General features: G+C 30.0%; 1 protein-coding gene across 1 annotated transcript; it reads right to left on the bottom strand.

Annotated features, from left to right (window-relative positions):
- Positions 1-6,629: 6,629 nt before the first annotated feature.
- On the bottom strand, positions 6,630-52,493 carry LOC142320372 (serine protease 27). The gene is made up of 7 exons (XM_075358079.1): positions 52,417-52,493; positions 18,807-18,984; positions 17,319-17,453; positions 14,182-14,342; positions 12,147-12,298; positions 10,088-10,262; positions 6,630-6,769 (listed from the first exon to the last, which is right to left on the bottom strand). Exons 1-6 carry the CDS (start codon positions 52,487-52,489, stop codon positions 10,098-10,100), a joined length of 864 nt encoding a protein of 287 aa, XP_075214194.1. The 5' UTR covers positions 52,490-52,493; the 3' UTR covers positions 6,630-6,769; positions 10,088-10,097.
- Positions 52,494-66,569: the final 14,076 nt, after the last annotated feature.

Raw genomic sequence — 66,569 nt, 5'->3', positions numbered from 1 at the left:
TAAACGTTTTAGGTAATTTTTTGAGGACTAACGACCAATTTAAACCGATTCGATACTGTATCTGTTTTTTATCCAAATTTTTTGGATTTGGGCTTTTTTGTTTTCAGTTCAGTCGATTGCAATCAAAAGGGGACGTGCAGAACTAGATGTTATAACAGTTATAAATCCAAAATTTCAACATTCTAAGTCTAATCATTTTTGAGTTTTGCAAGGTACATACGTACATACAGACATCACGCCGAAACTAGTCAAAATGGATTCATAGTTGATCAAAATAGATATTTCCGTTGATATCTGAAGACTGAAATTTTTCGCGATCACAGTACTTCCTTTACTTCGTACAAGGAAATAAAAACAGCAATAATTTTTTTTAAAATTCTAATTTAGAAATACAAAATAACATCAATGACTATGTAAACTGAAAATGGTTCCGCTGTCAGCACACGATGATAGTGGATTATGATTAAAATTAAACATTTTGTTTATAATTAACAGTTTTTCTACATATTTTGTAAATTTATTTCTTTTTTAAATATTTGAAAAAGGAAGATAAGATAAATGAAATTACACTAAAATAATAGATTGTTAGATCCTTTGTAGGTACTGAATCTAAAATCAGCTGATTTAGAAGCCAGCTGGCTAACCAATATACCAACTGGCAGGCCAGTTGTATGTAAAAGAATAGATATGTTAAAAAGAGGTTTTGATTGAAATGTGTACACAACTAAAAGTGAAATACTGTAGTCTAATTTGTAACTAAATTAAAATCTCATTCCTCTGTAGTGTTCATTTATTTAATGAATAACAACTTTATTTTTTTCGCTTAATGATATCGCCAAATAAGCTTAAAGCTTGTGTGTGGGATATGGAAATGGAATTTTGTAGCGTATGAAAAATGCTATGCTTGAATGGGATTTGAACTCGGACCGCCAGATGAAAGGCTGAGATGCTACCACTCTGCCTTGGAGATCAGCATAATGCACATTTGAACTAAATAACTGTTTTCAAGAAACCTGAGCCAAACTTTAAAAATAGTAATTTAAAGTTGTTAATGAGTTTTTTAAATTATATTGTTTGAACCTCTCTTTTTCCTGTTTGGCCTCTGGAATCACCGTAAGGTATTTTTTGAACCTAATTATAAACTAACTACTTCAATATTATTTGTGACACCACTATTGTATTATCAGTTTTCATATGGTGATGAATGAAATGGACCAACTTTATTTTAAAGATTTGAACATATTTGAAGCTATACATGATTTGTTTTAGTTTTACCATTTAGATATTTTATTTTTTATTATTTGTTTTTAATTTTCATCACCAACTGACATTGTAGCAAAATTAAAAAAAAAAAGTGATTTCTTTTTATAAACTTGAACTATTTTAGTTTACAGGAGTACTAACTCTACATGTCATTTTACTCTACATGTTCACTCTACATGTACATCTACATGTCATTCTAATTTTTTTTGTGGTAGGAGTATTATTTTGTTTTATATGCTCTTATTTTAATTGAATAAAAAAATATTCTTTATTGGGTAGCATAGAAACACTTTCTAATAGAAGGTATAATGTACCTACATTGTACACAAGTGTATGTTAGTAATGAGATGAATTTGGGACTGATGAAAAAATTGCAAGCCCAAACTGAGAAATTTACTTAGTGTTGGTACTTCAGTATAGTCAGTAGCTCTACCAACTAATCTCTTGTGACATTTGGGTCATATAAGTTAAATTCTGTTATGTATACATATATCAATGAATGTACTGTATACAATCAAATAAATAAGCACACTAAATATAAAACAATAATAGGTAATGGTTGACCACCTACAATAATAATCAGTTGTTTTACTCTTTTTTCCCTCACTTATCAATATGACGTTTGTTATTGGATTAATCTAATGTATTTATCTCTTTTCAGAGTTGCCTGCTCATTTGTCCTTTTACCTATCTCCATAATATGGGCGTTATAAAAATATCTTGTTCTGTCCCCTTCTTGTTCCATTACCAAGTTTATTTTTACTTCCACTGAGCTTTTGTTACTTTTTTCTTTGCAGATACATCAATATCTATACTGTTTTATTTCCAGTTAACTACAGTTTTTGTCTTTTTCTAGTTTTAAACATTATTCAATTTCCTGTTATAATCTTAATATAATACTTAGACATTTCAAGCCAGCTTTCCCTTCTATACAAATACAGTGTTAAAAACAAAATATTGAGGTTTTAATATGTTATAATATCTCTTGGATGAGTTGTTCAGTGTTGATTTAAGGCTAGAATCAAAATGCATAAAGAACAATTTTAATTGTACGCAAGGCCATTGATTATTGATTCCCTATCTTTCCACATGATAATGTCATTAGCAAGCTGGTGACTCATGAACAGAAAGCCCTCTGTATTCTACAGTTCGCTAAAAAAACATTTGTAGATACAGTTCAATGTGCATTATGTAGAATGTTTAATTGTGATCCTACAAGTGTCAATGACACTATGATGGCAGTAAGGAATGTTTTAAGTTTTTAAGGAAACACTTACATGTGGTCAATACCATTTACAACTTTTATAGGCTTTGAAGCCTGCTGACTTTGTTGTGTGTGCTGATTTCACAATTGAAATGTTGCAGTATGAAGTGACTACTTTCTTGATTGCTTATGTTTAGTGATGAGTCAACATTTCATCTTAATGGAAAAGTTAACACATATAATGTTCATATCTGGGAGTCGAAAATCTCCATGAACTCTACAATATAAAAGGGATTCCCCAAAATTAAATTTTTTTATGGAATATTCTGAAGGGAAGTTTTTGGCCATTCTTTTTCACTGAAACAAGCATAACTTGAGTTGCTTATTTGGATGTGTTCGGTGCATGGCTCTTACCTCAACTTCAAGATGGACCAGAGAATTTTATTTGCCAACAAGATGGTGCACCTTCTCATTCGAATAACTCTGTATGGGACTGGTTGAATGACATTTTCCCCAACTATCGGGTCAGTCGGTGCACACCAATGACAGAGCTTGTTTATAGTGTCCAAGGTTATCAAATCCAACTGCATATAATTCTTTTTTTGAGATTTTATAAAGGATCTTGAGTATGTTGGATGTGTGCCACATAATGACATGTGCCAACATTGAACTTTTGTAAAAGAGTTACTCTTTCATTTTATTTGTAATTCATTACTACGTCAAAGTTAAGAGATATTAAATAGCTTTAAAACTGTTTTACACTTGTATTATGTCTAATAGTCCTAATCCTTTTTTCACAAAGGAATTTTCTTTTCATTATTATAATAATATCATAGTGTGATTTTTTGGACTTCCATGACACCATGACACTTGCACGGGTGAATACTACCTACATTTTGGTGGGGTTTGCACACTAATATGCAACAGTATAGGTATTACCAACAGTCAATTTTTATAACTGAATAAAAACAAGTTGAATGATTTTCTTCTCTTTTTTTGTGTTTGTGTATATGTTTATATAATTTAAAATGTTTGCAAAATAATTTCATGTTTATTTTTAACATAAAAATTAATAATATAATAAACTGAATTAATGTTATGTAATCTATGTAATTGATGTTTGAGAAGACAGGAGTATGAAATTACCATTTCACTATTTATAGTACAGTGCTCTAGTACAGAGAGAATTAAAATGAGAGGGCTGAATCAGTGAACTGATAGGGTGTGTCTTACTTTATAATACTTAGGTTTTAATAATAATACATGATGAGGTTTCAATAGGGAAGGAGGTTTCACTGGGTCTATACATAAATAATGACAGCATAATTTGCAATGCTGTCATGTTAGTTGTTGAATTTGTAGACTACAATACTCAATTCAATTTTATCAGTTTTAACAGTTTTAGAATATGAAACACGTTTTCAGAATCGCAGGAATCCAGATCTCAAAACATTAGCAAGACTTTTCAAAATCTTTGGGAAAGGGGTTCGCTACCTGGTATTCATACCAGCTACGAATGATCTGTCCAACACGACACTATTATTGATGCAATTTATTGTAATCCAGGGGTCAGTACACAGTGTCTTTCTAAGCTGATTGGAGTTTCACATTTGATGGTTTGGAAGACACTTAAATGAAATAAGTTTTATCTTATCATAAAAACCAGTTCAACTTCTACAATCAGGAGATGATCTATTTCGCTTGGAGTTTTGCAACTAGTGGAATACAAATCAACAACTCTACAAGTATGTTTTTTTATCAACAAGGTAAATTTCATTTTAGATGGTGTCAAAGACTTAAGCAATAAGCATATATGTGTAGAAGTAAATCCTCATAAAATGGTAGAAGGCAATTTTCAACACTGACTTAGTGTCAATGTATGGCGTGGACTTCTTCACAATCAGCTGCTTGGACTGTTGATATTACCTGGTTGCTTAAATACTGAGGTCTACTTGCACATTTTTCAAGAAGAATTGCCACAGCTGCTTGAAGGTGTTCCTCTAGCGCTGAGACGCAAAGTATGTTCCAGGATGATGGTGCACTTCCCCACTACTCTTGTGCTGTATGATTCACTTAAATCATCATTTCCCTGAGAAATGGATCAGTTGTAGTGGTCTACATTCCTGGCCACCACGATCACATGATCTAACACCTTTAGATTTTTGTGTCTGGTGATGGATGAAAAATATTGTATACAAAACAAAAATACATTCTTGTGAGGAATTAATTATCTGCATTATGGATGTGGTTGAGCAACTTAAGAACAGCCCTGAAGAACTAAAAAGAGCAACAAAAACAGTACAGAAGCCAAATGTGTTGAAAATGGCAGGCCCATTTTTCAATATTTATCTGGGACATTTATTATAAACTGGGTAATGCACTTGGGTCTAGCATGCTTTTTCTAAATAAAATTCAATTTTTTTTTTATTCAACTCATCTTACACCATTTTGTTCAAAATGAAATTTTCTAAAGTTTTATTTAAAATTTTTATGTGTTTATTGCTCATTTAATTAAGTTATTGCTTGTCAAACATTAAAAAAAACAGGGATTTTTACCACAATTTATTGGTTTTCACTCTATACTTCTAAAAAAACCACTGCAGATATGGTTCTGGGACTTATTTTATTGATTGATAAAAATTCACTCATTCTGTCTCTTAGTTAACATCCTAAAAATTTCAGTACAACCTCATTTCACCGGGGTAACAGAAATCTGATTGAAATTTTTCACTAACTACTCACTTTTTAGAGAAAAAGTGAGTAGTTTTGTTCCCAAACAAAGCATTTTAGGACTTACGTACATATGAACGTTTTCCATTATTTTCACAAGTAGAATAGCTTATGAAAGTACTGGGAGAACTTTGTGATACTCTTTGAATGTATAGTTATATAAAATATTAGTCATATAGTATATAAAATAATATATTAATATATATAACTATATATATATAAGTGCTGCAGAAATATTGCAGCACATGAAGTGCTCTGAAAAATTCAAGTGTCTGATTGGCATAAGAGATTCAATGAATACATGAATGATGACTCCAGAAGCAGACAGTGAAAAACAAAAGTGGACGATACTTATGTGAACAGAATGCAAAGTTTGATACATTCTGATAGATGATGAAGTATGCAAATAATGGAAGATGAAAAGATTACAAGATTCTATTCATAGGAAAAGAATTGAATTGTGGCCTGATTAGTAGATCATAAGAGTATGTCACATTAATGTACACCACCATGGTATACTCATTGTGGGAGAGTTTTTGTTTAAACAGAGAAATTGATTACTACATTAGGTCATCCTGATTATTCACTTAACTGTAATTGTACAAAATTAAATTACTAAAAGGATGAAGATTTTTTGGCATTGCTTGTATTCAACATTCAAGAGTTTTCCAAGTTCAAGAGTTTTCAAGAGTTTTCAAGAGTTCAAGAGTTTTCCAACAAAAGAGTTGTAAGTCAGTGTCCTGAATTGGGGAAAACATATAAGCCAACATATGGTTGTACAAGGAGCTATGTTTAAAGGCAATAATACCCATATATGTAAGGTTCCAATCATATTTTTGTTGTTGGATTCTAGGAATTAAATTCTCAGACCTCATAGTGTGTAATAAAAACACATGGTAAGATAATGAGTAGTGAAAGGGATTTCATAATTAAAAACATAGAATTTTTATTATAGTATATTTATTTATAAATTAAAATACATTAAATTAAAAATAAACAAGTACTTTTAAATTTTTTATATTTTATACATTCTTATCACTTAATGACTAGAAAAATGATTTATAATTAATTTACAATTACTTTATAATACGTAAATCATTAAAAAAAAAAAACATGACTCGTAGATACTTGTAACAAATGTACATTGGCAGACATAAATACATATACACACACACATATAAGTATATTTTATATACAAATGTATATATAAAATACATTCAATCACTCATACTCATCCACTTGACTATTCTGCATGAATGTATGATAAATAAAAATTATTTACATAAAAAAAGGTATATATATGTATATATATATATATATATATATATATGTAGACACCTTTATATATATATATATATATATATATTTGTTAAAATATTTTATATGAAATCTATGTACATTACTGTCATAATGCACTGGAAAGTAATTTTTTGATTTTTGTAAGTAAAACTAATTTTTTTTATTTTTATAACAAATAAAAATATTGCTATAACTTATTATTTATAAAAAAATAAAAATCTAATAAAAACATCTTTGGATGAATGGTATACTTCAATTCTCTTAAATAAAAATCTGAAAACAAAAAAATTCATTAAGTATGCATATGTAACACAGTTATTGATTAAATTAACAATTTTATATTTAATACGAGAACAGTTCATCAGAGTGATTAAAAAAAAAAAAAATAATAAATAAAAAAATAAAAAAAATAAAATAGAAGAGATCAGTACTTTTATTCTAGAATCATTTATTAAATTAAAAAGGGAATTAATTTTCAGCCTTGGTCATTTGCACATGCTTTTACATGTATTTTAATGAGGAAGATGGGATAGATAAAATGATAAGTGAAAAAAAGCTGGACGTTTGCCAGGATTGTAAGCTGATCTAGAAGCTAGAATACCAACTTCTGCACTGACTAGGGCTGCTAATACATTATTTATTACACTCAGTTTATAAAGAAGAAAAAAAACAAGTATAATGAAAGATTCATTTAAGAAATGGTGAAATATTTAATTAATTTTAAGATGAGAACATTTTTGTTCTTGAGAACAGTTATGACATTTAAGAGCGAATGAGATAATAAGACAAATTTCATATCAGGTCACCCACAATGAGTTATAGTATACATTTTATGACAACTATAGTTATGGCAGCAACCAAACTTGTAGGAAAAAATTTCATATTCAAATTTTGAGTTTGTTGGAAATATCTTTTAAAATATTGTTGATTTTCAGTATGAAAGTTTCCTGAAAAACCTTAGGAATTTCATTCACTCTAGTATCAGGAAAAATATACTAATAATGTTGGAAACGTGTGTGAATGCAGTTACATCACCTATTATAGATGCTTTATTTAAAAATTTATCTGAAATTTACCAATGTTCAGACATGAGTGTTGAATAATATTGCTAATTGATGTGTAATTTGATTGAGCTGTGTCTGGCAATATAATGTATATGTAAGAAAAGCTTACTCTGGCTCTAGTAAGCTGCTTCTAGGAACAGTCTGTGTTATTTAAATAAACAGTAGTTAAATTAAAGTTTAATACAGGTAAGCTGAATTTTATCTGACTTTGAAACTAAGAAAATGTATTTGACAATCTTTGTTTGTATGTATGTATGTATGTATGTATATATGTGTATGTGTATGTGTGTGTGCTTGTGGCACCACAGGGTTAAATGGTTACACCAATTTTCCTGAATAAACTAAGCAAACAAGCCAGTAATTTAATCTTGCAATAAGCTTGTGTTGTAATGAATAAGAATCCAATTTGTGTAAAATAAAAGTTAAAAAATAAATTTTAATTATTTTTAAATAACAAAATTAATTTGAACAAAATTATTATACATACTGGAATCATTTTCATATGATAGGCAATTGTGGTGTGTATTCTTAAAATGTTTATAAATCACTGTCATCTTTCATTTGAAATCTTGCTTTCTCAATGCAACAAATGCTTGATAGGCATGTGGCACTTATAAAGTTTCAAGAACTAGTTGTTTTAATTGGATTTTTAGCTTAGCAAGCTAAGTGAGCTAGTGTGAATCTCGTCCACAGTTAGATAAAAAATTTGGTGATAAAAATGATTAACTAACAGTTGTTTTAAAACACAAGTAATTCTTCCAGTTTTCAAACAACAAACAAATCAAAACAACAAACAAATCACTGTTGAACAGGACTATTAAATGAAAACAGAAACAGATGGATAAAAAGCATAGACATGCTTTGTAAAATAAATGTGTAGTTAGTTTATCATGACCAAATATAAGTAAATGTTTGAATGAAGAAGTAAATTCTATGAATAAAAAAAAAAGAAGAAACTGGTTGTCTTCATTATCAGAAAAAATTCATTGAGAGAATTAAATTAATTCTCCCAAAAATAAAGAGAAAATACTTAATCTTAAACTTTTATGATATGGTTGGAAAGAAAGAAGAAAATTAATTTACCAGCATTCTTTGACATAGTTCATCCTCAGTCAGTTCTCTTATCATTGGTTAAGGTTTTTTTATACATGTAATGTTTTATATTTTCAAGTTAGTCTTGATCTTAGCCTATTTTAGATGAGTCAATGGTTTGATTTCATTTGCAGTCAGTTTACACCTTTTCTGCAAATATCTGTTCTTTATTTATTTAATTTTTTGCTTAATGATGTCGCCATGTGAGCTTGATGCATGTGTGTGGGATATAGAAATGGAATTTTTGTAGCATATGAAAAGTACCATACCTGACCGGGATTTGAACCTGGGACCTCTTGATGAAAGGCGGAGACGCTATCACTTAATTAAAAATTAAAAATTAATTTTAATATGTAACTTAATAACAGGTTAAAATTAGATAAAAAACATAAAATGATAAACATTTTTTTAACTTTAATTTTTAATTATTTTGTTTTGTTTAGTTTGTTAAAACTAACAGCAATAATGAAATTTTTTTTATCTGGTTCTTCCAATTTACAGACAATGCCATTGAGATAATACTAAATTTTTATTTTTTGTAGTTCTGAAAGCAGCACTTATTAACATTCCAGTCTATACTACATTGTGAATACCGGTGTTCTTTGGTGGTTGGGTTTCAATTAACCACACATCTCAGGAATGGTTGAACTGAGAATGTACAAGACTACACACTTCATTTACACTCATACATGTCATTCTCATTCATCCTCTGAAGTATTATCTAAATGGTAGTTATCAGAGGCTAAACAGGAAACAGAAAAGTCTATGAGGACAACATTTTTTTAATGATTTTTTTTGTACAGAGTTAAACGCTCCTTAATATCCTCAAGAATTTCTGCAGTTAATCATGATGATCAGGCTTTTATTATGTACTCCCAGCCCCCATGAAATTTATATAATAAAAAAGTGATATAATTGATTTACTGGGAACCGCAAGCTGGGGAAATTTGATCTTTGAACATGTCTTTTACATATTTAAAAGATTAATAAGTGAAATAAATATTTGCAATACTTAAATACGTATCCTTTAAAAATGACATAACACAAAAGGAATTGATATTGTCATGTTATGATTTTTCAACTGCTAGTTCAGTAACCTTCAGCACAGTGTTGCCATTTATCAAATAAAATGTATCCTTTTTCAAATATTGTTGCCAATTATCAAATAAAATGTTTTATTCTTTTTCAAATATCTAAACGTATATGATTTCATTTTAGTTAGCTTATGTGAAACATTAGTGGTTTAAATCTTTGCATTTTTAAATGGCCCCCCTCCCGTTAAGTATTTGACTTGAATACAGTAGACTCATCAGTTTTATGATCTAACATAATTTTCAAAATTATTACTAAGTATATTTATGTACCATTTTTTTTATAAATAGTAGTATAAATAAATTAAAAAGGAATAATATAAATTTATATAAAGTTAACTGACTTCTAGTGGACTATATTGTTTGAGATATTGATTCTCTTATCCATGGTATGTATTCAGATACTCGGGTGTATAACCCTGGAAGTCTTGGGCGTGCACAGCCTATTCCTGTTGATACCACACCAATTACCATTAAATCTCTATCTTGTTGCACCATCAGTGGACCACCACTATCAGCCTAGAAAGAAACATTAGTTCATAAATATAAAAGTTTTGTAAAAAAAAAATAAGTTATTGGTTTAATTATTTAGTAATTAATTAATAACATTTCATTTTTACACTTATGTATAAAAAAATCAAGTTACTTGAGGATAAATCATAATATAATGTTTCTATTTTGCCACATTTAACAATTTTGTTTATCAACACTTTAAGATTTTTTAAACACGTCTTTTAGCACATTCATTGTACATTATGTTGTAATAGAGTAAATGCTGTGTAGCAAGTCGGTCTAGTGTAATGCAAGAGTGTTTAAATAGTAAATTTATTTCAATTTGTTTTACAATGTTATAGGCTGGCAATAAACCATTAAAAACACAATTCTCATGCTAAATGAAAACTTATTTAAATCACCAAATTCTGTGATAGAGCGGTAGCATCTCCTTTTGCTTGGAATGTTCTCAGTTTGAATCTGGTCAGGCTTGTAATTTTTCAAGTGTAACAAAATTAATTTCTTATCATCCAAAAAAAGAGGTAAGAATGACAGTAATTGAATACAGGCCACAATTGGGTATATTATCAAAGAGGGAATAAATAAATTGAAATTGAGTTATATGAGAATTATAGTTTGATATACAAGAGATAGTATGTTTGAAACATATATTTTATTAAATTGCATCCAAGCAGTAGCATATTAAATATTTAAACAATAGCATAGTAAGTCATTTTTTATTACAATTGTTTTATTCTTATTTTTAGTGTTAGCATTTTATAATGAATACATCCAGTACTATCAATTGTCTTTTACTTACTTGATTTTTAAAAATGTATACTATACATTTTAAAAATATGTATATATAATACACTTTAAAAAGATTAAAAGGTAAAATTTAACAGTCTGAGGGATTACATGTAGTTAAGTTTTCTAAATAATGTGATTAAAAACTAACAATTTGTTTTTAAAAAGTTGGGAAGGTGTTACGTACCTTTCCCAGTTTTGCCCTTGACAGATTTTGTTTCAAATATGTTGTAAGATTTTTAAATATTAATAAAAAAGTACAAAATTTTCAGGAAAAAATTGGGGTTTGATTTGACTTCCTTGATCAAATGATGTTTTTATCATCAAAATTTTACTGCATTTAGAGTCTAACTGCTCAAAAATAAAATTTTTAGTAAAAAATTTTGGATGTCATTTGATTTCCTTGTTCGACAGCTACACTAACCCCTGGTTTTTCAATTAATGCTACAATTTAAGAAAAAACATAAAATTTAAAAAAAATTCTTAATTTAGATCCCATGGAATTTCCTCATTTAAAAGTTTCCCTTTGTCTAAATTAATGTTAGATAAGTTAGATTTTCAATTTTGAAATTAAAATAAAAAAAAAAATAGATATTTTAAGTATGGGTCCCATTCAGCCTCTTGTTTTCTTTGCGCCTAACATTTTATTTATTGGTGTAACTATTTGCTTCAATAAGTTGGCCCAATTTGGTGTGATATTATTAAGGCTAAAAATAATTATAATTTACTAAAAAAAAAAGAAAAAAAGGGGGTCCCATGAAGCCCCCTTGTTTGATGGGGTTGAAAATCAGGCCAAGCTGGTAAATATACAATCAAATTTCAACTGGTTTGGTTATAAGGTTTTTGAAGTTTGAGGCAAAAATTGTTTAAAAATAATGTTGAATCCCCCTCCCATACATAAATCTCAATTCAGAACAAAACTTAACAGAAAAACTTTATGATTTGTAAAAATTAAAAAAACTCTTTTTAGTACAATAAATTTAGACCTTTGAAAAGTTAGGTAAATTATGCATTTATTAGTCATTTAACTGAGTTGTTGTACTTCAAACCTAAAAAACATGTTTTTCGTTAGTTCTTATATAAATTATTTATTTACAAACTTACCCAACAAGCATCCTTCCCACCTTCTTCAAGTCCTGCACAAATATGTGTATTTTGAATTTTGATTTTTTTGCCTTGAGAATGATACCAGCTTCTACATTTTTCAATACCAATTACTTCTAATTTCACTTTTTGTAAAATTTCAGATTTCTTTCCTAAAACAGTCAAATTTTGTTTAACAAATTAAATGACTAAAAGGTTATTATAAAAACTTAACTTTCTATTAGTTTCATACAGACTCTCAGTTTGGAAAGTAAGCAATGGTGTGATTACAAGTTTGTCCTATGTATTCGGTGTTGAAGTATTGAGTAGCTGTTGGTAATGGAAAGTTTTACATCACAGCATGAGCATATACCTGTAAAGAGAGCTGTTTCACTGCATGGACTTGTAGTCTAGTACGACCACAATTGTTAAAAAGAAAAAAACAATTTTATTGCCATATAACAGTTTATAATATTTTTATCTAAATAGTTTTTTAATACTTTTATTTATAGTTGCATCAACAATTAAAGTCACCAGCAAGTTATAAGTATAGTGTAACTGTACCGGTAAATTTGTAGTATTGAACAAACTCACGTCGACTACTCCTGAGACGTGTGGTTAATTGAAACCAAACAATGAAAGAACACCGCTATCTATGATCTAGTATTCAAAAATGAATAAAAGTTATATAACTACCTTTATTAGGATTTGAACCTGAGAATGTTGACTTTGAAATCAGCTGATTTACAATGATGAGTTTGCTACTAAACCATCCCGGTGGGTTAATAATATGAAGTCAAACAGACTAAAGAATATAAAAAATCATGTTTATTTTAATGTGACAATTTTTTATTTTAATTTATAATTTTTTTTACATTTTATAACTGTTTTTGAATGGAGAGTATATAATTTAGTTTATTTTTACATTACTTACAATTTTTTTTTTGTTGAAAATGTCATATATATATCAAATATATGTTATATGTTTAATAAAATTATTTAATTAAAATAACTGTTTTTTTAAATTTATATCTCGGTTTTAAAATTTTTATTTTTAATGTTTTTAATAAATAAAAAGTATAATTTTTTAAGCCTGTTTTTTAAATATAGAGCAGATATTAAAAAATAATTATATTAAGCATAAAAATTATACAAAAAATGCTATCAATGTAAGCAGAAAACAGTGCATCCTCCAAACACTAGGGTCCCTGAAAGGTGCATTCCTGCTAGGTTAGAAGAATCTAGGACTGAAAGGACTTCAGGGGATGGTCTGAATGGGAATCATATCAGGAGAATGAAGCTTATATGTGGCTAGTCTCCCAATGTCAGGCCTGGTCAAATAATTCTTTCAGATCTAAAGGATTGGAATGCAGCAAATAATTTTGTGCATAAATAAAACAAAATAAACATAACCGCCACTAAATAAATAATTACCCGCATACTAAAGAAATACACAGCAACAAGGGACTTTTGTCCAGGTTCTGCAATTTCTTTTTTTTCTTTATTTTTTAACCTCTGGGTCCACCATTAGATATTGCTTCAGAGGATGAGATTAGTGATTTGTAGCATGTGTGAAAATGCCATGCCTGACTGGGAGTCAAACCCAGGACCTCCGGATGAAAGACTGAGACTGAGAGAAAGAGAGCGAGAGAGAGAGAGAGAGAGAGAGAGAGAGAGAGAGAGAGAGAGACCCGGCAGTAACTGGAAAACTAATTGGTGAAAACAACTTTAGATAAAGTAGGAAAACCTACACTGGTGATTGTGTTTGTGAAATTATATATTAATTGATAGTTCTTGTATATCAACTAAGTAGAGTTTGCAGGATTATATTCACCCTACTTTAAGACAACCCTACTTTAAATGCTATGGAGATAAGGAAAATTACTGAAGTGTGATAAATTCTTGTAAAGGTAAAGAGAATGTAAATGAAAAAGGAAACCTTAGGAAAAATATGAGGTATCATGCTTAAAGTGAAAGAACAAAAACTTATATTAACCTACCTTTATGAAAAAAATCAAAAAATTATTGTAATTAAATTTTATTCATTTGTAGTTACCTTCAGATGCACTCTCTTTAGTCCATCCCCAACCAGCAACGACAGCCTCTTGGTCTGAGAATGAAGATAAACTAGGATATGCAGGTAAGCATGCAGGTAGAATCTGCTTTGTCCAGAGCATAGTTTGGGATAAGAAGAGTAGAGCTATGTCATGAAGAGGTCTGTGAACAAAATAAATTATCTTAAGTAATGACTGACAACTGTATACAATATATTAAGTACCATAACAAAATAGTTACAGGTGGTCTGATGTGAAAATCAGTCATTCCAAAAATGCACAGCCATCTCCAAGATTAAGAAAATCACTCAACTAGGAAAATGAGAAGTTAAATGGTTTTACATTGCTTTCATCAGTCAGTTGAACTGCTACATATCAATATGCCAAACCTTCAAAAATGTTGGAGACATTCAGACTGCATGTAGCACAAAGATTGGTTATATTTTGAATGAACATCATTATGCTCAGAGAAAAGAACAATGATTTGTGCTGCTTGATTGCTTTAAATGCATCACAGCAACAAGATAGATTTTAGAAATTTACTAGACCCCTTTCTGTGTGAAAAATAGGAAACAATGCATTATATATTTTACATATATCAATTACCAAATCAGTGAATCCATCTAAGCAGTAAAGTACAAGGAAGATATACTTTTACCTTCTGTTTATTTGCTAGTGAAATATATGGTGTAAAGATACTTCAGTCATCAGTTCTTTTAATAAATAATACTGAATATTGTTAAAAATACCGAGTGTACAAAAAAGAATATTGGGATTTTTGAAGCTACTTAATATCTCTTACCTCTGACTTATAGTAATGAATCACAAATAAAATGAAGAGTAACTCTTGCAGTTTTTCCTACAAGTGTATAATGTGAGCACGTTTCATCATGCAACACATCCAACCGATAGGAGAATTTGCCCATATATTAACCAGCATGTCTGGAGTAACAAAATCGACAATTGCTTCGATCCTGTGTTTCAAATTGGGTAGATCACAATGGTGGTAGACCACCGAAAACAAGCTCTGTCATCAGGACTGTGCCGGCCAGTCCAGGGTTGAGGAATACGTCATCCAACTGATTCAGTACAGAGCTGTGACAATGAGGAGGTGCACCATCTTGTTGCCAAATAAAATTCTCTTGTACATCTTGCAGTTGAGGAAAGAGCCATGTATCTTACTTCTTTCAACGAAAAGAATGGCTGCTAAACTTGCTGTCAGGATACTGCACAGAAACCATTTAGTTTTGGAGAGTCCCTTTCGCGTTGTATGAATTCATGGCGATTTTCTGACTTCCAGATAAGGACATTTTGTGTCATAACATTTTCAAGATGAAATGCTGACTTATTACTAAACACAATCTGATCAAGAAATTTGTTATCTTAGAACATTATGATTTCGAAGTCTGCATGCACTGCTTAGCTGGTAGGCTTCAAAGCCTACAACAGCTTTAATAGGTATAGATGCAAATGTTATCGTTTCCTTAAATCATTCCAGACTGTTATCACCGGCATTGCTACTTCGTGGTGGTCTTCCTAACAGATTTTTATAGAACTATGCAGGAAAGACTCCCTGAAACTAATAAATTGAACTAATAACTATTATAATTAATACAAAATGAATTATTGACTACTGGATTCAAAAGTATGGATTCACTTCCATTCTTCATAGGAGAGTCTGTTAATAATACTATTTTGAAGAAAAATCACTTAATTAAACATGAAAAAATATTGGATAAATATGGAGAATATGATGGGTACATAGACCCAATAATCAGTTCATTAGCCTTAAGAAATTTGTAACAATTTGTCTTATATTAATAATAATAATAAGTTAAAATTTATATACATGGTTTGCATTATATAGTAATGCATTTTTTATATTGTACTATAATTTTTATGTATACTTAGTTATACATAAGTTTTTTTATATATATATATAAAAAAACTTATACAATAGTATACAATACAATAATATACAATAGTATATATATATACTATTTTTTACATAACAATTATGTATATATATATATTTAATTATGTATATATATTTCTTTAACTCCTTCTTTATATATATATATATATATATATATATATAAAGAAGGTGTTGATTTCTTTGAAATGCAAGATTTAGGACCCCATAGGTAAACAAAAAAATCTAATTCAGTAATTCTGGTTATTCAATCATTCTCTTATTCCAAAATAAAGTTATATCTACAAATCTATGAGACGTATGACCAATTTTAAAAATTCAAACAGTTTATTTTTTACCATGTTGAGTGCTAACGTTTGCATAAAAAAGATGTATGCTGGATCATTCGGTTATCTGTTATTTTTCCAAAATTTATTTATATCTCCAGAATGGTATGACCAATTTTAAAAATTCAGACAGCATATTTGCTAGCAGTACAAGGACTAACGTTAAAATTATGAAATATAATAAGACATTGAAATGAGTAATTAAAATACCAGAAAAACAAACAGTAAAAAACTTAATTATTGTAATTTCTCTTAATATGCAGTTAATGTGAGGAATGCAAAAAATAAAATGTGTCTTGAAAAGATTTTCAAGGCATAAAAATAACGCACATTTGGCTGTACCTCATGGGTTGTGTAGAAAACAGTTACAATTATTTTGTAAAATTTTAGTGAATATTATAACTAAAGTTAAAATTATGTATTTTTACATGATTACAATAAATAAATCAGTTTTCAAAAACTGAATTTCCTTTTATGTCCCAGAGCAGAGTGAAGTGATGCGTGGCTGTGAAGCTAGGTAGAGCAGCCAGATGGAGTGATAAATAAGTTGCAGAGCATAAGTTGCAGAGCATAAGTTGCAGAGCATAAGTTGCAGATTGATAAATGGAGCTGCAGCTACAAAATCCCTACAATAAATTCGTCGTGGTGAAATACTAATATTTATTTTTAAAAAGTATTTCAGTAAAATACTTAATATTCTCACAAACATGAGGATACAAATGTGTTGAAGGTCCAGGAGACAGAGCCCCCTGGCTAGATGGTCAGGCGAGTGAAGCGAGACCTGACTGGCTAGTTATTTATAAAATAATAAGCGGCTGTTACAGTTACATAAAATCTAAATATTTTGGTTCAAACTAATTAACAACTGTCATATACGTACTTTGTACATCGATATTGAGGATGCATTAAAAATCTTGCAATTCTAGAATTACGGCTGGGATGAACTTGTGTTGAGCTTAATTTATGTTCTCCAGCAACAACTAGTAAGTAATCTGTGCTCATTAAAGATGTTCCACTGCCAATCAAAAGAAATAAAATTAAGAATAAAATTACAATCATATTTAAACATAAAAAACAATTAGTAACATACGACTTCATTGTAATCAGAATATTAATTAATTTAATCAGCAAAATTGTATTATGTTTGTGTTATAAAAATATGGAATAAAATAGTGGGAGAATTAAATCAGAATTTAAAAAAAAAATATTAATAATAATTATTGAGATAGTAATGCTAGAAGGGATAAACAATTTATTTCCACTCAGTAAAGGTAACCGACTTTTACAAAATTGGTTGTGCTTATGAGTTCAAAGATGCAGAAAGAGAAGAGGATCTCCATACAAGTAAGAACAGGGATGATTCAGAACATAATCAATCGTAAACCTATTAAGGAAAGAAAAAATTACAATGTCTTAACTTTAGTAAACTAGCAACCTGCTGGAAGAAAGCAAAAATACCTAACTAACTTTTACTAGAATTTGAATTTCAGATCCTTTGACTTTGAAATCAACTTTAAACAATTGATTTTGTGATGATAAAATAATCATTAGACCAGCTTGGTGGGCAAATGAACTAAATACGTACTGAACAAATATGATCTACATTTTCACATTTTTAACTCTTCTGCTTAATGTACACACTTTTTTCAGCTCTTTCACCTTTTTCACATGTTGATGACTGTCCTTCTACAATCATAGAGAATATGCTAAATGCAACTAAAAGAAAAAATTCATTGTGATGATTTTAAAATTTCATACATAATCTTACAATAAATTATCAAGTCATACACTGGCAAACACAGCAACCTGAAGCTACAGACTGAATTGCAATGATTGCACTAAATACAACTTTAGACAGACTGGATTCAGTCATCTACAGATAAAATAAATAATTATACAACAGAATCAGTTGTTAAACAGTTGTTTCTGTAATGCTATTTTTATTTACTTCAATTTCAGTATATATATATATATATGTAACCTTGCAACCTATATAACAGCAAGATGGAGGTACTCTTCATTCTCCTCATTCATTCTAGGAATTTTTGAAATCATTACATTTTTAAAATCCAAACAACTTGAACTGCCTCATGCTGTTAATTAAAAATTGAACTAATTTTATAAATTATAACAAAATCTTATTAGTAAAAACATGCAATACAACAATGGTCAAATACTACTATGAATATGTTGAGGTATAAGAGGTCTCTTTGAAACCTTCTCTTGAATGTGTATTAAATATAAAATATTTTAATCTTTATTTTTGGAATGAAAAGTAACTTTTAGCATATCCGTTTGATTAATAATTTAACTGATCATAAATATAAATTATAAAAATTTATAAAATCAATTAAAAATTAAACCATACCTGCATAGACAGTGAGCTGCAGTGAGAACTACCCGACTGTTTAATAAAGTTCCACCGCAGACGTGACCACCATGACGCCTTACACTTACCAACCAGGGAAATTCACCTGGTAGAGCATCCTGTCCACCTACTATGCGACCCAAACGATTTACATGCCTACTACATCCGACTTCTGCAACTAGCAATACATATAAACTTATAATTTCATCTAACTATAGCAGTTATCTTTTATCAAATTACCTTTATTAATAAATAAAATTACCTTTTTTCATCTTATTTTAAATCTAATCGTATAGTTACAATTTAATTTATTCATATTTCGTTTATTTTGGTACAATTACGATTAATTTACTTGTATTTTTAACAATTTTCTTTATTATTACTTTTACTTTCCCGTCTACCGCTATAACCGTAAAAGGGAAACTATTCTAATAGGTCCAATTTGAGCAAAGCAATTTTCACCGGATCTTGACGTTTTCACATCTAAGGAACCCAAAAAACCGGATGGAAATTTTCCTGATGTTCGTATGTACGTATGCATGTTCGGCCACCTTATATCTCCAGAAGTACTGGACCGATTTCGACTAAACTTGGTTCTGTATATGGGGCATTGATGTCGTTAAATTTTCAACTTAAAAGATCAACTGGATGAGCTGTAGAGCAAGGTCACTTTCAGTATCTCGAGATTTCGCCTAATTAAGGTCTTATTTTTCTTAGGCATATTGTTAACAATTAAAAAACAACAATATTTCCAAAAAAACGTTTTTTCAAAATCGCACCCCTCCTACCCCAAAAAATGCTTTAAATTAGTGGTTGTGGGTATACTATATCAATAGTACACCCTAACACCACAAGAAGCGCTAGTTTAGCACTGACGTACAGCTGTTGTAGAAAAATATTATATTTAAATAAAATGATAAATATTTTAAATTAAGTAGTGTGTAAGCTGTCAGGAAAAAGCTGTGTGACGGTAAAGTCCTAAAACGTGTTGTCTGATTTTTTTTCTTAATATTATGTTCAAAAAATAATAATGTATTAATAATCTTCTCCAATTTCTATATGAAAAAATGTTACTAATTTTGTCCGGAAAAATAAATAACCTAATCTCTAAAATTATAAAGCATACAGATAAAAAACTTCCTAATTTATAAATTACCATTAAATTTATAATAAAATTTAAAAGAAGTGCTAATGTTGTGTTATTACGGGAACTAACCGATTTAAATATGAAATAAAATATTTGAGTAAATGATTTAAAATAATTAAACCACCCCCACGTTGGTCTAGTAGTAAACTCGTCGTCGTAAATCAGCTGATTTCGACTTCGAAATGATTTTTTTTCAGGTTCAAATATCCTAATAAAGATTCGGATTTAAATACTAGATAGTGGATACCGGTGTTCTTTGGTGGTAATTAACTAAAATTCTCAGGAGTAGTCGACCTGAGTTTGTTAAGACTAAAGATTTACCGGTACAGTTACATTACACTGATAAGTCGCTAATGACTTTAACTGTTGATGCGACTACTATAAATGAAAGTATTTAAAAAAAGAAAAAATAGTTAAAGATTGTATTTATTGTTGGAAAATATTTGTATTTATTTAAAATTTAATTTAATATTAATTAGTAATTTTTCGTTTAGGAAACAATATTATTCTTTTGATGATTAATTATTTTTTTTTTTTGTATATTGGTTTATTGAACATCAGTTCCCTGAACAATTAAACTATAAGTAAATTGTACAGTGTAACAATGATGTGAAAGGTAGGCATTCGTGATTCCTTCTGAGACAATAACACAGGATAGTACAATAAAAAGTATAACGAATAAAAATACAACTAAGCGTAACAAAGTTCAAGCAATTCGAAAATCAACTGTTAAGAACAAAAAAAAGAAGTTAAATGGAATGATTAACTTGGAAAATGGTTAAGATAGGCATTGAGAACGATAAAATTAAACGGTTAACAAAAAAAGAACAAGCACTTGAGTATAAAAAATATTGTCAGAAGTCAAATGAAGAAAAAGGAAAAAAAGAAGACATATAACAAATTAACACAGGTTACATATAAAAAATAAAGTCAAAACTACGAAACTTAAATAATTCATGAACAAAAAAGAAAAAAACAAACAAAAGAATTCATATTACTAGATTAAAATAATTCATAAATAAACATTAAAAAAAGAAAAAAAAACCCGATTTATCTGCCTCACCAACAACAAGTAAATATGTGCTCATAATAATTTTCAATAGCGGCTTCTAAATTGTGAATTACTTTGTAGTCATTTTTTATAATTAATGTATTTACCTTTACATTATTTCACGTTTCTGTAATTAAATAATATAGACATTATTTTTTATCTTATAATTTTTTTAAATTTCTAGAATTTATTTTATATTGACATATAAAAGTGAACTATGTACTGTATTTCTTTCTACATATATATTATAACGTTAGAATTACGCGGCTAGAACCTGTTTACAATAAAGATGATTATGAAACAGATTTTCATTATTTTCAACCGATCAAAATTGGTTAGTGATTGATCATAAAAAAGGGTAGTATGTATAAAAGGGTTAATGTATAAGCTGTTTTTTTACTTTGATTTTAATCTGATTTAGAAATTAGCAAGCAGAAATTAATTTGAAAGTACACAAATAAGTAACTAAGTTTCTATATTAGCCGGCCTCCGCGGCGCGTGTAGCAGCGTCTCGGCCTTTATTCCGGAGGTCCTGGGTTCGAATCCCGGTCAGGCATGGAATTTTCACATACGCTACAAAATCGTTCATCTCATTTTCTGAAGCAATACGTAACGGTGATCCCGGAGGTTAAACAGGAAAAAAAAACTTTCTATATTAGACTATTTATCCTTTTTTTGAATTATGTTGGATTCTGAGGAAGAAATGTCTTTAACACCGATCGATATTAAAGAAAATGCAGAACTTATGACTAATAATAACCTATTGTCATAGAAATGAATTTTTTAATGTATTTTTTGAGAAATTAAAAAAAAATATTCCGTAAAAAACGTATTCTATCGTCGATTTAAATCAATAATCCCAAATCCCAAAATTTTTTCAGCCGTAGAAAAAATATGGTATGTAACTCTCTATAATGGCCATTAATGCACTCTTTCGAAGTTTACGTAACTTACTTCGCACTCGTGCATTAATGGATACCGTTATAGGCTCATTGGAAAATATGCTATTATGTTCCGATCAGAATAAGAATTTATTTATTAAAATAGAGTTGTTTAATTTTTCTTGGTGGTGATTGTATAAGTTTTTTTTCGGGGTTATTTTTATTCTTTTATCTTATACATGATCCTTATATTTGGATGATACGTTTCGAACACAAACTTTATACAAAAGTAATTCTTGGAAAAATTATAAAATTGAAATATGCACAATAATAATTACATCCGTGTGTGTGTGTGTGTGTGTGTTTTGTGCGCGTCCGACCGCCCACACAGATACACACGCTCGCGCGCGTACAGAAGTATTTTCGAATGATACAAATTTGCATAACTGTGAATGTTCAATATGATACAATGATAATAATAATTATATCCACATCGGTGGTCCGCTACTACCTGCTACAGTTCAGGATGACGGCTAGGAAAGTGAGTTCGGATACCAGATTAATTTCCCTTATTGGGTAATTTCAGACCTAGCCTTTGAAATTTAAAGCAAGGAAACCCTTCGTTGAGGGTGCATTCTGTCCCTCCCATTACTAACAACGCTTCAATGGATTTAATTGGATTCGGTACCCGACCTAACTTTAATAAAATAGTAAATCCTATTTAATAAAGTACTTAAAAGTTATGCGGCTGAGCGTAATTATTTTAAAAACTAATTAATAAAAATTTGTTTTAACGGTAAACAATAATAATTTTGTGTTTATCAGTTTAATTTTTCTTATTATAAGCTCGAAAAATTTTGTATTGTGGAAAACGAAATTAAATTAAGAGATAAGTAAAATGAACAATACAATCTGATAGTTGGTTAAAAATAAGCAGAAATAAAAAAGATAAATTGAATTTAAAAAAAATATATTAAAAGTTATATAGAAAATGGTACGTTTTCGTTTTACGTCCCCACTTTTTTCGTATTTTTTCACATAAAAATTACTTAATATAGCACGTTTTGTAATAATCGATGAATAAAACATTAGAGAAAACACATTAAAATGTTGTTTTATACCGGTCAATTGAAACATATTAACATTATGTCAAGGTTACCGAGTGTAGGTTAATGTCAAGCGAAGAAATAACTGATTGAAAATGTACTTGTAAGAGATAGGTGTGCTGATCATTTATTAAAATATCCAATAAAGGAAGTTGTTTTAGGAATGACCGTAGAAACAGACATCTTCATAAACAAAGTACAATAGGGGCAAAATTCTTCCAAATCAGTGGTTATTTGGCGGTATTTGCAGAGAAATTATAAATATAATCTAACTAAACTTAACCTATGCTCGCTTCGCTCGCTAACCTTGACTAATTAACAGTAATTCTTTGATTAGTTAAATGATAAGTAATTGTTATAATTTATTACTTAAATAACCAAAACATTATTGTTAATTAGTTAAGGTTAGCGAGGGAAGCGAGGGAAGCGAGCGTAGGTTAAGTCTAGTTAAATTATATTTGTATAATTATAAGCGCAATAATGCTTATATTTTTAATATGTAAAATATATTGATATGGAGGATGTTTAAAATAACCGGTATAAAACATGTTATTGTGTTTTCTGTAATGTATTATTGGGTTATTTTTATTGAGTTATAGGGTTACTACGGACGGTATTTCCCTACCGTTTATTTTATTCATCAATTATATAAAACACTATATTAAGTAATTTTTATAGGAAAAAATTCGTAAAAAGTGGGGTAGGGGCATAAAACAAAAAGTATCCAGAAAATTATTAGGATACTATAAAGTTGTTTTATAAATTTTATTATTATTATTATTTTCGAATTCTCCCACTAAATGGAAGACGTTGAGCAAATAACTCAACTTTCCTTTCGGTTCTTCTTGTTGCTCCAATAAGTTTTCATTCTTTCCGAGAAAGCTTGTTTACGCTCTTCTGACCACTTTGGTCTATACTGTTTTTGTTTTGATTGCTCTGATGTAACTTCCCATTTGTTTACTTTGTATCTGAAGGTGTCTCTTCCTAAAATGTCTGTTGGCGTTTTTTAGGTCCTTTCGAAGTTTGTCCATCCAAGGCGTTGAGTTCTTGAACGAGGATACATATTCTATACCCTTTTTGTCAATCGACTTTCAGGTAGTCTACTGAGATGACCAAAGAATTTCATTCGTCTTTTCTTAATGTCAATTTCGATGTTTGAATACTTTTCTGTTGTTTTGACTGACTGTAGTCTGCAACCATCTTGGGTATATTTTGCTCCTAGGATTTTTCGAACGATCTTCCTTTCTAATTTTTTAATTTCTTCAAGTTCATGTTTTCTGTTAAGCGTCAAAGTTTCACTGGCGTAAAGGACTGCTGGTTTTATAACTGTGTTGTAATGCCGGAGTTTAGTCTGTCTTGACGTACATTTTTTGTTGTGGATGTTGTGAAGTAACCCTAGTGCTTTTTTGACTTTTTGGAGACGATTTTGTTGTGAGATTTTTTCAAGGCCTGTTGGTTCGATAAATTCCCCGAGGTATTTAAAATACGGGACCCTATCGATTTTACCGTATTTTGTTTTCAGACTTGCGATATCTGTCTTTGTACATAAGAATTTAGTTTTCTCGAATGAGATCTGCAGTCCGACTTTTTCTGCATTTTCTTTAAGTATCTCGAGCCGTTTGACAGCAATCTCCTCATCATCGGTCAATATTGCCAGATCATCCGCAAATGCGAAGTACGGTATGTAGAGGTTGTTTTTAGGAAAGCCCAGCCGGATCGGTTTCCAAAACTCACATTCCTTACGTTCTTTCTCCCATTCTTCCATAACCTTGTCAAGGACAACACTAAACAACATCGGAGAAAGACCATCACCCTGTCACACACCTGTGTGAATGTCGAAGGGTTCTGAGATTTCTCCCGTAAATTTAACTTTAGACTTTGTGTCAGTTAGTGTTTGTTTTATGAGTTCTCCGGTTTTAGCATCTAGTCCCATTTCTCCCAAAATTTGGAATAGTGAGGACCTATCTATCGAATCATAGGTCTTTTTGAGGTCTACAAATGTGCATACTACGGGTTTCTGTCTTAGGGCTCGTATTTTGAGAATAGTTTTCAGGTTAAAAATTTGTTCTGGGCATGACCTATTTGGTCTGAAACCTACTTGATATAAATTTTATTGTTATTATTATTTTTTTAAATTAAATTTTATCGTAAATGTTAAAAATATTTTTTTCTTTGTATAACACTGACTAGTTATCTTTTAATATATATAAATTGTCCTTTAAACTTCCATAACACCTTAAATTTGTAAATATATCATAAAATATTATTACAAATGACATTCGTGTGTTTTTTCTTAAAAGAAAATTAAAGTTATTATAAATTAAAAGCATTAATTGAGTTGTAACAAAATATTCTGTTTTGCTATTAAATGAATACCATTTAATATTTTCAGTTATTTTAAAATTGAGTGTTTGTATTACGAATGAATTTAGACTATTGAGATTAACCCAAACGGGTGAACTCGTCATCGCAAATCAGCTGATTTCGAAGTCGAGAGTTCTAAGGTTCAAATTCTAGTAAAGGTTACTTAGTAAAGGATACTTTTATATGGATTTGAATATTAGATCGTAGATACCGGTGTTCTTTTGGTGATTAGGTTTCAATTAACCACAAATCTCAGGAATGGTCGACCTGAGACTGTACAACAATACATTTCATTTACAATCATTAATATCATCTTCATTCAACCTTTGAAGTAATACCTTACGATGGTTTCGGAGGCTAAAATAGAAAAAGAAGAAGAAGACTATTGAGGTTATGTAATTCAACTGTTTCAGGGAAAGTCGGCTTGTTGCTGGACTAAGTCCAGTTCAAAAAAATAAAAATAAAAATATTAGGAAATTTGGGTTAGTTATAAAGAAGAGAGGGTGATTATATTTGCAGAAAAATACTTTTTTTTAAATTAAATAAATTTTTAGTTAAGTTCAGGATGCAAAATTTCACAACAAAATAGGAGAATTTTTATGAGCTCTTCACTATTCCTTCTTTACGTTACTGCGGCACTTTAATGATCTTAAAGTATACTAAAGAAGTTTCGCTCCAACGAGCACGTAATCTATCTTCTAGATCTATACAAGATATTCTTACTGATCGACATATAACTCCTGTATATAAACAGTTGAATCGGTTGATGCTGGGAGAAGGGATTGATTGTCTGAAGGGAACGCGTACTTTTACTATCTCGGCCAATGTAGAATAACAGTATTAAACGGAAAAGTGTAGTGATCGTATCAAAAATAGAGTATCGAATTTTTTCACAGTCAAACTCGTTCATCTAAACCATACGTTCTCAAGTGAGCGATAACGCCCTTTTGTGGGCGGTGGAGGTCTTTAGGGGGGGGGGGGGGGGTTGGCGGTGGCTGAAGGCTCGCACAAAATTGGGTGCGTTCAGGCGGTCTAGGAGGGCGATGACTGATTAAAAAAAGGCAAAAATGATGTTTTACTGATATTTTAAACTAAAATTAAATACCTACTACAGTACAAAAAATTAAGGGACACCTACGTTTTATGATAAAAAATAATTGTATTCAAACTACTTTAACTTTGGAACCAAGAGGTTTAGCAGAGACGAATAAAAAAAAAGAATAATAATAAAGCTTGAATACTCTAATTTTTGACGGTATACTTCAGATTTCAAAAATCAAATTAAAAAAAAATCAGTTTGAAGAAAAGTTTAAAAAATTTGAACGTTTTTCTACGTGTTTGATCAAACACATGAAGGAAACGAATTTTTTTCAGTAAATTACATTAAAATTGTTTAAAAGTTTAATACTAACTTTAATTTCTTTTTTTTATGTCTCTCTACGATTTTTCTGAACCGAAATATTCCACTTTAAAGATAAAAACCACTTTTGTCTTTAATGCTGTATATTTCCCGATATAAGCAACGTATTTGATACAAATAAATATGGAAATTAAAGGGTTTTGATCTACCTTTAATGATAACGCTACATTAAACACTTCTTGTACGTACTTGTAATGTAGCGTTGGAGTTTTTGGTTTTTGTTCATTTTGTACCGAGGAATTGAAATCTTTAAAAATTGAGATTGCAGTATGTATTACCCACTCTCAGCTTAACCCTAGATAATTACCGAACGCGGCGACTTACGCCTGTCTTTAAGTAAATTCGAGCCTGATATTAACAAACTCGTTAAAGCATATCAGATTCATCCTTTCCATTAATGTAAGTGTAATTTTTCAATTGAAAGCTTTGTTTTAATTATTGTATTGTTATATTGAAATGCTATCACTATTGTTATGTAATTATATAGATACAATTGTAATTCTTTTGAAAGCAATTTTAATAAAAATACTTCCAAATATGATTAAATATGCGTTTTAATTACACTCATTTAAAATGTAATTTTCAGCTCAGAAATAGGATATGCCACGTATAAAAACAATAATTGCAATTGCTGTTTTTAAGAGCGCATCTTAAAAACAGCAATTGCAATTGTTATTTTTAACAGATAGTAAGTTTGAAATTTTTGGGGCACTAGAAAACTTTTGATTCTCAATGTGGGCGGTGAGGAAAAAGGTTTAAGAATCAATGATCTAGATTAAAAAAAAAAAAAAAAAAAAAAAAAAAAATATATATATATATATATATATATATATATATATATATATATATACAGTTGTAGACAAAGGACAAAATACAACGAAGAGGGTGTTTTACAGATGAAGAAAAGAAAGCAAGATCTGAACGGATGAAGAAATACTGGGCAGCTCGGAGTAAAATAACACGCTTTTCTCAGAAAAGATCCAACTGAAATTGACTTAAGTGGTCCCGTGTTGGCAGTAAAAGCATAATAATAATAATAATAATATATGTATACAGTATATTATATACAGTACATATATTATATGTATACAGTATATGTATGTGTGTAGTATATAGTATAATATATGTATATATATATATATATGCATGTGAAAGGTATGTGCATGTGTGTGTGATACTTCGGTCAATCTTGAGATACAAGGCTTTTGGCCTTGTATCTCAAGATTTTCTTTAAATTTGACTCAAATATGTCTATATACTGGACATTAATTGTATTAATTTTTTTAATTTGTTTGAATTTAATTTAAAAAGAGCTGGCTAAGTATTGGGTGATATTCCCGGTACGTACATACATACATACGTACGAAAATACACAGATATGTTTTTTTGGTCAAGATAAACGAGTTGGACCCTAAAACGTAAAAATTTGGAAAAAAATTATACTCCATTTTTGACATGATCAAAGATTCTGTTCACTTTAATATAGCTAATTATATTCCCCGGGAAAAGTAATTTATATTCTGTTATTTAGCTGTAACACTTTTAATTTTTGTTACTTTCTTTCTTTCTTTTTCCTGTTTAGCCTCCGGTAACTACTGTTTAGATAATACTTCAGAGGATGAATGAGGATGATATGTATGTGAGTGTGAATGAAGTGTAGTCTTGTACATTCTCAGTTCGACCATACCTGAGATGTGTGGTTAATTGAAATTAATTTTTGTTACTAAATTTTTTTTTTGTATTTTTCTTCATAAATACGGTTTAGTACTAAGTTAAAAGCCGGAGTACGGTTGTAAGCCGTACATCAGAAATAACCCACAGTTGTAGGACTTTCCCGTCACACGGCTGGCTAAAGCTGCGTGACGGTAAAGTCCTACACCTGTGTTGTCAGCTTTTTTTATTTTAAAAATATATTTTTTCTACAAAGATATTAACAATTAAAAAGTATTTATGTACGGTATTTTTCTTCACAAATACGGTTGCAAAGATATTAACGATTAAAAAGGTTTTTGGCCGCCATCTTGAAATGGAGGAAGAGATCAGGTTCATTATTTTTATACTAGTAAACCTCTAGGTTCCCTAGCAGTATACGAAGTTTCATCTCGATATGATTAACCACTGCTGAGAAATAAATTTTTATGTTAAAAATACAAAATGGAGGACAGTAAACTAATAACTAGTAACGTTTCCAGACATTATATTGATAATAGAGTTTTTTTTTTTATTTCGATGTGGTAGGCCATCCCCTGAATTCTTAAAAACGGTTTTTATAAACCCTCTGTATACATATATATATAATGTCAATTTATTTATTTTATTGATAGGGTACTATGTTGGAATAACTTTTAAACTATATATTTCTTATTTGATTATGAAGTGTAAAACTATGCTCGAAATAAAAATTTGAATTAGTCAAGGTGTAAAATAGGTTTCAGTTTTCAGATTTCAACAGAAATATCCAATTTGACCATCCCTGAATCCATTTTGAGTAGTTCGGCGTGACGTCTGTACGTATATACTCGCATAACTCAAAAATGATTAGCTGTAGGATGTTGAAATTTTGGATTTAGGACTATTGTAACATAAAGTTGTGCACATTTCCTTTTGATTGCAATTGACTGGACCAAAAGTGTCCAAAAACGCCCAAAATTTCCAAAAATTTTGTTTTGGACGTTTTCTTAACTGCAGTAATAAGCCCTCATTGACAGCTTTTCAATGACATATCGTTAAGTGGTACTTATTTCCATTGGTTCCAGAGTTGTAGCCAAATAAAATTTTAATTAATAAATATTTGGGTCTTACAAGGGAAAGGCACATCTGTTCAAATTCGACTTCATCTCCTTTTTTTTAACTTTTTTTTTAAATTTAAATATATTGATTTATTAATTAACCTGTGATTGTAAAACAAATTACAGTAATTAAACTAATAATTCAATAATAATAAAAAAAAAAAAATATGAAAAAAAATCAGAAGTAATTAGTGAAATAAAGTTTTATGTGCTTTTAAAAATGTGTATATCTAATTTAATAGACTTACATGTGTATATGTAACAGATTTGGTGAAAGATCTGATTATCTAATATTAATTGAAAATTATAATTTAGAATCTTACTATTTTTGAATTTTCTAGTTTTATTTCTGTTGAATTCTATTTAATTATTCTTGAATTTCTGTTTACTTTTATCTACATTAAAGTTAATTATAAAGTGACTGAAAAATAGACACTCAAAATAACAACATATACTCTGTGGTATACATCTTCGAGCTTTAATAAATTTCAAAAAATTATTAACTTTTAGTTCATTACTTCTCTGATATTATCGGACAACATTCTCCTTAAGTCGAAGTTGATCATCATTTCGTTATTTGCTTTTTGTTGTAAATCATGTAATCGTTGTTTGGTTTGATATAATTCTGATCTTACTTTCTGTACACGTTCCCTAATTTCAGCAATTGTGTAACTGTCCACTTTATGAAAGAATTGTAGGATCTTATCTCATTTTCAAATGTAATAAGTTTAAATGAAGTGCAGAAAAAAATGTGTATATGTAATTTAATAGGCGTATAAGGAAGTCATGTGGTGTTCACATCACATTTTTTTATTTATAAGACTTTTCTTTCCATTCCTTATTATAAAGACTTGATTGAAAAAAAAATCATTAAAAAAACTTCGCTGAGGTTTAGTTTCTTTTTCTATTGGGGCAATAGCCCAACTTACATTACAAATTATTACATTGGTACGATTTTCCAACTATTTGGTTCATTAGAGACCATCTTTCATGGAATGGAACTAAGACAGAGGTAAAATAAAATTTCTGGAAAAACTGAATTAATTTCTGACGTAGAAAAAAATCTATAAAAACTCCTTCAAAACCCTTTTTAAAGATTTTCGATATACAGAGTGATTCAGGAGGATAGGACAATACTTTAACAACTCAATCTAGAGGCTAAAAATAAGAAAAAAGTTCATATAAACATAGGTCCGAAAACGCTTCGTTAGCGAGTTATACAGAGTGAAAGATTTCGCCCGAGTTTCAGTTCCTCCGGGTAAATTAAGGCTTTCTGAAATTCTGGGAAGGTCAATTAAGGGGAAAATTCAATTTTTTCCTATGGCTTTTGAGCCGGGAAATCGAAAAAATAGGTCCCACAACTGTATCTCTCTTAGTTTCTAAGATATCCCATGTAAAACGCCAAAAGTAGACTAAAAAAACACATTTTTTTACGTTTGACGTACAATAACGTTGTTAAATTGGCAATAAATCATACATATTTTAAACATAAATTGTAGAGAATTTAATTATAAGAAGACTGATGTAAATAATGTCAGCAGGAAACAAATAAAATGTTTTTGTCGTCAATGTAACCATGTATTATTTTGTTAAAAAATATCTTCATTGATGTGATCTTCATTCATTACTACGGAGGAATTTCCTCTAAAAAAAAAAAAAAATCATTGAAATCAATGGATTTGATGGTTTTGATAATAAGAATTGATAGTAAACAGTATTTCCTATTCTTTTTTAAAGCCAGAAATAACTAATGCTAAACGAAGGTTATTATTGTTTCAACCAACCCTTAATTTAACGTGTAGATCTAAAAAAAGAAATATTAAAATTTATCCTTTACATTTAGACTACAATAAAAAATATTTTTACCTTCCCGTCTAGATAGGGTTATAGCAGAGCTATAGCTTTAAAAAGAAAAGTATTGTAATCGCTCCAATTTGAGCATATGTATTTTTCACCCGATCTTCACGTTTTGACACTAAGGAACCCAAAAAAAACCAGATGGAAATTTATCGGATGTTAATTTTCTTATGTATGAGTGTTCAATGTTGACCTGTGAATCACCGTACATCACCAGAACTACTGGACCGATTTTAACTAAACTTGGTTAGATTACTTCTGTATAAGAGACATTGATGACATTAAATTTTCAACTAAGGCCAAGGGGTGAGGCTGTAGAGCAAGATATCTTAATATCTCGAAATTTCGCCTAATTAAGGTCATATTTTTCTTAGGCACATTTTTTAACAATTAAAAAATAACAAAAATATTTGGAAAAAAACTTTTTTGTAAAATCGCATCCCCACTCCAAAAAATGTTCTAAAACTATATTACATGTTGTGACGTCACAGGTAAGCGGTAAAATTAAATAAATGAATAATATTTAAAGTGTAAAAAAGTAACTCAGTCTGGCCGATCGCTCGGTTGACTTGGTATCTCGTGCTTTAAGTCTCGCGACTACAACAGTCTGCCGACCGTACAAGCGATATTTTTTCTATGTAAGTTGTGAAATTACATTAGTTTAGTTAGTGCCGACCGTCGCCGCTAGTACCGCCGCACCCGGGAGAATTAAATACCGTACGCGCGCGTGCTTTAGTTAGAATCATTTAGAATCAATTAAATAAACGATAAAATATTATATTTAAATAAAATGAAGTTGTGTGTGTAAGCCGTGTATCAGAAACAACCCACAGCTGTAGGATTTTCCTGAAAAGCTGCATTAGGCGCGTGACGGGAAAGTCCTACAACTGTGTCGTCACTTTTTTTTTTATTTTGCACATATATTTTTTGTTATTATTTTACTTTTCTTGTACTGTATCCTATTATTTGAAAGGTGTATTTAATATATAATTTATATTTCTTCAATCAGTATTCCAACTACTTTCGGGTCTGGGTATGTATATGTATATAAATATGTATTTATATATAATATAATATATATTTAATAAATTACTATTTTTATCTATTAAAGTTTCCACTGGAGGAGATTAATCAAATTCTCCGGTAATTATTTATAATCACCGGACTAATCAAATTTACCGTTAACACACACACACACACACACACACACACACACACACACACACACACATACACACACACACACACACACACACACACACACACACACACACACACACACACATACACACACACACACACACACACACACACACACACACACACATACATACATACATACATACATACATACATATATATATATATAAACTGAATAAGTTAGAAAATGATCGAAATTAATAGAAACTTTTCCAATGCACTTCATTAGGTCAACAACCAAACAAACAAAAAAACAAAAACAAAAGCAGAAAACCTCGACGTTTTGTCCAAGATGTAGGACTTTATAAAGACAAACAACAAATGACAAAAAGCAACACCAGCAAACACTTATAAACTCCTCCACCACCTAATCTAAAAAAAAAACAAAAATCCCGCTACTAAAAATGGTATTTTAATAGATATTCCTGCCACCATTCGAAAGGAAAAAATTAAAAAAAAAAAAAAAAAACTAAATAACTTAGATTAAAAAAAAATTTGTTTTTTTTCCAAAAAAACTTTTTAGGGAAATTAAATATGAATATTTCAATTTATAGAAGATATATTGAAAAAATTGAATATGTTTTTGATGAATTTAATAAATTTAATAAATCCATTCAATTTACAACACAAAAGGAAAAAAAAATAATGAACTAAATTTTTTGGAAATGACTGTAAGGCATGATGGCATAATTAATACTGCTTGGTATAATAAGCCAACGGCTTCTGGAAGGTATTTGAATTATTTGTCTGCCCAGCCGATTATTCATAAAAAGGCTGTAGTGGTTGGTTTGGTAGAAAGAGCTTTGTGTTTTACGGATCCTAAAGAAAGACCGATAATATTTAAAAAAGTAAGAGAGTTGCTTTTGGAAAATAACTATCCCAAAAGTATTATCGATAAAATTGTGAAGTCTAGAATTAACAGGCTTTACAATACATTTTCTTATAAAAAAAGTGAATATGAATACTTGGCGCTTCCATATGTTCCTGATTCGTCTGAAAATATTCAAAAAGTTTTTAAAAGTAGACTGATGGTGGTGGCTCATAGTAGATACAATACGATTGGTAACATTTTTCCAAAATTAAAGGCGCCAACAAAGAAGCAAAATCAGTCGAATGTTGTGTACAATATATCGTATAGTAGTTCAGAAGATGGACGAAGCAGGAGCGATATAAAATGCCGAATAGCACAAGCGAAACGAGCCTTCAGTTAAGAAATATAATTTGTTTACATCAAAAATTAATTTAAATGTCAGGAAAAGATTTTTGAAAGTATATGTTTGGAGGGTCGCTTTATATGGAAGTGAAACTTGGACGATCGGAGTATCTGAGAAGAAAAGATTAGAAGCTTTTGAAATGCGGTGCTATAGGAGAATGTTAAAAATCAGATGGGTGGATAAAGTGACAAATGAAGAGGTATTGCGACAAATAGATGAAGAAAGAAGCATTTGGAAAAATATAGCTAAAAGAAGAGACAGACTTATAGGCCACATACTAAGGCATCCTGGAATAGTCGCTTTAATATTGGAAGGACAGGTAGAAGGAAAAAATTGTGTAGGCAGGCCACGTTTGGAATATGTAAAACGAATTGTTAGGGATGTAGGATGTAGAGGGTATACTGAAATGAAACGACTAGCACTAGATAGGGAATCTTGGAGAGCTGCATCAAACCAGTCAAATGACTGAAGACAAAAAAAAAGTAGTTCAGCGTGTTATATTGGACTAACATGCCAATATTTAAAAAAAAAGAATTGATGCACATAAATATAGGAAAAATGAAATTACTGCATTGAATAAGCACGAAAAAGCCAAAAAAATGTAAATTTGATTTTGATAAAGAAAAAGTTTTAGAAAGGGTTTAATTTCGTAAAAAGAAATACTGGAGATGATCCACATTAAAAAGGATATAAATTCTATAAATAATAGAACGAACATATCTGATTTAAGTATTATATATGCTAATGTGTTTTAAATTAATAGATAAAAATGTATTGTGTTTTTTTGGTTATTTGTTGGTTTTAGTTTTGTTTTGTGTAGTTTTTGGTTTATTGATTTAGGATTAGTATTTTTTGTTTGGGTTGTACTTAATGTTATCATTGGAATGGTGGTGGAAGTATCAATTAAAATGATAACATTTTTAGTAGTGGGGGGGGGGGGTTCGGTTTTTTTTTAGATTATGTGGGGAGGGTTTATAAGTGTTTGCTGGTGTTGTTTTTTGTTATTTGTGGTTTGTATTGATAAAGTTCTACTTCTTGGACGAAACGTCGAGGTTTTCTGCTTTTTGTTTTTTTGTTTGTTTGGTTGTTGACCTAATAAATTGCATTAGAAAATTTTTTATTAATTTAGATAATTTTCTAACTTATTTAGTTTATACTAGTCGCAGCTTCGCTCGCGCTATATGATTACTTGCGTTTGCCGTGGTGGTCAATCTTTTTATTTTATATTTATTAGTCAAGTAACCGGAGGCAGGTGCAGTCAGTCACACATACAGTAACGGTGGCATATCGTATTTCCCGTCGCTCAGTTGTTTCAGTCGAACGGGATTGGGCAGTGTGTATTCGGTCACTTTCCAATCTTGATTGTCTTTCGTCTTCAGTCTCTGCCGTACGAACAGTTTTAATCATACGTACTTTTTTTGTATTTCTCCCGATTGAAGATTGTCTTTTAGGCATGGTATGATGATTTGAAAAAAGATCACAGAATTTAAAAGATTGCAGTTGCATGTGCGCTAAATCAATTGAAACTTAGGAATAACTGTACGCTAAAACCTCAGCCCTTTTCAAAATTAATCAATTCAAAAAAATGTTAACTAAAAATTAAATTTTTTCTTGAAAATCAAAGTCATTTTGAAAATTAAATAAGCTTAAAGGAAGAAATAAAGTGTTTTAAATTTCGTTATGTCGGAGGTCCAAAAAAAATTAGCCTATGTTCACCGCAGGGCTTCAAAGTGTAGGTGTGCAAAATTTTAGACAAATCTGTCCGGTAGATCTCGAGTTAAGTTGGAACAGACAGACAAACAAACATTGATTTTTATATATATAAAAGAGATCTCTTTTGATTAATATAATTTTAAATTAACGTATAAAAAGTATTTAAATTTATGTAACAAAAGTTAATAACAAGCAAATCTACGCACTTACTCTCTTTGTTTACTATATGGGTGACTGTTTAATGGTGTGTTTTCTACTCACGTTCTAAGTGCATGAATTGCAATGTAAACTACGTGACTGAAATTTGGATAGGATACAGTAAAGGTTAAGAAGTGTGGGGAGTATATTTAATATTTAAGTGGTTTCTTTTGAAATACTTAGTGATCTGTTAAATAATTGTACTATATGGATGCATGTTTGATATATTTTGGTCTGCTAATGTATTTCATATTCTGTACTGTTTAACATGTTGCCTTTATGTAATACGTGAAGTATTTTTTTAATTTGTATCAGTAACTTATTACATTACTACAATGTTGTGATGAGGTGTCCTGGAATAAGGAAATTTTTATTTTGCTAAATGTATCGTCGTTTGAAACAAAAGTATGTTTAATTTTTACTTTTGTTTCTATTATAGTATAGAATACTATAAGAGAAAGGATTTCGATAAGTTAAAATATGGATAAACTGTTTTGAATCGTCAATATTTTAAAGCCCGTTGAAACCAAAAAATGAAAAATTAAATTTCATGTATGTTTTTTTGAAATTTATTTTTATTTTGTCTTCAGTCATTTGACTGGTTTGATGCAGCTCTCCAAGATTCCCTATCTAGTGCTAGTCGTTTCATTTCAGTATACCCTCTACATCCTACATCCCTAACAATTTGTTTTACATATTCCAAACGTGGCCTGCCTACACAATTTTTCCCTTCTACCTGTCCTTCCAATATTAAAGCGACTATTCCAGGATGCCTTAGTATGTGGCCTATAAGTCTGTCTCTTCTTTTAACTATATTTTCCAAATGCTTCTTTCTTCATCTATTTGCCGCAATACCTCTTCATTTGTCACTTTATCCACCCATCTGATTTTTAACATTCTCATGTAGCACCGCATTTCAAAAGCTTCTAATCTTTTCTTCTCAGATACTCCGATCGTCCAAGTTTCACTTCCATATAAAGCGACACTCGAAACATACACTTTCAAAAATCTTTTCCTGACATTTAAATTAATTTTTGATGTAAACAAATTATATTTCTTACTGAAGGCTCGTTTAGCTTGTACTATTCGGCATTTTATATAGCTCCTGCTTCGGCCATCTTTAGTAATTCTACTTCCCAAATAACAAAATTCTTCTACCTCCATAATCTTTTCTACTCCTATTTTCACATTCAGCGGTCCATCTTTGTTATTTCTACTACATTTCATTACTTTTGTTTTGTTCTTGTTTATTTTCATGCGATAGTTCTTGCGTAGGACTTCATCTATGCCGTTCATTGTTTCTTCTAAATCCTTTTTACTCTCGGCTAGAATTACTATATCATCAGCAAATCGTAGCATCTTTATCTTTTCACCTTGTACTGTTACTCCGAATCTAAATTGTTCTTTAACATCATTAACTGCTAGTTCCATGTAAAGATTAAAAAGTAACGGAGATAGGGAACATCCTTGTCGGACTCCCTTTCTTATTACGGCTTCTTTCTTATGTTCTTCAATTGTTACTGTTGCTGTTTGGTTCCTGTACATGTTAGCAATTGTTCTTCTACCTCTGTATTTGAACACTAATTTTTTTAAAATGCTGAACATTTTATTCCAGTCTACGTTATCGAATGCCTTTTCTTTTAATGCGTTATCGAAATTAATGTAAAATAAAAATATTTGTTTAAAATTAAAAGTGATTATAATTAAAAAAAAAAGAAAAAATATTCTAAATGATTTAAGATATTTTTGAATATCTACAAATCTATTTATAGAATCGAATTATTTATTCTAAAAAAAAAATTCAAAATCGACTAGAATGAGATTTGAAATACAATAATATTTTTTTTTGAAAGTAGATATGTAATCGCATTTGGAAGCGAAAGGAAAAGTCTTCTTAACAGTATTGAACAGTAAGAAGATGTGAAAAGCTCTTATAAGGCTAAGTGGAGGAAAAGTAAAAAAAAATAATAATGCTTATTTATTTTACTTAAAAAGCTAACATAAATTTACGTAATGGAAAAATCAAAATTTAAATTTTATTATTGTAGCAGTTAATAAACAATAATTATAAATTTCAATCATATAATCGAAGATTCATATGTTACTTATTTACTGACTGATTATACATATGTATTTGAATTAAATTAAATACAGTTCAAGTATTTTAATATAAAGCGTGTTGGGCTTTGTTACGTTAATATAAGTTCAGATAAAGAAATATTGTGACAAAATAACTTACAGTTATGAGGGCTTATAAAATTTATTTATTGTTATTTATCTTCTTTCTGATGTTACAGTGCACAGTATCAACTAAAATAAATAAAACTTATTAAAGTTAAATGAAGAGATATTTAATCAGTCATGAAAGATTGTATTGGAGTTTTAGATTATATTTACTTTAAGTTAATGAACGGCGTATTAACAAATATTTTAACATTGGCTGGTACTCTTAAGCTATCTATTTACATAAATTTTCTCAGGGGTAATCCTGTTCAAGATTTACAAGTTCTTAACATTATTTAAATTAAAGTATATTCAAATTGCCTCCAACAATATTCGGTTGTATATATATATATATATAGACCGAGAGAGAAAGAAAAAAGCGAGAGAGAGAGAGAGAGAGAGAGAGAGAGAGCGAGAGAGAGAGAGAGAGAGAGAGAGAGAGAGAGAGAGAGAGAGAGAGAGACACACACAATAAAGGGGATTATTTAAAGATTCTGACATAAAATTTAGCTAAAAGAATATTTATAAACCAATGTAAGTAAAACACTAAATTAGAGGGAAAATAGATAAAATGCCTATTTTCTTTCTAACAGTAGAAAATGCCTAAATTCTTTTATTTTTTGTCTAGATAGAGAAGTAGATCAGGGTCAGTTTCTTCCGATGTAGCACAAAGTAAGCATTGCAGAATACATTACAATTATAACCAGCGAGAATAATTTTAAGTTTAACCTCTTTGTACTAATTTAAGCTTACTCTTTAAAAAAAAAATTATTCGTTGGAACTAAACATTTTCAATCATATTTAATTCAAATTTTAAAATAAAACATATTCATTTAAAATGTAGTAATGTATCATTTTATTGTCAATGTTATTGATCGGTACGATTGTTGTATTTAGAAGTAAGTTACAATGTTCTACAAAAATGTTTATGAAAAATATTAGTAAGTTCGGCAAGCCTGTTTAAAATCGTTGTAGAATCTTAAATTGATTTAACAGTTTCAACGAGATAGATTCCTTAACTAATTTAATAAAATCTGCGAGAAATCAATTCTATAGTTTAGTTTATCTACTAAATAAAACCGTGTGAAGAAATATAGATTAAAATGATTAAAAATAATTTTTTTTTGGAAGTAATGTTCCTCAGAAATTTTGTTTTATAATTTCTCTTGTATAAAACTCCAGGATAAAATTCTTATACGAGAAAGTAAATAAATGAATGAATAAATATTACTAAAATCATAGATAGATCATCGTTCTTTCTCCGCGTATTTTTAATAATTGAGTACTAGATTTTGTTGGGAGGGGATCTAGTTTCGAGATAGGCATTGAAGGCACTCAAATGAACCAACCACCCTTATTCCTTAACCGGCATAACACTGCCAAATCATCGCATATGCGCGATCGTTATTTGTCATATCTTGCGTGAGACACATGTACTGTTTTCATTGCATGACAGAGTTAATGAATAAAAGAAGTATTACGAATATGCAGTTTGATATTTAGCTTTCAGTGAAGCTCAACCCAACCCTCTCTCCTAGCGTTCAACTCTGAAAGATTTCGGAGCAGACAAATAATAAATAAAGCGCCACATCTTCAATTGTAGATTATTATATTAAAATATTTCTGTACAAGATCAGCTATTAAGTAAGATAATCATGATACGTATTAAACAGATTATAAAATGTTACAAATAATTTTTTTTTATCAGTGGAATATCTTCAAAATGTTTTACCAGTTTAAACTGGATTAAAAAAATATATATTCATATTTAATAAATAATTATTAAAGAAGATATTACAATTTTATGGACATTTATGCAGAATGAGATAAAAACATTAACAAAATAAATATTTAACTTTTATTAGTAGAACAGTAGAAAACAATCTTAAAACTTTTAAAAATCTTCAAAGAAACCTGTTTAAATAGAGACCAATTTTAAAGATTTTTATTAATCTTTTTTAGTTATTTTTTTTCAGATTAGATTTTTATTTAATCTAATCTGGAAACTTAGATTTTATTAGAATCTAAGTTTCCAGAGAGGAAGGATAAGAAGAGTATAGGTAAAAATAAAAATAAAAAAAAAATACAAAAATATATTTGATTACTTATAAAAATTATTTTTTTAAAAAAGCTTTTATTTAACTAATATTAATATTAACATTAATAAAAAAAGGATACAAATTAGAAAAACCCTCAAAAAAGTAAAACATAAGAATTAAATCAAATTGAGAATTTTAAACAAAAAAATGTTATATATTAACAAATATAAAAATGCACTGAAAAGTAAAAAATAAATTATATAAATATCTAATAAATAACCAATAAATAAATGTAATAATTACAAAATTAAAAGTAATGAAAATATTTAGTTAAATAAAAGCGTTACGCAGTTTTTATAATTTATTTAAAACATCACATTTATTTTTACAACAATTAATCTACATTTTCATTTTCAATAACGACGCGAGTAGGCGGAAAGGTCTGCTGGAATCTCTCCAGTTGAGACTGAATAGCTACAAGTAACAATCTGGGAAAATGGACCCACTCGCTTTCTTTGTACTCACATAGTTGAAGTTCATCTTCGAATTCTGCTTGTAATCTAAGCCAAATTGAACGCACTCTTTCCGCTAAAAGTCTCATTTTTAATTAATTATGAGTTTTTATTTAACTAATTCATAATTACGATTACAATTATAATAATGATAATAATAAATAATTTTTCAGATTCACAGTTTCACCATGCAGGGCCATCTATCGGCTATTTACGAAGACACTGCAGTTGTTTTTTTTTTTTTTTGACGTAGTAGTCGTTTGCCTACTGGTGAATGCAGATCGCATGTCTGCGACAATCATTTCTTCCACTTGTTGTGAAGTGCGTGCTGTGATTCGATTTTAAGTGCAAAAGGGTCTTCAGCTGTAAAATTCATCAGGAGTTGTGCCTAGTGTATGGACCTACAGTAATGAGTGAAGGAAAGGTTAGACAATGGTGTTGAGACTTTAAAAATTGCCGCAGAAATGTGCAAGATGAAGAGCGGAATGGCAGGCCCAGTATTCAGACCGACGATATCATTGAACAAGTGAGCCGAAAACTTCAATGTGATCGGCGATTGATGCTCTGGTTGATGAATTTCCGCGTATTGGACGCACATCTACCTACACGATTGTCACTGAAAAGCTCGGATATCACAAACTGTGGAAGGTGGATATCGAAAATATTAACCGACCAACACAAAGGACAAAGAATGTGCAATGGACGAGCGTTTTTTGACTGCTATCGACAAGATGGAGATGATTTTTTTCTAGATTAATACGGGCGACGAGACGTGGATATCCTACACCAACGCAGAATCGAAACAAAAGTCAATGCAGTGGCGCCATTCAAGTTTCCCAAAACCGAAAATATTTAAGCAATCTATGTACTCGAGTCGAAAAATGTTGGCTATCATTTTTTGAGACGAAAAGGTGTCATTTTCGTTGATTTCATGAAACGTGGATCAACAATTACATCTGACATGTACTGTGAAACGCTCACCTAACTGAGACGTGGGATTCAAAATCGACGATATGGGAAAGTGTCTTCCGGCGTAATCTTCCTTCACGACAACGCGCGTCTTCACACCGCTGCCTTAACCAAGAAGAAGATTCAAGATTTTCGTTGGGAACGTTTTGACCATCCTCTATAGAGTCCCGAACTTGCACCTAGCGGCGACACTACTTCCTCTTCTTGCATTTCAAACAGTGGCTTGGTGGTCAACGGGTTGAAAATGACGAGGAACTCAAGACTGCCGTTGTCAACCGGTTCAATTCCCAGGCGAACTTCTATGCAGAGGGGTTAAAGAAACTGGTGTAGCGTTACGAAAAGTGCTTAGAATTGAATGGCGATTATGTGGAAAAGTGAAATCGATATAGTAAACTAAAACTGTAAGTAAAAACCTTTTCTCACGAGTTAACTTTTTTTTTTTATAGACCAAACGGTCCTTATTTTATGAATATAACCAGGAGTGACTAGGTAATCATATATTCTATAAATTACATCAAGAATGAATCGATGTGCTGTTTCATAGATAAGTTAAAGATACTGTTCTAACATTCACCTGGACGAAACAAGGGAAATTGTAGTAAAAAAAAATAATAAATAAGAATCATAATTAATATAAGAAATAAAATAAAGTTAATACTTTAAGATATTAAATAAATCAGTAAAATATATATATATATATATACACACAAGACCGTAATAAATTACTTGAACAAATATTAATTTTACAGGTTAAATAAAGTTACAAAGAATTCAAGCTTTTTTTGGATAGTATTACAACTTATTAACAGAGTAACACTGATCCTGTGAAAGACAATATTTTAATTTTATTTAAAATAAACTGGAAGGAAGATACCTTAAATGGATTGTTAATTTATTAAAAATGACAATGGAAGCATAATATTCTTGTACGCCGAAATATTTTGATGTGTTAAGTGATTTTAGTTCTGCTGGCTGGTTTAATGGATAGTCATTAAAACTATTTAAAAATAATTGGGTATTTTATTTTTTAAGCAAATTAAACACGATGGTAAATGTAAAACTTGATCTACAAAATTCATGGTCAAAGAAAACTTCTTTGCAATTATTTTACCTTTATAAATAACAGATTTTTTAACAAGTGATATATTTAACTTGTTTAGGAACTGAAATCTCTTATTTAAAAGATAGTGATATAGTTTATTAGATTCGTAGTTTTCAATAAGTTTGTGGAACGAATATAAAAAATTTAAAAAATAAAGCTCGCAGTGATACAATTATGAAGTTTTATAAAACATTAGAATTACCTACTCTACTTTATGAGGGTGAAACCTGGTGTCAAAAAAAAAAAAAAAACATGTTCAGACAGCTGAAATGAGATTTTTAAGTATAGTGAAAGGAATGATTAGGTTTGGACATATACGGGAATGTAGAATTAAGGACCAACTCCGGTTGGTGGCTGTCACTAAAGCAATTAAACAGCATAGATATAACGGGCTGGTTCATGTCCAGAGAAAGGGAGGTAGTAGGTTACCTAAACATGGGTTACCTAAATATGTATTGAACTACATTCCAAGAGGAAAGCGAAAGATTGGAAGATTGGAACGATGGCAGAACAGGTCTAGAACCTAATCCTAGGCGGCAGATGATGATTATCATCATATAATGTATAATATGTGGGTAATATGGGTAATATATATATATTTACTTTCTTGAATAAAGTAAAGGAAGTATTGTGATTGCGAAGAATTTCGGTTTTCAGATTTCAATGGAAATATCCATTTTGACTAGTTTCGGTGTGACATCTGTACGTACGTATATACGTATTTATCTCGGATAAATAAAGAATGATTAGCCGTAGGATGTAGAAATTTTGGATCTAGGATTGTTGTAACATCTAGTTGTGCATCTCCCTTTTTGACTGCAGTGGACTGGATCAAAAATGTTCAAAAAAGCCCAAAATCCGAAAACTTTGTTTTTTGGAATTTTTCTTAACTGCAGTAATAAGATATCATCGACAGTATTTGAGCGATATATCAACAACTGGTACTTATTTTAATTGGTTCCAGTGTTAAAGCCAAATAAAATTTTAATTAATGAAATATTTGGATCTTAAAAGAGGAAGGCACATCGGTACGAATCCGACGGTTTTTTTTGTAACCACTGATTGTAAAAAGATTTTTACTATAATTTTTTTTTTGTCTTCAGTCATTTGACTGGTTTGATGCAGCTGCCCAATATTCCCTTCTAGTGCTAGTTGTTTCATTTCAGTATACCCTCTACATCCTACATCCCTAACAATTTGTTTTACATATTCCAAACGTGGCCTGCCTACACAATTTTTCCCTTCTACCTGTCCTTCCAATATTAAAGCGACTATTCCAGGATGCCTTAGTATGTGGCCTATAAATCTGTCTCTTCTTTTAACTATATTTTTCTAAATGCTTCTTTCTTCATCGATTTGCCGCAACACCTCTTCATTTGTCACTTTATCCACCCATCTGATTTTTAACATTCTCCTATAGCACCACATTTCAAAAGCTTCTAATCTTTTCTTCTCAGATACTCCGATTGTCCAAGTTTCACTTCCACATAAAGCGACACTCCAAACATATACTTTCAAAAATCTTTTCTGACATTTAAATTAATTTTTGATGTAAGCAAATTATATTTCTGACTGAAGGCTCATTTCGCCTGTGCTATTCGGCATTTTATATCGCTCCTGCTTCGTCCATCTTTAGTAATTCTACTTCCCAAATAAAAAAATTTTCTACCTCCATAATTATTTCTCCTCCTATTTTCACATTCAGTGGTCCATCTTTGTTATTTCTACTACATTTCATTACTTTCGTTTCGTTCCTGCTTATTTTCATGCGGTAGTTCTTGCGTAGGACTTCATCCATGCTGTTCATTGTTTCTTCTAAATCCTTTTTACTCTCAGCTAGAATTACTATATTATCAGCAAATCGTAGCATCTTTATCTTTTCACCTTGTACTGTTACTCCGAATCTAAATTGTTCTTTAACATCATTAACTGTTAGTTCCATGTAAAAATTAAAAAGTAACGGGGATAGGGAACATCCTTGTCGGACTTCCTTTCTTATTACGGCTTCTTTCTTATGTTCTTCAATTATTACTGTTGCTGTTCAATAAATAATAATTCAATAATAGCAATAAAAAAAGAAATGAAAAAATCAGAAGTTATTAGTGAAGTAAAATTTTACGTACTTTTAAGAATGTGTATATGTAATTTAATAGGCGTACAAGAAAGTCATGTGGTTCCACATCAGATTTTTTTTTAGTTAGATTAGAAAGAAATCCAATACGTTATTGGAAAAAAATGACTATCTTTCATTAAAAGTGTAATAAATTATTGAACACGGGAAAGATTGAATTATGGATAAGTAATTCATGGACTTGTTAGGGAAATATTATACTCTTTTATTAGATATTGTTATCAGACTACAAGAATAACAATACGTAATAAAATATTTTATGGTAAAATATAAATCAATTGCACTATTAATAGAATAATTATTGACTTTTTAATAATGTATTATTATACAGGGCGGTTCTTGGTGCAAAAGCATAGCTATAAAAAGAAATATATCGACTGGCCGTAATTTTGGGTTACGAGGATTTGCAAAAAATCGATGTTTCATGACTAACTTTAACCTAAACAATAAAAAAGTTATAGAAATTTCTGGATGGTGTACGTATATACATGTGTGGCCTGTATTTCCGTAAGATATACGAGTACATCATACGGAAGAGATAGGTGTTGGCACAAATATGTGTCGGCCTGTATTTTATTTTGATTAATATTTCCAGATTGAGTCAACAAAAAAAAAAGTTTGAAAATGACTGAAAAATTTCAATGTATGGAGTGTTTATTTAGTACAATGAAAGTACCTATAAATTATTTAAAATTCCAACGTTTTAAGTCGACAGGAGTATGAGGTTGTTGTACATTATTTCTAAACGTTTTTGCCTCATATCTCGAAAAACCTTTGATCAAAAAAAAATTAAAGTTTTAACACAAATATTTGGCTTTGTATATACTCGTATATATGTACAGATGATTCAGGAGGATAGGGCAATACTACAACTCATTCTAGAGGCTAAAAATACGAAAAACGTTCATATAAACATAGGTCCGAAAAAGCTTCATCAGTGAGTTATACAGGATGAAAGATTTCACCCGAGTTTCAGTTCCTCTGGGTAAATTAAGGCTTTCTGAAATTCTGGGAAGGTCAATAAAGGGGAAAATTCAATTGTTTCTTTGGTTTTTGAGCTGGGAAATTGAAAAAATAGACCCCAGAACTGAATCTTTCTTAGTTTCAAAGATATCCCATGTAAAACGCCAAAAGTAGACTAAAAAACACATTTTTTTAGTCTACGACGTAGTATTGCAAACATGATTGATCAGCGAAAGGTTATTTAACACATTACCACAATTAACTGACAACAATGAGTAGTATTTAAACAAATTGTGATGAAAAAAATCAGTGTTGCCAACTTGTTTTCCGTAGGTCAAAAATTATTGTACCTACTAGACACATCTGTTTTCTTTTTTTGTAACATTTTCTTTCTAAGTTTTTGTCGGTTTTGTTGTTAATAAGAGTCGACATGTTTAAAATTTTATTTGTTTTCTGTTGACATTATTTACATCAATCTTGTTATAATTAAATTCTCTACAATTTATGTTTAAAAATGTATGATTTATTGCCAATTTAACAACGTTATTGTACATCAGATGTAAAAAAATGTGTTTTTTGACCCTATTTTTGGCGTTTTACATGGGATATCTTAGAAACTAAGAGAGATACAGTTCTGGAACCTATTTTTTTTCGATTTACCAGCTCAAAAACCATAAGAAACAATTGAATTTGCCAATTAATTGACCTTCCCAGAATTTCAGAAATCCAACCCGGAGGAACTGAAACTCGGGCGAAATCTTTCACCCTGTAAAACTCGGTAACGAAGCGTTTTTGGATCTATGTGTATATAAACTTTTTTCTTAATTTTAGTCTCTAGAATTAGTTGTCAAAGTATTGCCCTATTCTCCTGAATCACTCTGTATATATATATATGTCTTCATAATGTGGTGTTCTAACTGTTGGTAGATCTCTTGCACCATTGCTCTCTCCATCTGTTTCCGTCCCATGTTTTTCTTTTCATCTCATCATAACCTTCATTACCTGTTACGACGCAGAGTTATTTAAATGAGGAACTTTAAATTTTAGAAGGACTTTTAATTTTTAAAAGTCCTTCACACAGCTCTGACCGGCTCACACAGCTCCTGGCGGCTCACTCGGCTCTGTCTACGCTAAAAGCAAAGCTTTATTTTACGCTGGCTTCCACTAGAATAGTCAATTTGATTCCATCCTTCAGAGACTCAACGTATGTTTGTTATGAATGTGCAATTAATTAAAATAATAGTTAAACTATATGTATTACAAGTTCAAGGTTATAATAAAAAAAAATTATATTACTAACGAAGTAAAGACCTTTATTTATTTGTATGAATCAGCGAACAACAAATATTTAGAATAATTAACTGTATCCAAGGTATTGAACCAAGGCGGCGTATTATTCAACACTACTCTTTATTCATTTATTAACTTTAGCTTCTTCCTTTCTTTTTTTTTTCCACCTTCGCCAGTATTGTTTTATCTTCATTTATTCTTCTTAATATTTCTTCATGTCTTTGTCCACCCATTTTATCTTCTCCATCCTCCTTCAGACTCGCATCTCAAAGGCCTCGATCTTATCTTTTACTTTTTTCCCTAGTGTCCATTTTTCACTACCGTATACTCCAAACATAGAACTGGAGTAAATATATACTCTATACATCCAAAACTTAGCCTGACTTTCCATCCCAAATAGAGGGCATCACGTACCCGTAATTTTAGTATACTATAATTTTTTAGCTTTGATGAATAACACTACACCAGACTGAGTCGATTTATTAAAGTAAATAATTACTTCATTCATAAACTTTAAGTCCTAAAAAGCAAAGGGTCTTATGGGGTCCCTTACTTAAGATATCATTATTTTTACTTCCTTTGTTCGAAGTAAAAAAGGAAGTATTGTGATCGCGAAAAATTTCGGTTTTCAAATTTCAACGGAAATATCCATTTTGACTATCCCTAAATCCATTTTGACTAGTTTCGGCGTGACGTCTGTACGTAGGTACGTACGTATGTATCCCTCATAACTCAAAAACGATTAACCGTAGGATGTTGAAATTTTGGATTTAAGACTGTTGTAACATCTAGTTGTGCACCTCCCTTTTTGATTGCAATCGACTGGACCAAAAGTGACCAAACAAGTCCAAATTCCAAAAAATTTAGATTTTGGATTTTTCTAACTGCAGTACTCATTAAGAGCTTTTCAACGATATATCATAAGTGGTACTTATTTTCATTGGTTCCAGAGTTATAGTCAAATTAAATTTTAATTAATGAAATATTTGGATCTTACAAGGGGGAGGAACATCGGTTCGAATCCGACTTCATTTCCTTTCTTTCTCTTTCTTAACTTTTTTTATTTAAATATATTGATTTAATAATAATTGTTAATCTCTGATTGTATAAAAGTTTTAAAATAAATAACAATAAAAAAAAATATGAAAAAAAATTTCAGAAGTTATTAGTGAAATAAAATTTTATATACTTTTAAAAATGTCTATATGTAATTTAATAGGCGTACAAGGAAGTCATATGGTGCCCACATCAGATTTGGTGTAACATCTGATTATTTAATATTAATTGAAAATTATAATTTAGACTCGTATTATTTTTATTTATGCATTTGTTTTAGTCTACTTGATAATAGATATCGCTACACACTATAGTAACCTTCTCCTGTTTCGTTTTTGTTTTCATTTTTTTGACGGTTACCTCACAATAATTTAAAAAAAAAAACATAATATTAGATACATGTAAGTCTTACATTTATTTAAAGAGTAATAAAGGGAATTTTCCTTATCCTAATATTTCAGGTAAGATTGCTGAATTAATAATTGTACAAATTTTTGAAGTTAATAAAAACTAATATTTTAGCAATTGTGTAACTGTTCACTTTTATTGAAGAATTCGAGGATCGTATCTCACTTTCAAATGAAATAAGTTTAACTGACGTGCACCAAAAATGAGTATATGTGATTTAATAGGCGTACTAGGAAGTCATTTGGTGTCCACATCAGATTTTTTTATTTAAAAACTAAACACTTTCTTGGTTTTTTTAAGTAGGTTCAAATTCTATTCTTCTCCTAATGAATTTTTAGTAAGGTTTTCCAGATATCTATATGGCAGTTCGTAAAGTGAAGTAGAATTTTACCTACACAGACTATTTGAGGAAAAAATTTGTTTTCATCAAATTTGTTTAGTATTAATTGTATTGTTGCAATATAATGAAATATAGTCTAATGTTGTCTAAAGACATATTTGGTGCTAAATAGTCAATTCTTTTAATTAAACCAATAATAACTTATTTTTAATTATACGGTATCCTATATTAATATTTTGGGATCACTTTTTAAATTTTCATACACAACGCAAGCTTCTCTCTTATGTATCTCTTGCATATGAATTTTTTCTTTTACAAACATAATTTGTTAGGGTATTTATAAAAAAATCTACTTAACAAATACCAAATAAAAAATAATTTTTTGAATAATTAAAATCCAGAATATTTGAATTCCATAAATTTTGCATCTAACTGTTGTTGAGTTGTTGTTAGTTATATATAATTTTGGGCTAACTTCTAAAAATTAAAATTTTAAGAACAAAAATTATTAAAAAAACTTTTTAAAATAAATTTTAATTTAAAGTTTTTTTTTTGCTGTCATTATTGTTTAATATTGAACAGTTTTAGCATATAATTGTTATAATACTATGTGATTCTGATATTCTATGTATTTTTTCATCGAAAATTTAAAATAATTAAAAAAAAAATTAGGACTAGAATAAAAACACATTAACGCAGACATGAAACACTGCCTAAGGTTCTTCATGAATTAATTTTGTTTCTACGCAGTAATTTTATTTTCATTAAGAGCAGGGTTTTCGCTTTTTTATTAGATAAAAATACAATTTTTTTGTAGATTTATTCGTATTTTACGTAACAGTATAAATAAATAAATGTAAAAAAAAGGAGAAGGAATAAATCTAATTCAACAAACTGCCTAACAATTGCAGACGATTTTGCCATACTTTCCGAAAATCTAACAGACGCGGCAACACAAATTAATTTTTTAGAAGAAATGCGTAGTAAAACAAGTTTAAGAATTTCTGTAGAAAAAAACTAAATTTATGTCAAGCATTAAGAGGGCACCAATATATTTTTTAATAAATATCGGTCACATAGGAAAGGTTAAAAAATTTAAATAGACAATCCAAGGAAATGGATTAGAGAAATCCGCCATAGATGATAGGATTCACAGAATGCAAAGTGCATTTGATCTAAGAATATCTATAAAAAAATTCTTATCAAAAAAGGAAAAAATTATTTAATTAAAATAGAATGTTTATATGGTTGTGAATGCCTAACGTATAATTGTACATTAGAATTGTTAGAGAAGAATTATTAGCAAAATATTGAGTTTACTAAAACCAATGAGAGCTGGAAAATAAGAAAAACGAAGTATATAAAAACACAAAAAAAAGATTCGCAAACAATGAGAAAAATAAGATTGATTTTCTTCGTACACTTATACAGAATAAACGACAACAGGTAAACCAAACAAATTTTTAAGGACCTTTGTGAAAAGAACCTTTAGGAAGAAGAACAAAAAACTGGATCCAAGATATCAAAAAAGAAATAAACAACATAAAAGAGGATAAAATAACAGAAAAAGATGTGTTTCAAAGGAATGTGCGAAACTAGAAGGATTCCAAGGTAGGAAAGATAAGAGAACTGGAACAAAGTGATCCGAGGAAACGAAAAGAAAGCATTGCGAAAAGATAAAAGACTACAGAAAGATAAAGAAACAATAAAGGAAATAAAATTGTTACGTGATCGTTAGGCAGCCATAACGAAAGAAGAAGAAGAAGAAGAAGAAGAAGAAAAAAGTAAAAAAATTAAACCAGTATTAAGAAAATTGATGTGGACACCACATAACTTTCTTGTACGTCTATTAAATTATATTCACACATTTTTTTTTCAAATGAAAAGTACATAAAATTTTATTTCATTAATAACTTCTGATATTTTTTCATATATATTCTTTTTATTGTTATTATTGAATTATTATTATTTATATTATAAAACTTGTTTTACAATCAGAGGTTAATAATTATTAATAAATCAATATATTCAAATTAAAAAAAAAAAAAAGTTAAAAAAAAGGAGATGTCGGATTTAAACCTATGTGCCTTCCCCTTGTAAGATCCAAATATTTCATTCATTAAAATTTTATTTGGCTATATTTCTGGAACCGATGAAAATAAGTAACGCTTATGATATATGGTTAAAAACCTCTCAATGAGGGCTTATTACTATAGTTAAGAAAAAGTCCAAAATCAAATTTTTGTTTTGGATTTTCGCACTTCTTTTGACACTTTTGATCCAGTCGATTGCATTCAAAAGGGGAGGCGCACAACTAGGTATTATAACAGTTCTAAATCCACAATTTCAACATTCTACGGCTAATCGTTTTTGAATTATGCGAGATACATACGTACGTACAGACGTCACGCCGAAACTAGTCAAAATACATTCAGGGATGAGCAAAATGGATATTTCCGTAGAAATGTGAAAATCTATTTTTTTTGCGATCAAAAAACTTTCTTTAATTCGTTCAAGGAAGTAAAACCCGTTTTTAAGTTAATAATCAAAAACTTTTTTTAGTCGGCACCGATTTAAAGGGTAAATTGTCCTTTTTCTTTTAATTAAGTTTCTCTTTAAAAAAAATTAATGTATGAAACTATGTATATTACCACTTACATTTTTGATATGGTTTTCTCTAACTTTTTACATTATTTATTAAAAAAAGAAAAAAATTGCATTCAAATGGAATTCTTTACAAAAGTAAAACTAAGTAATTTTTTTAATATAACTCTTGTATAACTGTCTTTGTGCAATAACATGACTATCAATTAATTGATAGCTTTTGTAGTAAACTTAACAAAATGGGTTGTCTATTTATAGAAATTAGTTATATGTTCTGTAATTTAGAAAGTTTCATTTCATAATAATACCTTAAATACAATTAATAACTTTTAAATTAGTAGCATAATAATTGTGTGTACGAAATGGTATTTAAAAATCCTGTATTATAGGAATAATTTATTTAATTTAAAAAAATTAAAATATTTTACGATTATGGTTTTGAACAAAAATTTGTTCGTATATATAGAGTTTAGAAATAATATTTGATTAATTACAGTAATCGAATATGATTTATATTTGCGTTTCATTTTTTTATTTATTTATAAAACTTAGATAATTCTTATTAAATTTTTTAATTTAACTTTCTTAGAGTAGTATATCAGCGGACTCAGTATACAAACAATACATATATGTTATGTAAAATTTATTAATATTATTTTGGTATCTGTGAACTATTATTATTTGAATATTTATTATTTTTATATTTATATTTTTCTTATCAATACAATACTGTACTTAATCAAGACATATTTTTATATTTACTTCAGATTATCTGTATTTGCTTTTGACTTCAGTTATTTTAAAATTTAAATTTTATTTAAGGGAAAATCAAATGAATTAAATTTTAAACTGAAAAAATTACCGATATTTAATATTTTAATAAAAATTTTATTTAAAAATTTCAGTATCTTTTTTAAGAAAAAAAAAACAAATATACATTAATAACGAATAAATAAATATGTTATTTTTATAAAATATACTTTTTTTTAAATTTTATACCAAAATTATATACTATCAGAAATTGTTTACTTACAACTAAGGGCACTGACTCTCGTTGCAACTGCAAACAAGACCACAACAGCCGATATACACAACAAACTGTACATAACGATAATGTATCTGCCGCAACGACATTTGTATTCCTATATAAGAGAGGCGCCAAGGGCGTCTATCGGAGCAAGGCCGAGAACGTATCAATGAAATAGTATAGCACACAGGCTACACTTCGCCTTCACATCATTACACCTGACAAAACTGATATTGAAAAATTACTATGAAATTGTTAATTAACGATAAACAACTAATTTTTTTTATTTGTGTTTTTTACGTTAAGCTTTGTACTGGATATTAAAATTCAATTTTTTCTACAATAATTTTAATCCTCTCTATAAATTAATCCTTATTAAAAATTCTTAGATAAAAAAATAATAAACGCAATAATTTTGAGAAGTAGCATTAATTAAAAAAAACAAGCTGACAATACAGTTATAGGAATTTCCTGTCACGCGGCTTTTTTCTAATGCACGGCTTTACACACGACTTATTTAAAATATTTATCATTTTATTTAAATGTAATATTTTTTGTTTATTTAATTAATGATTTTAACTAAAGTGCGCGCGCATATCGTATTTCATTCGTGTGAGTGTGATGGTATAAGCGGCCGCTTTAAATACTTTTTTAAACTTTAAATATTACTAATTTATTTAATTCTACCGTTCAACTGTGACGTTACAACATAGCAGACGACTACAGAATGAATACTAGATTACTACAGCATCAACTAGATCGCGGATACCGGTGTTCTTTGGTGGTTGGGTTTCAATTAATCTCACATCTCAGAGACTACAAGACTACACTTCATTTACACTCATACATATCATCCTGAACGGTAATTCCCGGAGGCTAAACTGGAAAAAGAAAGAAGACGACTATAGCAGCTGTACGTCAGTGCTACACTAGCTCTCCTTGTGGTGAGAGGAGATACTAATGACGCAGTATACTCACATAGCCACTAGTTTATCTAGAGAATTATTTGGAGTAGGGGTGTGATCTTGAAAAAAATTTTTTTTTGCAAATATTATAAATTTATAATTGTAACAAATGTACCTAAAAAAATTTGACCTTAATTAGGCAAAATTTCGAGATACTGAGGGTGACCTTGCTATAAAACCTCACCCCTTTGACCTTTCAAGTTGAAAATTTAATGGCACCAATGCCCCGCATATCGTCTGATGTATATAATTTGACCGACCATGTTTGGGCAATCGGTCCAGTAGTTCTGGAGATATAAAATGATTTAGGTGACGACACCGAAAACACACACACACACACCCATACACACATGCACACACACACACACACACACACACACACACACACACACACACACACACACACACTCGCGTGCGCGCGGAGTAAAAAAAAGCACGCCAGGGCGTACAAGCGAAATTTGTTCTATGTAAATTGTGAAATTACATTACTTTATTTAGTGCCGACCGTCGCCGCTAGTACCGCCACACCCGTGCGAATTAAATAGTTTATGCGCGCGCGTTTTAGTTAGAATCATTTAATTAAATTAACGAAAAAATATTATATTTAAATAAAATGATAAATATTTTAAATTATGTTGTGTGGGTAAACCGTACATCAGAAACAACCCATAGTTGCAAAACTTTCCTGGAACGCGGCTTTAGCCGCGTGACACGGAACAACTGTGTTGTTAGCTTTTCTTCTTGGCGGGTGAACTCGGAACGTTTCTAATCCATACACTGATGTCCGGAATTCGGCTTAAAAATAATGAATCCAAGTTTCATCACAAGGCATTATGCGATCTGAAAAAAATTACTACTTTCCTTTAAAAATGACTGTTTACGTTACGTAAAAATGTGATTAGGGTATCCTTGTAATTTTTAGTCGACTGTTTTGAAACTCAGCTTCATCACGTTTTACAATAATTCAAATTATAGTAAATAATGAAAAAAATGGACAGTGCCGATACTCGCACACAAATTTCAGCAATTAACCAATTTTTTATGCGTCTGTTTTTATAAAAAAGGTCATTAGTGATTTTGGTAAAGGGCAATCAAAACTTCTGCCGGTCTTCCTCTTTAACGAAAATCCGGTTCTGCCTGATTTAAACTGCTCAATCCACTTACAAAGTTTATATCTTTAATATACTTTTTACCGTACTGCTTTAACGTTCAAAAATGAATTTCAACCGGTTTGACATCTCCAGATAATAAAAATCTTATCACAGCACGCTGATCTTCCATGGTATACGTTTCAAAAGCAGAACCGACATTTTGAAATAATAAAAAAAGAGCCTATAATAATGGAAATACTTTTCGAGCAGCTGAATTTTCTATGTCAAGGTTGCCGACTTAAACGTCAGACAGTTTCAATTCAATTTATTAATAAATCTCCGCTTTTGCCATTTATCTAATTATTGAACAACCCTTGCAGTGTTTGTAAGCTGTACGGGCGGTTGGGAAGTTATTGAAATATTTATAGCTTGACTACGTACGACAGCAATCACAGCTAACGCCATAATCTTGCTTTCCGCCATATAAAGTACATAAAAAATCTAATATAGATACCACATGACTTTCTTGTACGTCTATTAAATTACATATACACATTTTTTTAAAATGAAAAGTACACAAAACTTTATTTCATTAATAATTTGTGATATTTTTTTTATTGTTATTATTGAATTATTATTTATTGTAAAATCGTTTTTACAGTCAGAGGTTAATAATTAATTATTAATAAATCAATATATTTAAATTAAAAAAAAAAAAAATGTTAAAAAAAGGAGATGAAGTTAGATTCGAACCGATGTGCCTTTCCCTTATAAGATCCAACCAAATATGCCATTAATTAAACTTTTATTTGGCTATAAGTCTGGAACCAATGAAAATAAGTACCACTTATGATATATCGTTGAAAACCTCTCAATGAGGGCTTATTACTGCAATTAATAAAAAGTCTAAAATCGAAATTTTGGACATTTTTGATTTAATCGATTGCAATCAAAAAAAGAGGTGCACTAGATATTACAGCAATCCTAAATCCAAAATTTCAACATCCTACGGGTAATCATTTTTGAGTTATGCGAGATATATACAGACGTCACGCCGAAATTAGTCAAAATGGATGTTTACGTTGAAATGTGAAAACCGAAATTTTTCGCGATCTCAAAACTTTCTTTACTTCGTACAAGGAAGTAAAAAGGGGTAGTAGGAGTATTACCGATTGTAATATTCACCGTGCTGAAATAGCGCTCTAGATTTATCAAAATATTTATTTATGTTATTAAAATTTAATAAATTGGCATTGTAGTGAACTACTTAATATGTAATTAACATTTGATATATTTTGAATATTTGCGGGTAATATTTGCCCACCTTTAAAAAATTATTACTTTTTACTTTTTTTTTTTTAACAAAAATCAAGTGTCTCAAGCGTGATTTTTACTTCCTTGTACAAAGTAAAGGAAGTACTGCATCGCGAAAAATGTCAATTTTCAGATTTCAACGGGAATATTCATTTTGACTAGTTTAGGCGTGACGTCTGTACGTAGGTATGTATTTAACGTAACTCAAAAAGATTAGCCGTAGGATGTTGAAATTTTGAATTTAGGACTGTTGTAACATCTAGGTGTGCACCTCCTTTTTTGATTTCACTCGTTTGGATCAAAAGTATTCAAAAAAGCCCAAAATCCAAAACAATTTGGATTTTGGAATTTTTCTTAACTGCAGTAATAAGACCTCATTGTGAGATTTTTAACGATAAAATTTATCATAAGTGGTACTTATTTTCAGTTATTCCAAAGCTATAACTTTAAACATCGGTTCAAATCCGACTTAATCTCCTTTTTTAAATTTTTTTTCAATTTAATTATATTGATTAACTGATTAATTTAATAATTATTAACCACTTATTGTAAAAAGAATTACAGTAAACAATAATTCAATAATAACAATAAAAAAATATATATATATCATAAGTTATTAACGAAATAAAATTTTATGTACTTTTCATTAGAAAAAAGAAAGTGTTTACATAATTTAATAGGCGTATAAGAAAGTCACGTGATGTCCACATCATAATTTTTTATTATAAATTTTATTCTGATAAACTAAAGTTATTTTTTAAAGCTTCATATGCTTATCTATAATAAGATTTGAATATTTTACACGCTTCTCAAATTAAGATGATAGACAACATTTATCTAACAAAAAGAAAATCGGTTAATGTTACGTAACCATGTTTAGATTAAAAATAAGCCATTAATTTCACATTTAATTGATGTAATATCATCAGTATGAAAGGGTTGCCAAATTTTAACAAAATATGTTTTTAGCAAATCAGCCTACCGAGTGACAAGTGATAATTATAATTTCAAGCAGTATTATTTTCAACATTTCTTTAATCTTCTTTTACGTCAAGTAATTTTTCTGCAATCAAATTAAATTTTTTAGCGATTTCTAAAAAACAATTCTAAAAGAGTATAGAGTTTGTACAACTTTACTAAATGGATAAATTGATTTAGTGTTTATAAAAAGGATGCAGCTGCTTATTCCTGAATTAAAGACATTAGCCGTTACTGTGTTATGTCAAAACATTTTTTTAAATGATAAAAACACATTATTCAATGTTTTTGGAAGGGAGCGTAGTGTTGAACGACAGTTTATCTTATCTTATTCCTTTGTACAGACTAATAACAACAGACTAACATGTCGGCTCGTAGCTAAAATTCGAGGCGGGGGGGGGGGGGTGAGCTCCAGAAAAATTTTTTCTGGGTCTTTTCAAGGCCATGGTTAAAGTTTTCTGTAAAACAAAAAACCGAGAAAATGAATCAAATAGAATAGCTGGAAGCAGGATAATAATCTAATTCTACAGTTTATCACATTCAAAAATATGGTTACAGAGATTTTAAAAACATTGTGCTTAAAAACCGTATTCGGTTTAACCAAATAAACAATATAATGTCAATACAAATAATATTTTTTAGTATTATTAGATAAAAACATTATAGACCAACGGTACTTAATTTAAATTTCTATGTGCACAAAAGCAAAGACATAATTAATTTTTACTAATTACCTTCTCTTTCGCCCTTCCAATGTGTTCTAGGAAGATTTGGCAGTCAAAGAGCCCTTTGCTTTTTGCTATTTTCTGATCACTACTGAAAGAACAACTAAACCGCTTTCATATTCCTTCCACTGACTAAACTAGTAATTTTTTTTTTTTTGTCTTCAGCCATTTGACTGGTTTGATGCAGCTCTCCAAGATTCCCTATCTAGTGCTAGTCGTTTCATTTCAGTATACCCTCTACATCCTACATCCCCAACAATTTGTTTTACATACTCCAAACGTGGCCTGCCTACACAATTTTTCCCTTCTACCTGTCCTTCCAATATTAAAGCGACTATTCCAGGATGCCTTAGTATGTGGCCTATAAGTCTGTCTCTTCTTTTAACTATATTTTTCCAAATGCTTCTTTCTTCATCGATTTGCCGCAATACCTCTTCATTTGTCACTTTATCCACCCATCTGATTTTTAACATTCTCCTATAGCACCACATTTCAAAAGCTTCTAATCTTTTCTTCTCAGATACTCCGATTGTCCAAGTTTCACTTCCATATAAAGCGACACTCCAAACATACACTTTCAAAAATCTTTTCCTGACATTTAAATTAATTTTTGATGTAAACAAATTATATTTCTTACTGAAGGCTCGTTTAGCTTGTGCTATTCGGCATTTTATATCGCTCCTGCTTCGTCCATCTTTAGTAATTTTACTTCCCAAATAACAAAATTCTTTTGTTATTTTACAAAAATCTTTTCTCCTCCTATTTTCACATTCAGCGGTCCATCTTTGTTATTTCTACTACATTTCATTACTTTTGTTTTGTTCTTGTTTATTTTCATGCGATAGTTCTTGCGTAGGACTTCATCTATGCCGTTCATTTAAACTAGTAAAGGGAACGAAAAAGGAATGTTCTACACACGCGCGCACACACTCACACATACACACGGAGTAAAAAAAAACCTACCTTCCAACAGCACGCCAGAGCGGTATTGCGGGAGCGACAATACTTTCAATCCTTCGCAGCCTCGCGTGCAGGTTCCTGTGTGCGCATGAGCACAACCGCCAAACACCACGCCGCTGGAACTGTGAAGCGCACAGTTCCATACAAAGATTTTTGTATCTTTTTCATAAACTGGGGGATGGTTACTGACATTAAGCTTAAGGATTGTATATTGTATAAATATAAAAAAATTAAAGAAAAAATAACTTATTATATTAAACATTATCGATAATATCACGTGGAAATAGGGGGTGCTGCAATTCCACAGTGCCTATACGCGAGCCGCCACTACAGACTAACACAGTCTATCAACAATGTAAGTTTGTATGTGTATGTGTGTGTGTGTAAGCGCAAGTGGCGTTTGTGTATAATAATATATTACGCGATTGGACAAAATTAAATAGACAACGTTAAAATAGGAAAATATATCTCAGTAAATTGCCTAGGCTCTGCGGAAGATTTAGCCCTACTATCCCAAAATATAGAAGAGGCCAGATACCAACTGTCAACACTGGAAGAGATTGCAGGAAAAATTGGTCCAAAAATTTCATACGAAAAACCAAAATTATGGTGAGAGACCCACTAGGCACAAGCAAAGTAAAAATAAACAATAATGAGATAGAACTAGTAGAAAACTTTAGATATTTGGGGGAAAACATCACACACAACCTCCAAGAAAATCTAAACCGGAATGAAAGAATAAATAAACTCATCAAAGCCACAATAAAAACACAAAACATCTATAACACATAACATCCATAAACACAAAAATAAGACATTATAAGTCAGTTATCCGACCAGAAATACTTTACGGATGCGAAACCATATTTGGACCGTACCAGTCAAGGTTCACCGACAAACTGGAAAAGATTGAAAGACAGATTGTACGACGATGCATCGGGAAAAACATTAAAAAAGACGGGATTTGGATAATTATTCCTAACGAAGAGATTTACAAAACGGTCATCCCGATAACTAATAAATTTAGAAAGAAGAGAATTTCCTTTCTAGGACATATTTTTAGAATGGAAGAGACCAGACTTACAGACGGATAATCGAACTTTTCTGGAACAAGAAAAGCAGACCGAACTGGTTATACGAAGTACAGAAAGACATGGAGGAATTAGACATAACCCGTGAAAACCTAAAAACGAAAACCGGAAACTATGAGAAATTAAAAAATAAAGAAACGAGATTCCTATCAAAACTCAAGAAAACAATTAGCCGGGTGTACTCTGAACAAGAAAGGGCAAGAAGATCTGAAACCCCTAGAAATTACTGGCAAAAAAGAAAAGCTGAAAAACAACAAATCAGTAAGAAAAGAAAGAACTTGCCAAAAAAAATGAACTAAAGTGATCCATTATGGTCTTAAAAGTAAAAAAAAAAAAAAATCGGACCATGGGGGGTGGAAATGCGGGGATTTTCGAAAAATCAAAATACTGCTGTAACTTTTTTATTAAGTAAAATATCGAATTCGTTTAAAGTTCCAATTTTTTTTGGATAAGGGTATAAAACTTATCTAAGTAAAGTTTTTGGTTATCACCAACCATTGGCCTACGGGGTGGAAAAAATGAAGTTTTGAAGACAAAAAATCATACCTCCCTTATTAAGCACAGTATCGAATCGATTTAAAGTGGTGGTTAGTCCTCTAAACATTACATAATAAAAATTTGTCTGAAACAACTTTAGATACGACCAACGTTACGGCAAGGCATGACCAAAATGTTGCTAGAATTGTAAGAAGGTGAAGCTGGCTAGTCGTATGCTAAACTTGCGAAACTTTTTTCTCATGCAACCATTGTCGTATTGAGTAAATTTGAAGTTTTTCTTAGCTTTAAGGTGGAAATCTTTTTTATTTTCAACTTAGCACCGGTGAAATTTAACTCTGCCTTCCTGCATTCTGAAAGGGAATTTTTAATTAATATTATTTAAAATTCATCAACAGAATAATATTTTCCCGTAAAAAAAATCTATTAATTGTATTTTAAGTAGAATAGTAGAAACATTTTATAAATGGTTCGGCAGTTTATTAAAAACGGGAAATAGAAGCATAATAAAGCCCTTCTCGTAAGCCAAATTATTGTATTGTCATATGAAAACAGTTCTGTTGTCTGGTTTGGTAGAGGTAAATATTTAAAAAAAAAAATAAATGATTATTCTTTTCAACAAAGATTGTACATTCATAAATATTAATATACAAGTATAAGTTTACATATTTAATTTTCTAAATATCGGTCTGGACGATTCATGCTTACAGGCACTAGGTATTATACTGACAGCTCATATTTACACGACTGCCAGAAAAGAAGTGTAATGTATTTAGGGTGTAAGTATGTGTGTATGTTTGTTCCACTGTAGCAGCTTAACGGCTGAACTGATTTAGATGTATGACCCTGCCCTGGAATCTTTACGTTACTGAAAGTGTCATAGGTTATATACAGGATGTCCCATATAAAACGCAACCCATCAATCACTCATCCATGAAATTTCAAAAGTCAAGCTTACTCTCCTACTCGTTACTGAAATGGACTCGTCCAACATCTGAACATCGCGGCGACGCAGTAGAACACTACCGATAGTAACAACAATGCAATCATAACGTTCAGTGTATTGCTAGAGACAAGATGGTGTTTTCTCTAGATGAACGTCTTTTCATTGTCGAGTCGTACTTCAGTACGAAATCAGTGGTTGTAGTGCATGATTTGTTTCGCCATAAGTACCAAGATAAACCAGCTCCTAACAAAACATCAGTATTAAGGTTAGTCGCAAAATTTAGAAAGACCGGTTCTGTTAATAACAAGGGACACAAAAGATCTGCGTCAGTGTTGAATACAGATACAGTCACTGAAATCAAAGACCGATTACTCGCCTCGCCAAATAAATCGATCAGAAGTTTGTCTGCTGAAATTAATTTGTCTAAATCAACTGTTCATCGGGAGACCAAACAATTACAATTACGACCTTATCGCATTCAAACGGTTCATCGACTTCTTGAGCTCGACAAAGAAAAACGGCTACAATATTATCAACGGTTCCCTCGATTTCTGAGTGAGGGAATTAATGTTATGGATTCGTTATTTTTCACAGATGAAGCACGGTTTCATTTGGATGGCTACGTAAACAGCCAAAACAGCATAATTTGGCTGAAAATCCCCACGAAAAACTATTACACCCGCAGAAGTTGGGCGTGTGGTGCGCGATATTGCCGAAGAAAATAATTGGTCCTATTTTTTTCGAGTACACCATTAATGCAGAACGATATCAGGATATTTTATTTCAGTTCATCGCACTCTTGGAAGAGGAAAACAGACACTGCCGGCTACAACATAACGGTGCGACATCGCACTACGCAGGTTCAACTTCTGATTTCGTCGAGGAATTCTTTGGTAATCGTGTTATCGGTCGAGGCTTGTGGTCACCAGGATTTCCAGATTTGACTGCGGCGGATTTTTATCTACGGAGTTACCTCAAAGAAAAAGCCTACAGCAACAAACCACGAACACTTGAACGATTGAAAGTCAATATTGAACAAGCTGTATTAAATATCCAGCCACAAACTTTGAAAAAAGTTGCAAGAAACGCTGTAAAAAGAATTGAAGCTTGTATTCAAGAAGATGGCGGCCACTTCCAACATTTACTCTAAATGTAAGGTAATGGATGGTAATAATAAAAATTACTTATACATTTACATATGCCTTTTTATTACTTCAATACCTACTAATATAAGGTTGGGTTGCGTTTTATATGGGACACCCTGTATGTATGCAATGGTCTGAAATTTAGGGGCTCCGAAGTTCGACATTACACTGTCGTGTAATGTTCTGTACTGGGCGGAAATCCTATTTTTTTTTTAGTTTTTTTTTGGCAGTCATGTTTTTTTAAAGTTTTAACAGATTTAAAATTTGTTGTATCTTAAATCGCATTCTTACTTTTTAAAGGAGCCTCAAGAGATTACAGTGTACTTTATACGGGAATTTACGTAGGTGTAATAAATATATAATAATGATGACAAACTTACCGTTTTATTAAGGCGCTTTAATGTTGTAAAGGCTAACGTATTAATGATTAAAAGGTCATAAACTAAGCAGTATTTTTAATGCTCGTATATTAAAAATGTATTAAATAAATGATAAGATCGCATTATATCTTTGTTGATGAGTTTGGACTCGCTTTATAATAATTAAAAAATCAACAATTGTATTCTGTGTTCAGTTTTCTTTTAACCTAGAATAAACAATTTTATTATTGATTTTTTCGAAATATTAAAGCAAAGAAATATTTTTGACTAGGTTTTAACCATAGTCGATTTATGGGCTGCGTGTATACTTAACTATTCTAAGGATACCTCTTATTCATATTTTAATAATTAATCTTTTTTTCATTTTTTTTTTCAAATAAGCATTATTTTTTAAAAAGTGTTTCATAATTATTCTTCATTTTGTAAGTAATATTTATTTCAATTAGGAATCGTTATTTAAAGAAAGAAATCTGGTAAATTCGTTTTGATAAGCTATATAAGAAAACGTATATACAGAGTGTTTCTCAAATGGTGGGCTGGCTACACTTTTTTGGATTCTACTTGCAAAATTAAACAAAAAATATCCTTAGGAAAAATAGCGATTTCTCCTTTGTTCTCCCACTGTCCGCCATTTTGTTACTTTTATATAAAAATTTATATTTCAAATTTGGATAGACAAATCAAATTAATATTTGGTCGTCAGCGTCTTTGTAATCAAGTTTAAAATTAGAAAAATCAGGAATTAAATACCTTCGAAAATTACAAGACGGTTTTTTTTTCAATCTGTTATATCTCTGTAAATATTAGTTTTATCAAAATTTATGTTATTTTCTAAAATATTAAGCCTTTTATTTTGAACAAAATGACATTTTATTTTTTTTTAATCACTTAACAAATAGCCGAATTATGGCACAAAATTGATGTTGTAATTTTGTGTTTGTTTTCTTGTCCACCACTTAACGTTCAATTCGATGAAATATTAGTTGTTTTTATTTATTGTTAATTTAGTATTGTAAATTAGTATCAAATTAAGTAATATTTTTTTCACAATAATAGACCTTTATTTTTTCTGTTTTAGCCTCCGGTAACTACCGTTCAGATAATTCTTCAGAGGATGAATGAGGATGATATGTATGAGTATAAATGAAGTGTAGTCGTCTTGTACATTCTCAGTTCGACCATTCCTGAGATGTGTGGTTAATTGAAACCCAACTGCCAAAGAACACCGGTATCCACGATCTAGTATTCAAATCCATGTAAAAATATCTGGCTTTACTAGGACTTGAACGCTGTAACTCTCGACTTCCAAATCAGCTGATTTGGGAAGACGCGTTAACCACTAGATCAACCCGGTGGGTTCACAATAATAGACCTAGTAATTAAAAAGATTACCTGTGATAATCTTACGTTAATTATTGTAGAACAGTAGGTGTAATTAAAGAGTTAACAATTGTTAAAATTTATCAGAGGTGTTCAAAGCGTCCACCATTAGAAATTACACAACTCTCCAGTATTTTTCTGAGAGATTATTTTAACCGTTCAAAAATTCAGGGAGTATTCCTAATTTATTGAAATTCATTTTGGATCTTTTGTTGAAGATCCTCAATGTTGAGTCGAATAAACAATAATATGTTTGAAATGGCCCCACAAGTAGAAGTCAAGAGGATTTAAGTCAGGTGATCGGCCAGGCCAGGGCACTGCCCCACCGCGGCCTATTCATTTTTCATGGAAAGTTTCAAGCAGGAAATCTGATACTAACGATATGTGCTGAAATGTACTGCGGCTCCATCGTGGTGAAACCACATATTTCCTCTTAATTGCAGAGGTAGGTCTTCCAAAAAATGTGGAAGATTTTCGGTTAAATGAGCAAGATAATTTTCTCCATTTAAACGATTTGGTAGAATGACAGGACCCAAAAGATAATAATTAAAAATACCTCCCCGTATGGTCAGAGAAAATCTTTGTTGATGGCTACTTTGGAAGGTACCATGAGAATTCTTGCCGCTCCAGATACGCGGGTTGTGATGGTTTTGAACATCATTCGTGTTGAAGGAAGCTTTATTTTTACATTTTTAACATGTCAACAGTAATAGTCGCTGTGTAAAATTATTCAAAAGTGAAAAATTAATATCAATTGTTTTATCATTATTTAATATTAAATCTTGTTGTGATGAAACTATTACTTAATTTGATACTAATTTACAATGCTAGAATTAAAAATAAATAAAAGTAATTAATATTTAATCGAATTGAACGTAAAGTGGAGGTCATGAAAACAGACAAAATACAACAAACGGAAAAAAATTACAACATCAATTTTGTGCCATAATTCGGCTATTTGTTAAGTGATTAAAAAAAATAAAATGTCATTTTGTTCAAAATAAAAGGCTTAATATTTAAGAAAATAACATAAATTTTGATAAAAATATTATTTGTGGAGATATAAACCACTGAAAAATATACATGGCCGCCATTTTGTAAATTGCGAAATTATTTAAGATCTGATTTTTTAATAATTTTAAAACTTTATTACTAAGTCGCTTACCAAATATTAATTTGATTTGTCTATCCAAATTTGAAATATACATTTTTATGTAAAAGTAACAAAATGGCGGACAGTGGGAGAACAAAGGAGAAATCGCTATTTTTCCTAAGGATATTTATTGTTTAATTTTACAAGTAGAATCCGAAAAAGTGTAGCCAGCCCACCGTTTTAGAAACACTCTGTATAATAATGAAAAATCAACCATTATTGTCACGAATTAATAATTATTTCTAGTAAGTACGGGTGATGTACAGTAATTTTTACTAGAGAATAATTAATCGGGGCAATCAACAACAAAAGTTATGTAATTTTTTATAAAATGACAATCCACAGCAGTTATTTATATACTATAAAAATTTTAAAAACCATCTCATTTTACGTTAAATGACGATAATTCCCTTTAATTATCAGTTTGTTTTTGGTAGTTTATTACGGTAAACTAAATAAACAAATATATATTCTTATTTCTTTTGAAAATGTAATAAATAATTAAAATATTTCATACACGGGAGGAAAATGAGAAATGTTTATTTATTAAACAGTTGAAAGGAAATATTTTCAATATTTTCCCATTGCACACGGGTGAGAACACGTATTAAGAGAAAAATTAATGAAACTCCATTTAGTTTTGTACATTAAAATTACACTGTACTGCAAATAAATTGTGGTATACAACGTTATTTCATTTTTTAAAAGCGTTATTAGTTTCTATATATAAGAATGCTTTTAAGTTACGTAATATAAATTTCAGGTAACTCATATAATATACAAATTTTACGCTAAATTATTCGTACATTACATTACAAAGAACATGAATTCTAACAATATTAAGCAATGTTTTCTTAATATATGTTTTTTTATCTCACAGTAGGATTATTTAGATATCTCAAAATTTTGCAGATTTAATTATTTTTTGATTATTAAGCAATAATTGGGAAGTATTATTAAGAATTCTACCGTTTTTGTTTGTTAGTCTTGAAATTATTTATTTCAAAATAAATAAAATGAAATAAAAACCAGTCCGCCACGGCGATCGGTGGAGTGATAGTGTCTCGGCCTTTCATCCGGAAGTCCCGGGTTCGAATCCTGGTCAGGCATAGCATTTTTCATTAGCTACAAAATACCATTTCCATATCCCACGCACAGGCTTCAAGCTTATGTGGTGATTTCATCAAGCTATAAAAAAATAACTGATGTGGACACCACCTGACTTCCATGTACTCCTATTAAATTATTCACACATTCTTTTTTTTAAAATGAAAGTATATAACATTTTATTTCATTAATAACTTCTGATATTTTTTTTTTTTTTTTACTGTTGTTATTGAATTATTATTTATCATAAAAATCATAGGTTAATAATTGTAAATAAATCAATATATTAAAATTAAAAAAAAAGTTAAAAAAAATATATGTATATGAAGTCAGATTGAAACCGTTACGCCTTCCCCTCGTAAGATCCAAATATTTCCATTAATTAAAATTTTATTTGGCTATAACTCTGAAACCAATGAAAATAAGTAC

Source organism: Lycorma delicatula, chromosome 2 (genome assembly GCF_047948215.1).
Source record: "Lycorma delicatula isolate Av1 chromosome 2, ASM4794821v1, whole genome shotgun sequence".
In the NCBI taxonomy this organism is placed as follows: domain Eukaryota; kingdom Metazoa; phylum Arthropoda; class Insecta; order Hemiptera; family Fulgoridae; genus Lycorma; species Lycorma delicatula.
This window is presented reverse-complemented; position numbering and strand designations above follow the sequence as displayed.

What these genes read in the sequence shown, in the direction of transcription:
- LOC142320372 (XM_075358079.1), bottom strand. Translation starts at nt 52,489, where the DNA reads ATGTACAGTTTGTTGTGTATATCGGCTGTTGTGGTCTTGTTTGCAGTT. An exon ending in GAGAGTCAGTGCCCTTAGTT is followed by an intron (nt 18,985 to 52,416) that starts GTAAGTAAACAA and finishes ATGTATTGCTAG; the next exon opens with TTGCAGAAGTCGGATGTAGT. An exon ending in CCTCAATATCGATGTACAAA is followed by an intron (nt 14,343 to 17,318) that starts GTACGTATATGA and finishes TTTTGTTCACAG; the next exon opens with ACCTCTTCATGACATAGCTC.